The 72089-nt window shown below is 33.7% G+C and overlaps 4 protein-coding genes across 8 annotated transcripts in view; 1 reads left to right on the forward strand and 3 right to left on the reverse strand.

Annotated features, from left to right (window-relative positions):
* The window catches only part of LOC116022284 (probable LRR receptor-like serine/threonine-protein kinase At3g47570), an 18160-nt gene extending 15092 nt beyond the window's left edge, over window positions 1-3068 (reverse strand). For both annotated transcript variants that reach the window (XM_031262921.1, XM_031262920.1), the window contains exons 1-2: window positions 2147-3068; window positions 1002-1073 (exon numbers count right to left, since the gene is read on the reverse strand). In XM_031262921.1, the coding sequence (XP_031118781.1) occupies window positions 1002-1073; window positions 2147-3065 (991 nt within the window). In that variant the 5' untranslated portion in view covers window positions 3066-3068. The remainder of the gene's footprint in view (window positions 1-1001; window positions 1074-2146) is intronic.
* A 10834-nt stretch (window positions 3069-13902) lies between these two features.
* Window positions 13903-17536, reverse strand: LOC116022054 (luminal-binding protein 5). The gene is made up of 8 exons (XM_031262606.1): window positions 17362-17536; window positions 16549-16816; window positions 16250-16464; window positions 15907-16149; window positions 15286-15765; window positions 15026-15180; window positions 14798-14880; window positions 13903-14711 (listed from the first exon to the last, which is right to left on the reverse strand). Exons 1-8 carry the CDS (start codon window positions 17420-17422, stop codon window positions 14213-14215), a joined length of 2004 nt encoding a protein of 667 aa, XP_031118466.1. The 5' UTR covers window positions 17423-17536; the 3' UTR covers window positions 13903-14212.
* A 4118-nt stretch (window positions 17537-21654) lies between these two features.
* Window positions 21655-44222, reverse strand: LOC116022080 (probable LRR receptor-like serine/threonine-protein kinase At3g47570). The gene is made up of 16 exons (XM_031262636.1): window positions 43227-44222; window positions 41607-41678; window positions 41433-41504; window positions 38074-38145; window positions 37903-37974; window positions 37210-37281; window positions 37030-37101; window positions 36457-36528; window positions 36283-36354; window positions 33778-33849; window positions 33589-33660; window positions 23681-25660; window positions 23178-23540; window positions 23062-23096; window positions 22645-22691; window positions 21655-21923 (listed from the first exon to the last, which is right to left on the reverse strand). Exons 1-13 carry the CDS (start codon window positions 44212-44214, stop codon window positions 23320-23322), a joined length of 3909 nt encoding a protein of 1302 aa, XP_031118496.1. The 5' UTR covers window positions 44215-44222; the 3' UTR covers window positions 21655-21923; window positions 22645-22691; window positions 23062-23096; window positions 23178-23319.
* Window positions 44223-56125: 11903 nt separating this feature from the next.
* Window positions 56126-60408, forward strand: LOC116023015 (protein PHOX1-like). 4 transcript variants are annotated; one of them, XM_031263951.1, is made up of 5 exons: window positions 56126-56430; window positions 56928-58948; window positions 59039-59270; window positions 59650-59701; window positions 59997-60408. In XM_031263951.1, the coding sequence occupies exons 2-3, from the start codon at window positions 56950-56952 to the stop codon at window positions 59179-59181; spliced, it is 2142 nt and encodes a 713-aa protein (XP_031119811.1). In that variant the 5' UTR covers window positions 56126-56430; window positions 56928-56949; the 3' UTR covers window positions 59182-59270; window positions 59650-59701; window positions 59997-60408. The 4 variants fall into 4 exon arrangements, with proteins under 4 accessions (XP_031119811.1, XP_031119812.1, XP_031119813.1 ...); XM_031263952.1 differs by having other exon boundaries at window positions 60042-60408; XM_031263953.1 differs by having other exon boundaries at window positions 59673-59701; window positions 60042-60408.
* The last annotated feature ends 11681 nt before the right edge of the window (window positions 60409-72089 follow it).

Raw genomic sequence — 72089 nt, forward strand, 5'->3', positions numbered from 1 at the left:
TTATATAAGTAAGAGAAGTAAGAGATATATATATATAATATATATAATATAATATATGACATACACCACACACATGAATTATTTTTTGTTTTTATAGGTCACCGCCTAGGCGCCGCCTAGACCGCTTAGGCGCTAGTCTACCGCCCGACTAGCGCCTAGCGCCTACTGCAACCATGAGTATAAGACAATTCATTATTATTTAAATAAAGATAGCCTAAAGATAGCAAAGCACGAATACCTTTTAGAATTACACCCGAATATGATTTTCATATTAATTAATAAACATGTGTTAATAATATGTAAATGGAGAATATTATTGTATGATAGTCCTTGATTATGAGATATAAGTAAATAAACATAGTGATGGTCCAAATTAAATTATTAGGCAGGGCCCCTATTTTTAATAGCACGGTCTTAGTTTTTTGTTATGTGGAATGTGTTCTATCAAATATTCATGGGATAAATGGAACTTTTGTTTTGATGTGCAGTTTTTCTTCTATTACTATAAATTTTAATGTTCAATATTGTTATGAATTTTTATTAAATAGTTTTTTTATACTTATTAATACTATATAAGTAATTAGCATATAACTCCCACCATACTATATATAAAAATAATAATGTTGATGTGGTGAACAACTATATAATAAGAAGAATTTTATGATATATTATATATAACATGTTTTGTAAGAAAATTGAAAATGATAAGAATCAAAATCATTGAAAGTTTGTAAGGATGTATTCAATTTAGAATTTCAATTAATGTTGTTTATAAAGACTTTTATAGAGTCTTATAAAGTTTTTAAAAGTTTTGAACGACTCTATGAAAGTCAATAAAAGTTTATTAAAATTTATTAATTTAAAAGTTTTTAAAAGTTTGCAAAAATTATGATCGAATGCACCCCTAGACAAGTTTAAAATGTTGAAAGGAGAAGAGCTATTAAAACAATTATAACTCAACTATTTTAATTAGGTAGTATTTAAATTTTGTATAAAAGTACCATGAAGTTTGTTGTTAGATAAAAGAAGTTCGCCCAAGTATGACAAAGCCCCTATCTCGCTTGGAATAGCACCTACAGATGATTTACATATCAACAAACAAAATATTAGTAAATAAGAGATAAATCAATTCATCTATAACCTGTTCCAAGAATTTGAATAACATTGTTACCATGATTTATTTTTATTAATAGTTACTGTTACTTATAAAAATATGTAAAATGGGTAAAATAGTATGCTTATCAATTTAATTTATATAGACACGTCTTCATATTAATGTAAGTTTGGAAATCTGTATTACCTAATTAAATAATGTTTTTATTACAAATTTATAAAAAGTATAATATAGAAAAAAGATAAAATAACTGTTTTAGATCATTAATTGTGACCATGGTGTAAGTATAATCTTTGAATTGTTTGGAAAGAAACCAAAGGGATCACCTAGTAACATTATTTTTTTAGTATTTGATTTATAGATAAGAAAGATGTATAAGTAAATTCGTTATTATTTAAATAAAGATAATGTAAATATAACAAAGCACGAATCCCCTTTGAAATTACACCTGAATATGATTTTCGTATTAATTAATAAACATGTATTAATGTACTAAAAAATAAACATGTGTTAATATGTAAATGGAGAAAAGTGTATGCTAGTGCTTGATTATGAGATATAAGTAAATAAAGTTAAGAGCTAGAAAATATCAATACTAAAGCATTAAAAAAAATATTCAAACCGCAAGAGTAATTAATAAAGATTAATTAGTAATAGTAATAGGAAACTTTGTATAGGCATGCGGATGAGTTTATGGATTATTTTGTGCCTTATAGCTTATTGTTTGAAGCAAGGAAAAATGTACACTTATAAATATAAAGTATGATCTTCAATACTATAATAGAGGTTCACATTACACATAAAGTTATAACATTAGCTTTATGCATATCTATTAAGTATTAACTGACTGTTATGAAGATACAACGTAACATCTTACGCTTTGAAAAGTTGTGATATTCTTTTGGTACATGCCAACTAAAATTGTTATAAGATAGAGATATAGTTTGAAGCAATAAACATTTATACAAATTTGTTGAAATTTAATAAAATGTAATACTATATATGAAGTAGATAGTTTATATACATATATACCTGTTAACTGATTGCTACGAAGATTTAACGACTCAAGCTTTGTTAAGTTTTCAAATTCTCTTGGTATAGGCCCACTAAAATTATTGTAAGGTAGAGATATAGTTTGAAGCAATGAACATTCAGACAAACTTGATGGGATCTGACCATTAAATTTGTTAGAAGACATGTTCAATGTTTGAAGTTTAGGAAGATGATTCCCAAGATTAAAGGGAAGTTCACCAAATAAGCTATTAGCTGAAAGAGATAGAGTTTCTAACTTAGACAAATTTAAGATGCCCAAAGGAAAAGATCCACTAAGATGATTATGGCTCAAATTTAACCACTTTAGTTGGGGAAGATTGCCTATTTCTCTAGGAATACTACCTTCAACAGAATTAACTCCTAAATGTAAGACCTCAAGTTTTGAAAGATTAAAAAGGGACATGGGAAGAAAACCACTAATGTCATTATTCCCCAAATACAAAAATCTAAGGTTTGATAAGAGACCGATCAAAGATGGAATATTCCCACTAAAGTCATTGATGCTACACTGAAGAATTTTGAGGCGTCGCAATTGAGAAAGCTCTCGAGGAAAGGAATTATGAAAATTGTTTTGGCTCAAGTTAAGTGAAACAAGGAAAGAAAGGTTTCCTAAGTCGGGAGTTAATTCACCAACAAGACCCATGTTGGAAAGATCCAAAGCAGCCACTCTATTGTGACGAGAGTTGCAAGTGACTCCAATCCAGGTACACGGAGTCATGCTGTTAACAGACCAATTGTTAGCTAAAACACTATGAGGATCAAAAGAAATTTTTGATTTTAGTGAAAGAAGGGCATGTTTGTCGGTGGTAATGTTGGTATGGGCATTAATGGTTGAGCAAACCATTAGAGAGTGCAAGAAGAAGATGGATAAGCAGAAATAATGGCGAGTGATCTCCATGGAATGACACAATCTATTATAGTGCTTTGATAAAAATGATATAGTAGCTGAGTGCTTTTTTATAGCCATACTGCACTGGTGGAGGGAAATTTCTCAAACCCAATATTGCAGTTGACTGATGAGAAGGAAATCCATGAACATTTCTTTTATTTTTTTACTCGAATTTTTTGTAAATATAAAAAATTCGAACTTTTTCTGAGTTACCAATAGTGCCGTTAACGAATGGAGGGTGTTCGTGTTCGTTTGTTAAGGATTTTAGAGTGTTCGTGTTCGTTTGTTAAGGATTTTGGAGTGTTCGTGTTCGTTGGTTAAGTATTTGAAAATCTTGTTCGTGTTCGTTTGTTAAGCATTCGTTAGTGTCCGTTAACGTTCGTGAACACGTTCAGGAACGTGTTTTTTAACGTTAACGAACAAGTTCACGAACGTGTTCGCGAACGTTAACGAACATGTTCACGAACACATTCGCGAATGTGTTCGTTAATTTTAACAAACACGTTCACAAATACATTCATTTACGTTCATGAACACGTTCGTGAACACTTAATAACCAAACACCCTACACATGTTCATGAACACAATTTTTTTGTGAACAAAAAATAATCTTCGTTCATGAATAATAATCAAACAAACAACATAACTACAAAACTAATACAAACAAACCTAATATAATTTGTTTGTAAACATGTTCGCGAACATTATTAAACGAACACTTAACGAACTTGTTCGCGAACACTACTAAACGAACACAAACGAGCTTGTTCGCGAAAACTTAGCAAATTAAACGAGCTTACCACTGTTCAAACTCTGTTCGTTTATTAACCGAGCTCTAAATTTTGTTTTTTAATGTTCGTTTACCTTAATAAACGAACATAAATGAACGCTTACCGAGCTCGAATACGAGTAGTTTGTTGAAAGCTCTGTTCGCTAACACTAGTTACCAATGATAAATATGATGATAAATGTAAAATAAGTAGTTTATTACTTTTACTATACTTATAATAACATCCATTCAAGTTATAATATATATATATATATATATATATATATATATATATATATATATATATATATATATATATATAGAGGTTCCCGTGCCATTGGCCTTCTTAGATGCGTTTGTGCGGTTGCTTAGGTGCATAGTTTTCGTTCTTAAGATACGTCCGTTGTTTTCCTTCTTAGGGTGAGTGATGATTTGTATGTTGCGCTTAAGGTGCATCAGCGTTGAAGCTTTAAAGTGTGTCAACATAAAGCTTTAGGTGCGTGGTTTTCCTTCTTAAGATGCGTGATTTGTATGCTTAAAGCGTGTCAATATTAAACTTAAGGTGCCCCATTTTAAAACTTTAAGTGCGTTGTTTGTGTTCTCAAGGTGCTTTGTTTGTTTGCTTAAGGTGCGTCGTTTGTGTACTAAAGGTACACCACTTAAAAATTTTAGGTGCGTGGTTTGTGTTCTTAAGTGCTTCGTTTGTGTGCTTAATGTGCGTGGTTTGTGTAATTAAGGTGCATCATTTTAATGTTTAAGTTATGTAACAGCACAACCACACGGAAAGCTATATATATATATATATATATATATATATATATATATATAAGACAATTTGATTTTTGTCAACATCCTCTGAACCCATACAAAATCCCGAATAGTAGTTGCGCGCTTCACACGGTCACAAAAAAACCAGAAATTATATTGAAAAATTAATTAAAATGACTGATTATGACAAGTTAGAAATACAACAAAAATTTGGAGTCATCACAAAATTGATCATGTGGGGATTTATTTTAATTATAAAATCAATTTATTTTAGGTTAAAGAGATATAAACACGTGACCTTATAATTTCGTTAAACTTTTTCTTCTTCAAATTAAAGTACTTTAAAATCTTATTTATTTATCAAAATTTGGTAATTTTAATCTTATTAGAGTCTTTCTCAAAAAAAAAATCTTATTAGAGTCTTAATAAACTCCAAAATTGAATTACTTGACAGCTTCGATCAATAGACATATGCCAAAAACTAAAACCATAAATACGCTAAAAATATTGTGGATTTAATATGCATTTTTTTAATATGAAAACACAAACTAGATTTTTCCTTCTATCCCTGATCCTCAGTAGTCAAAAAATATTTTGTATTTATGTATTTTGGAATACATAATTATCGCCCGTAAAACACTTCAAATTCGTTCAAATTACTCGTGGAAAACTGAAGAGGCGATGTGGATGTATTATCTAAATTATTATAGGGAAATTGTAATTTATGCCCCTCCATAAATATTACCCATCAATTTAGTGGTATAAATATTACCCATCAATTTTTAAAAACGGTACATATATTACCCCTCACATAGTGTAAATATTGCCCTCCTGTCGGTACAAGAGGGGCAATATATGTACCGTTTTTAAAAATTGAGCGGCAACATTTACACCACTAACAATTCAGGAGTGACATTGATAATTAGCATATTATGGAAAGGCAAAAATTACAATTTTCCCTTTATTATATGAAAACTTATGGTGTGTTTGGTTGACGGGTTTTGATATAGGGTATGACCGTATGAGTATCAAAGTAATTGTCATTATTCGGTTGATAGATTTTTAAAATACTACTATGGGTTTGGAACACCCCATTAATTGAAAAACGCATACTCTTATTAAATAAGGGTTTCATTTCTCTTCCTCCTTTCTTCCCCAACTATTAATAATCATTTCCATTCCATCCTAAGCTACTACCAAACATGCAAAATACTTTCACCAAAACTAATTACCCTTACCAAGTATTTAATACTCATACCGATTTCAATTCTTATGTGCGAACCAAACACACGCTTAATGTTCAAAACATTTATTAGACTCAAATACCATGTCACTCAATAATGTTGACGTACTCTAGGGAAAGGGGGGTCAACGGGTCAAATGACCCCTTCCCCTACTCCCAATCTCCCATCCCTTGTCCCTACTCCTACTTCTTGAATTTTTTATTTTTATTTTTTGAATTTGATATTATTAAATTTTATGTTATAAATTATTTTTAAATATGTAGATTTTATTGTTACCTATAATTTTGGGGTCACACTTGTGTGAGACCGTCTCACAGATCTTTATTCGTGATACGGGTCGGGTCGGGTCGACTCAACATGCAAATGTTATACTTATATGTGTAAATGTCATACTTATATGCTCAAATATAATACTAATCAGGAATACAAATTTTGTTAATTATATGAGAAAAAAGTATTACATTTTTCATAATAAGTAATGTTGACAAGTACCATTTACTTATAAGGGAAAATATAATACTTTTGATGAAAAATGTAATACTTTTAAATCGAAATGTAAAAGTATTATATTTTCCCTTAAAAGTATTACATTTACCCTTATAAAACAAAATGTTTATTCCTGATTAGTATTATATTTGAGCATATAAGTATGACATGTGTATAAGTATTACACTTGCATTTTGACCCAACCCGACCTAACCCGTCTCACGGTGAGACGGTCTCACACAAATTTTTGCCATAATTTTGATATGCTTTGAAGATTTTATATTTCAAAAATTGTATTTCACTTATATAATAGAATTTTATGATATATGTATTCTTTTCAATTTTTAAAGTTAAATTCTAAAAATTAAATTTTATATTTTATATTATATATGTTTCTGTTTGAAACATTAAATTCTAAATATTGTGCTTTATATTTTACATTGAATTTATAATTTTTTTAAAAATTATTTATAGCCAATTTTCAAATTAGAGGACTAATTGTTTGAGAAGGAACCCTCTATTTCAAGATAATTCGCGGCATGCCAAGCAAACCATTTCGATTCATAGTTTGGTTGTTATTACACAGGAGGGTTTTACTCACTAAATATTATTGAGTAATGTCTGTGGATTTCTCTCGTTAGAAAAAAAAATTTGATTAAAGATGTCACAAAATGAGTGACTAAGTACGCAGAGCATGATTCTCGTACCAGAAAAGCAATTTGATTTTTGCCAATATCCTATTGATCGAACCCATGCACAATCTGGAATAGTAATTCTGCATTTCTCTTGTCACAAAAAAGAACACATAAGAGATTGAAAAATTAATTAAAATAACTGATCATGACAAGTTAAAAATTCAACAAAAAATTGGAGTCAGCATAAAATTGATCATGTGGGGATTTATTTTAGGGTAAAGAGATTAAAATGCGTGACCTTATAGTTTACTTGAACTTTTTTGTTTTCCAAAACAAGAGTCTGTGGGAATATTTGTAATTAGGTTTTGATGATACCAAAAATGTGTTAGAATTTATTTGTAATTATTAGTCTCCAAAAGAAGAAAATGAAGAAACATCAAGTTCAATAAACTGCTACAGTAAGGTTCAGTAAACTGCTACAGTGACTTCGAGAGGTGCTACAGTACCATTCGCATGAGGCACTTTTGAACAAAGTTTTGAGACCGAAGAAGAAGACAATAATCCATGAGAGGAGGATGTAAAAGGAGTTTGGATATCATAGAATAAGAATATGATCCACGAGAGGTGGATTGGAAAGCCAAAGTACTCGTGAGAGGTAGATTAAAATGGTTGCAAGACATCAAGTTCGCGCTGCTACAGTACTTCGAGAGATGCTACAGTACTTCGAGAGGTGCTACAGTACCATCCGCATGAGACGTTTTTGAACGGAGTTTTGAGGCCAAAGAAGAACATAAAAATCCACGAGAGGTGGATGGGAAAGGAGTTTGGATGTCATAGAAGAATGATATAACTCACGAGAGGTGGATTGGAAAGCCAAAAGACTCGTGAGAGTTAGATCAAAATGGTTGCGAGACATCGAATTTTCGAGAGGTGCTACAGTACTCGAGAGGTAAATAGTACTATTGCTACAGTGACATGAATAGTACTATTGCTACAGTAATCACGAAAAATACTCAGATGAAATTGGTCCAATGAGTATTATTCTAGCAAGAAGACTTTTGGAAGAAGAAGTTGCGAGAGGTATGAAGAAATCCTTCAAGCTAGTTCAAGATTCAACTAAGGAATTAATTATACACTTGGAAGATGTCACATGGGAAAAGGTAGTATGGGTGACAATATTTTATTTGAAAGAGTTCAAATAAAATTCAAAGTGATCAGGAGAAAGCTAAAGATGAAGAATGGACATGAATACTTTATTCAAGAAAGATGGGCTCAAGATAGTGGAAAGAATATTAAATCAAGCATGAAGACAAAGTTTCTTATCAACATGCAAGACACCATACGGGAATTATGGGAGTGGAATATTTTATGGAAGACTTCAAGTGGGATTTCAGATCAAGCTAGCACATGGGATACAAATTAAGATGGAGCTTCAACGGGTAAAGTATGGAGACTTGAACAAGGAAATATTTTATCAACTCCACTAAGCACGTGAAGGAGACAAAAATTAATGTGGGTTGTTTGGCAGATCTGGACTGCTGCCAAACGGTCAAATTAGCAACGGGAATATTTCTTCCCAAATATAAAACCCCAAGGCTTAGAAGAAAAGGGAAGAAGAAAAGGGAGTGGATACACAAAGGGGAATACAAGCCAGTGAATGCACAACACAAGAATAGAGAGGAAAAGCTCAGCTTCGAGACATAAAATTCCAGTGTGCATATTCTAAGCTTAAAAGATAAAAGAATCACTTTGATTCTTTTACTAGTCCAGCACAAACACAACAACACCAACTTTCGAAGGGAAGTTTTGAGTAGGCAGTGAAGGATAGGTGGACGGTGCGACCATTCGCTATCTCAAGGATTGTCAGGCAGTGAAGGATAGGAAGACGGTGCGGCTATCTTCTATCTCAAGGATTGTCAGGCAGTGAAGGATAGGAGGACGGTGCGACCATTCGCTATCTCAAGGATTGTCAGGCAGTGAAGGATAGGAAGACGGTGCGGCTATCTTCTATCTCAAGGATTGTCAGGCAGTGAGGGATAGGAAAACGGTGCGACCATTCGCTATCTCAAGGATTGTCAGGCAGTGAAGGATAGGAAGACGGTGCGGCTGTTTTCTATCTCAAGGATTGTCAAGAAGGGAAGAAGCGGGTTGCTTCTGTCCAGACTTTGTATTGGTGAAAATACATAGTGGATTTGCTCCTTGGAGTGAAAGGAGAACAGTGGACGTAGGCTGCGTTGGCCGAATCACTCAAATTCCTTTCTTGCACTTTACTTCACTGTTATTATTATTATTGTGCAACTAACCCCATAACTCTTATTCACACGAGCACACAATTTACAAAACGCTACAATCATATTTTACGCAAGCTTGAGACTTCCGCTGCAAGGAAATTTATTTCCTTAATTCTTTTCAGCTCACTTTGAGTTAAAATCGAAAACTTGATAAAGTCTATTCAACCCCCCCCCCCCTCTAGACTTTATAGCTTGCTCATCCGGGACCAACAGAGTCCTTTAAAAACTTAATTATTTAGCAAAATTCGGTAATTTTAATCTTATTAGTCTTAATAAACTCATAAATTAAATTACTTGACAGCTTCAATATACATATGCCTAATACAACCATAAATACACAAAATATTTTGGACTTAATATGCATTTTTTAATCTGAAAACACAAATTAGATTTTTCCCTCTATTCCTGATCCTCGTTAGTCCAAAAATATTTTGTATTAACATGTATTTTGGAATACATAAATATCGCCCGTAAAACACTCCAAATTCAATTCGTTCAAATTTCTTGTGAAAATCTGAAGAGGTGATGTGGACGTATTTTCTAAATTTATTATAAGGAAAACTTTATTGTTTAAAAATTTTATTAGACTAAAAAGGACAAACTCTGTAGGGCGTTTGGTTAGAAGAAAGGAATTAAGAGGAAAAGAAATTGGAATTCGGTGAGAAAAAAAAAAGATGGAATAAAGTATAAATTCAAATTACATTGTTTGGTAGATATAAATAGAATTTATGCGGATTGAAAAGAAAAAGATCAAAATGCCATTGGTAATAATAATATAATAATAATAACCACCACCACAACAACAACAACAACAATCAAGGGTGATGTCGTAATTTAATATTGTTTTCCTTTTATGGTTGCACCAAATTGGAATTCATAGGACCGGGTCCTATGAATTCCAATTCCTCAAATGTAAGAAATTGCAATTCGGTGAAATTACAATTTCTTCAACCAAATAGCGTAATTGAAAAGTTAAACGAATTTTGTTGTAATTGTAATTAAATTACATCCAACCAAATGACTCCTTCCTCTACTCCCAATCTCCCACCCCCAATCCCTACTCCTACTTCTTGAAAGTTTTTCTGTTGATATTTTTATTATTTGAATTTTTATTTATTTTTTGAATTTGATATTATTAAATTTTATATTAGAAATTATTTTTAAATATGTGACTGTTAATGTTTAATTTTGATAATAAATATTTTAGATTATCTTTTGTTTTTTTTGAAGAAAAATATTTTAGATTATCAAATTGTCAAAATGAGCTTTGATTTTAATTTTTTACTTTTTTTTTTAGCTGGTAGAGGGATACCAAAAATTAGCATATAATATTCTCGTTGGCCTGAAAAAGACCAACCTCATCTTACCTTAGTATTCAAGTAATAGATTTCGATGTTCGCTCAAGCCATTTAAATCCTATGTCGTGGTTAAAGGTTTAATTTGTAATTTTATCAACTACTCTGTTATGCTCTATTTTGGCGTGGCATATTTCTACCTACCAGGTTGTGTCATCCACTTTTTGCACTCGTTGATTGATGAGATTCATGACTAGCCTGTGCATGCCGCTTCATCCATTAATAGCTTATTACTTGCTAAAACATATGTGATAAGTCGTGAATTAACCTATAAATATGTTTTAATTATACTAACTTCTAAAAGAATGTTAGGTATTTGTGCAAGAACGAAGCCTATTTCAGGTGTTTATGGCTTAAGGATTGGAAATCGGGACCTAGGCATGTTGAAGCGTAAAATGAAGGCAAATCGGGATGATTTCAAGGCAAAATGGTTCAAGAATGAAGGGCCAAAATCATAACAAAGTTCAACGGAACAACGAAGCAAGCAGTTAATTAAGCCTATTCGTGCCACCGGGAGGATGTCAAGCTGCTGATCTGTGACCAGTAGCTTGACGACTGCTGATCAGAAAGTGGTCACGGGAGTCACGGTGGAAGTCACGGCGTGACTTCCACAGTGACCACCGTGACCACTTTGCTGATTTCGGTGGTCACAACCAGCAGAGTGACTACTGAAATCTGCAAAGTTGTTGCTTGGTCACGATGGTTGTCACATCGTGACCAGGCAATTTGGTGGCGGTTTTTGGGCGCAATTTCATCAAGTATAAATAGCCATAGGTTTTATTTTCAGATTATCTTTCAAATTCTTTAAGTCCTCTTTTAGGTTTTCTTTCCACCAACACTTTAGAACATCTTTTAGTTGCAAATCCATTACTTTTTAGGAAGATTTAGAGAAGAATTACTGTTTGTAATTGCAAATTCTTCCATTACAATTTCAGATTCAAATATTATATATTCATTCAAGTAAGTATTTCAATTTCTTTTTCTTGCAATTATCGATTTCCTTTTGTATTTAAATTCCTTGCTTATTATTCAAATTGTTTTAATTTTCAATTTCATTATGAGTAGTTAAATCCTTTAGGGATTTAGATTGAATTGCTATGTATGAATGCTTATATGAATTGAATTGTTAAATCTAGGTTTTGCATTGCTTTTAGTATGAATGTGATTGTAGAAATAGGAAATTATTTGACACTTATTGGTTAGGATCCAACCTTTCAAGAGATGTATGGAATGGGTGTTTCACCTATGAGAATAGGGATTCACCATGGCCAATCCTTTCCACATTTCTAACTTGCCCTTGAGAAAGGGGAGTTGGAAGGGATTACGCACACAAGGTATTTGATTAAATACCTCACCTAGTCTATTTGCTATAAGAATGAGATTAGAACTTTGGTGATAGCCAATGTCCACGAGAGTGGCATTGGCATTAACGTGATTCCCTCACTTCATTGTTAAGCATTGTTTAGCCTAGAACCTTAGAGCATTAAAGAAGCATTTGTACATGCTTATTTGATTTAAATCCTCCTCTTTATCATTGTTTAGTACTCAAATCAATTACTTGTTTTGTCTCGATCTCATGCAATCAAATACATCATTTTGGTTAGCTTTCAAACACTGGATGAACTCGTGTTTAAGCCCTTGCTACTCAAATCTTTCCTAGCCATTCCTAGAGGACGACACTCACTAATTCAACCACTAAAAATACAACTTTCAAATGGCGCCGTTGCCGGGGAATGACATCGGTTTTGAGTAGCAAGTCCATTTGGGTTAACATGAGCCATCATCTAAGTTAGAGAGTCTAACCCCTATCATTTACTTCTTGTGTTTACAATTTACTTTGTTTTTTTTTTTTTTAAATTAGGGACATATGTAAATTGTAAAAATGGTGCACCTTACGAAAGAAAACAATGCACCTTAAGAAGGAAAACCACGCACTCAAAGCTTTATACCGATGCACCTTAAGAAAGAAATCGACGCACATTAAGAAGGAAAACCACGCATCTAAACCCTTAGGTTAATGCACCTTAAGCTTCAACAACTGACGCATCTTAAGCACACAAACCACGTACCTTAAGAAGGAAAATCACGCACCTTAAATTTGACCTACACGCAAAAAGACCAAATTACCACTGCATTTTTTTTTTAAATTCTTGTTAATCCTGAATGTTGATCTTGACAAGATCAGTGACTCTCATCTCACCCCACAATCACACCTCAAATAGCCAACTGCATGGACCAGAACCCATTTCATATACTAATATTGTGCAATTATATTATTATACCTTTAAGTATAAAAATATATAGATAAAAGGTGTGGCATTTATTCAGCTATTATTTATCATAATAATTATTAGATTTTAGATTTTATATAGTAATAGTTTGGGAGTTAGTTTGGACAGAAAGTTGTAAAAGTATAATTTTATTTTTATTAATAGTATAGTTACCTTAGCCACCCTAATGCCTTGGAGAATAGCCCAAGCCTTCGCCTCTAAAGGCTTTGGACTTGCTACTCATATAATTTTATTTTTATTAATAGTATAGTTACCTTAGCCCACCGGCATTAGGGTGGCCCATAGCCCAAGCCTTCGCCTCTAATATTGTGCAATTATTAAATTCCTCGTGCCAGTTTCCTTAGCCACCCTAATGCCTTGGAGAATAGCCCAAGTCTTCGCCTCTAAAGGTGAAACCCCCATGCTCATCTCTCAGGGTTCCTCCACGACCTACTCTATTGTCAACTCCTTTGTAGCATTCATCAACATTGAGCTTGCTCTAGACAGGCAATGGCTTCTCGGATTTCAGGTATGTGTCCATGAAATTCACGGCGCCACTACTTGGGGTCCATAAGCGTGCAAATGTCACATTGACCTCTTTCCTCTTAGGAGTGAACCAAACAATTAAGGTTTAATTTAGACCATGTTTGCAAACATGGTTGAACGTACAACTTCTTCCTCACTGTCCCTAGCATACTGCTAATCGATTGTTAAAATTGAGTTCAGTTGTGAATACAAGTAAAATGCTCATTTAAAATTATCTCCTATTGACAATTTGATACCGTTGTTGCATCACTGCGTTGAGTTTTGGAGATTTTGAAAATGTTGTAGAATTATATTTTAGTGACTTGCCAAAGGCTTTGTGGTCAAGCGGCACCCGGTGTACACTCCCATGTGGAAGGGAATGGGTTCGAGCCTCAATTGAGGCATCTGTTGATTCTTTGTGCTTCAGTAGGTTGAGAAAGTAGCTATGAACAGATACTACATTGTAATAGAGTCAGAACTCAAAAAAAAAAAAAAAAATTTAGTGACTTAGGAAAACAAAATCGGATTGGAGAGAGATGAAGTTGTATTCAAAATTACATGATTTCAATCTGTATGGGTAGATGTCTGTAGCATTTGTTTCAAAAATTAACCCTAAGGAACCTGGAAGTAATCATTCATGTCCCTTCTCAGGAAGATCTCCACCATCTCTCGTCTTCTGCTATTGTTTCAGTGGGGAAGAGAAACCAAAAATACACAACATTATCCAACCATTACCCTATCCAAGCTAGGCATCAACAAAATTTCTCATACCTAGAAATAATAATAAGAGGAAGAATAATCATCATTCATCATCTACAGCTCATCATGAGAATCATCGTCATCATCACTGCTTCCACCCCCAGGGGCTCCACCAGATCTCTGATACACAGCGCTGATGATTGGGTTGCACACAGCCTCAACTTCCTTCAGCTTTTCCACATAATCATCCTTCTCAGCGTTCTGATTGTCATCCAACCATTCAAGGGCCTCTTTTGTTGCTGTCTCAATCTTCTCCTTCTCATCGGATTCCAGTTTATCTGCTAGCTTGTCCTTGTCGTTGATCTGGTTTTTCATGTTGTAAACATACGTCTCCAAGCTGTTCCGGGCATCAATTCTTTCTTTTACCTTCTTGTCCTCCTCAGCAAACTCTTCAGCCTCCCTCACCATCCGCTCAATTTCTTCTTGGCTCAACCGACCTTTATCATTAGTGATGGTAATCTTCTCAGAACGCCCAGAGGCCTTGTCTTCGGCTTTAACGTTCAGGATGCCATTAGCATCAACCTCAAATGTAACTTCGATTTGAGGTGTTCCTCTGTTCCAGCACATTACAATTTCAGTTGAGAGAATCCAAAGGCAACGCATTAATTATATTGGGAAGAAAATAAATAATATCCTTACCTAGGAGCTGGAGCTATTCCAGTTAGATCAAATTTTCCAAGCAACCTGTTGTCCTTTGTGAGACTCCTTTCACCTTCAAAGACCTGCACAATGCAGAAATTCATGTTCGATCAACTGCTACTCTAGAAAAGACAGGATGTGGAGAAAGGAAGATGTGTATATATGCTGCTGACTGACTGGCCTACAGGATTTAAACCTATAACTACTAAATGAATGTTGAGTACACACCTGAATTGTGACAGTTGTCTGTTGATCTTGGTAGGTGGTGAAAACTTGAGATTTTTTTGTTGGGATAACAGTATTTCTCGGAATCAACTTGGTCATCACTCCACCAACGGTTTCAATGCCAAGGGTAAGCGGAGCCACATCAAGGAGAAGAATATCTGATAACGAAGCACACAGATGTTAGCAAAGAAGTTCAGATACTCGTATTTGGCTACTTAAACATAAATCATATTACAGTCTGAAATGGCTGAAAGAGATAATACCTTTGGTTTCATCACCTCCTTCCCCACTCAAGATTCCACCTTGCACAGCTGCACCGAAAGCAACAGCCTCATCAGGGTTAACACCCTTGTTTGGTTCCTTACCATCAAAGTAATCCTTCAAAAGTTGTTGAACTTTTGGAATCCTAGTACTTCCACCAACCAGGACAATTTCATCAATCTGGTTTTTCTGTAACCCAGCATCCTCCATAGCCTTCTTAACAGGCCCCATAGTCTTTCTAAACAAATCGTTGTTCAACTCCTCAAAACGAGCCCGAGTAAGTGGTTCTGACAAGTCATTACCATCAAAAAGAGATTCAATCTCTACACGAACTTGATGCTGGCTGCTCAGAGCCCTCTTTGCCCGCTCACATTCCCTCCTGAGTTTTCCAAGAGCCCTGTTGTCCTTGCTGATGTCCTTACCATGCTTCTTCTTGATCAATTTAATGAAATACTCCATGATTCTCTGATCAAAATCTTCACCTGCAAGAACAAAAGGTAAATAAAATGTTTGTGTGAGGCCACGATATGCAGGAAGAATCATTTATCTTATCTAAAGCACAATTAGTCAAATGCCACCCCAGCAAACAGTCCAAACATGAAGAAACAAGTCTCAAAAGTTACCTCCAAGGTGAGTATCTCCATTGGTGGAAAGAACCTCAAACACACCATTATCAATAGTTAGGATACTAACATCAAAAGTTCCACCACCAAGGTCAAAGACAAGAATGTTCTTTTCACCGCCTTTCTTGTCCAATCCATAGGCAATGGCAGCTGCAGTTGGTTCATTAATAATCCTAGCCACATTCAATCCAGCAATGATGCCTGCATCCTTAGTAGCTTGCCTCTGAGCATCATTGAAGTATGCTGCCAAATTCAAAGGAGAGGGAGCATAGCAATCTCAGTAATCACATTATGGTAAGACCAATTAAAGTAGATTCTCAACCATAGCATTACTCAATTTTACCTGGAACGGTGACAACTGCATCCTTGATTGTCTTTCCAAGGTAAGCTTCAGCTGTTTCCTTCATCTTAGTAAGAATCATGGCACTAATCTCCTCAGGGCTGAAAACCTTGGTTTCACCATCTTTGATCTTCACTTGTATATATGGTTTTCCATCCCTGTTAACAATTTTGTAAGGAACAAGTTTCATGTCCCTTTGTACTTCTTTGTCTTCAAACCTATTTAAGATCCCATTAGAGTTAGTTTGAAAGCGCACACACACAAACTTATAATGAAGGAAACCTGAGAGAGAAATTCATTACTTTCTTCCAATAAGCCTCTTTACATCAAAAATGGTCCTCTCAGGGTTGGAGGCGGCTTGGTTCTTGGCTGCCTCTCCAATTAGTCTCTCATTGTCAGTGAAGCCAACCCACGATGGTGTGATACGATTACCTTGGTCATTGGCTATGATCTCTACACGCTGATCTTTGTAAACTCCAACACAGGAGTAAGTTGTTCCAAGATCTATTCCAATGACAGTCCCTAATTTGGATGCTTCCTCCTTTGCGATTGAAAAGGCAAATAAGCTCCCTGCCAAAGGGATACATTGCCAAATTAATGCATAAAATCAGTAATAATTAAATGAAATACGCAGGTTAGATTCAACAAATAAGGAATGCGGATGCAAAATTTCAATTTTATCACTGTTTATGCCTACTACTCGAATCAGTTTTCCTCCAACAAACACTAAGATGAAAATTCATCCGGTGATTCAAAGCTGAACATGCTAATAAAATTACTGTAACAACATGAATTTCACAGTGATAGAAACCAAACATCACAATTAACACATATGTAGCAGATCTAGTAATACATAAAAAAAAATGATATTAAAACCGGCACCGTATTCCATTTTAATAACTACTCATCACTCATGCCTCCAGGTCCAGACAGCACGAGTGATAAGAACACATTTCCTAGTAGATATCAGACGGTCTTCGTTCAGCTCTGGCCCTAGGATTTTCTTATCGCAGTTTTTCTATCACGCAATTACATAAATTTCGACAGTGAGCTTTGCATACAGGCTCAGAAACATTGCAGTTCGAAGATTCAAAAGCGGAAATCAGAATGCTTACCGAGAACAACGATTCCGAAAAGGATCAAGGACGTGCGCCTCTTCCACGCACCAACAGCCATAGCTCGAGGATCAGATTGAGTTTTGTTCTCGCTAGTTAGATATGGTTCCGCTGTTCTATCTCTATTTTCCGTGAATTTACAGAGATCAGAGACTCAGTACCGAAGAGAAGCCGTAGTCAGTTTTCGCTTCGAAACTTAAACGGCCAATATATATATAACGCAGTGGAACCGGACGAATGTGTCATTGGGGATGACGTGGACCAATCCGCTTGAAGGAAACTAAGTGTCGTAGCCAATCAGGAGAAGCCATGTTTTTTGTTGCGTCATCTCTCATCTGTGTATTGCTGACCATGTCATCCGTGATGACTTGGACCAATCAGGATTGTGCTTTATACGTGGGAGCCAATCAGTAGGTTCTCTACGGTGGTATCATCCAAACCGTCCGTTTCAAGATCTGAGAGTGCGGCGATTTTAGATGGACCGACTTCTGTGACATGCAATGGAGTCGACGCATTTCTGGAAAGTTCATGCCCAAAAATATATTTGGGACGTAAAATCAGAAACAGAAGGGGGGAAATTCCGTTAGTGGTTTACGGTTTACGTTCTTATTTCTGGACAATTTCATCCTTTGGATACCGGAGATAAACTGATTTTGAGTTCTCCATTTTAAACCATTTCAAAATGCCATTAGCATATTGTTATTGTAAAATAAAAATGGCATCATTCCTCAAACAACCTCAAAACTAAGAAATAACACATTAGGCATATATATCTAATGCCGATTCCGAACAGTTAATGCCGAAAAGTGATCCATTCACCATCTAGGTACATATTCTAGATCAACACAATCAGTATAAATACGTTGTGGTGTCCTGAGTACGTACAACTGTCAGGTCAGTTTGTATTCGGGCCCATTGGTTGTTAGTTCAAGTATCGAGTTCAGTAAACGACTCGAGGTCAAAAAATTTCGAGCTAATATGTGGTAGGCGACATTGTCAAAAGTCCCTCATCCTTGCATTTAATGTGGTATTTATAGTTGGGGAAAGTAGACATATGTTGGGCACTCGACATGCTTGCCATGTGTCGCACATGCAACCAGCTGGCTCCAGAACAGCACAGATAGCTACATGTGCTTAGATTTCTGATCGCCCATTGGGATGGGATTGGGCTAGGGCCAAGAATCTAGGCTCAAATCCTCGAGTATCCCTACTCGGGATGATCGTCCCGATTTGAACTAATCGGGGTCGGTTCCTAAGCAGCGAAGCGGTACTTAGCTTAAATCTTTAGTTAGTTCAGCTATCGCTTTTAGGTTGGGAATATCATGTATGTGGTCGATCAAGGTCAAGAATGATTCCTCTCGGTGACCCAACTAAATACCAAGTAGGTGTATGGTACGTATGGGAGGTATACTCGGAGAATATTCCTTATCAATAGCAATCATTCTCAACCGCACAGTTAGCAAGAACGTTACCAATGTTTCTAAATTCCTAGGTACACATTGCAAGAAAGATTTTCTTGAAATAGCCCAAATAAAAAGAGGGCTAAAATGCCAAGTTTTTAAGGAGCTGAAAGTCATTGCAAGAAAAGTTTGACAAAACACAGCATACTACGCAATAGTTATTCAAAGAAGTGTATTCATAAGATGAATGATGTGCTGGTCTTTTCAAGAAAAACTTGCAAGTTACTTAAAGACATTAACTATTTAACCACATCCCCCTCCTGGGACGGGATGTGTTGATCTTTTCAAGAAAAACTTACAAGTTACTTAAAGACATTAATTATTTAACCACATCCCCCTTCTGGGACGGGACTTGGACTTGGCCCGACTTGCGCACACATCTCATTTGGAACTGGACTCGACTTTCGCCTCGTCACCGATATGAACTCGTGTCCTCGAAGCAATAATATTAAGCTTCTAACCACCGCTTTGGTACGAATTATTGATGATTAATTTGGTATTCATAATGAACTCCTTTTCTTCACTGGTTATTGATCTTCAAGAAATCTTCTTGCAACTTCTGCTGCTTCTTGGATTTAATTTCTTTAACGTCCTTCTTCCTCATACGGTAATTCCTTCGAATTATTCATTAAATTTCCTTTTGGTATTTTGATACAAAAACAAACTTAGGCATAACATTATAACACTAATAAAAATATGGAAAAGGTATAAATAGGCCCCTAAACATTTCGCGAAAAGTCAATTAGGCCCACGAACTTTTTAAAAGTGCAATTGAACACATGAACTCACAATTTTCAGTCCTCCGGCCCCATTACCCGGTTACCATTCCGGTAAGTGACGGTAAATGCCTTCATGGCACGCCACATAAGCTGTGTTTTGATTATTTGGATTGCCACATAAGCATTAATTAAAAAAGAGTTTATTACCGAAATGGTCCCTCGACTATTGTAAAATTACCAATTTGGTCCTCGACAATTTTTCGTACCCAATTAAGTCCCTCGACTTTGAAAATTTTAACCAATTTGGTCCTCCGTTTATTTTGCTGTTAAAATTGAGACCAAATTGGTAATTTTTCTATAGTCAAAGGACCAAATTAGTAATTTTTCTATAGTCAAGGGATCAAATTGGTAGTTAATTTGTCACTAAAATGGTCCCTTGACTTTAGCAAAATAACTAATTTGGTACCTTGACTATAGAAAAATTACCAATTTAGTCCTGATTTTAACGGCAAAATAAACAGAAGACTAAATTGGTTAAAATTTTTAAAGTCGATCGACTTAATTGGGCACGAAAAATTATCGAGGACTAAATTGGTAATTTCGCAATAGTCGAGGGACCATTTCGGTAATAAACTCATTAAAAAATAAATAAAATAAACAAATTAAAAGGATTACATCCATAATTCTCCAGATGAAGTCATCTTCCCGGGCTAGGGTTGGAGCCAGGAAAGTAAATCTTGAAATCTCAGTACTTGGTTGCATTCATTCGTGTTCGTGCTTGTCGATTTTGTCTGCATCGCTGCTTTGGCGCTTGCCTGTTGATTACGGCTAATTTTGGTTAAATCTTGGCTTTAATCTGGTTTAATTTTGCATTGAGGTTCAGTGATGTGAGCTGGTTATTGAATTCAAATTCGATTCTGTGAGGTAGATGAGTAGCCATTATATTGAATTTTGTGTTTTCTGGAGTTGTGAGTTCATCTTCACCATCATAAAAAATGGCGGTCTGCAGCAATTTCCTCTGTGGTCTTGGTAAGGGAAGAAGGATAAGGTACTGAATTAGCTTTGGCTTTCTCATTATTTTGTCATATGCATAATTCATGTTTCTATGTTGTCATTATTTTGATTTGATCAAGTTTTCTGAAGAAGGAGTAGAGATTAAGAAGAAGCTACTGACAGACGAAGCAAAATCTGGAAAATTAGGGCTGTAGGGCTCTAGCTATGATTTAAATAATTTTAATTTGTTTATTTTAACTTTTTTTTTTAATTAATGCTTACATGGCAATCCAAATAATCAAAACACAGCTTATGTGGCGTGTCATGAGGGCATTTACTGTCACTTACCGGAATGGTAACCGGATAATGGGGTCGAAGGACTCAAAATCGTGAGTTCATGTGTTCAATTGCACTTTTAAAAAGTTCGTGGACCTAATTGACTTTTCGCGAAATGTTTAGGGGTCTATTTGCATCTTTTCCCATAAAAATAAAAATGGGGGTTCTAAAATTTTCATAACATTATTGCTCATTATTTTCACACTCAACATAATCTTTTATAAGTCAAAAACGTGCCACAAACTAAAAAGGGTTAACAATATTTTCCGTTATGTTTTATAAACTCTATTCTTTTAGAAATTCAAATTCACTCGAAAATTATTTTCGAAAATCTAGTAAGTCTATTCACCTCACCTCACCTCCCGATGACAAATTATACCATGGATCATGGTTTACCTTACATTGTAAACTCTTGTCCAAAAATAACTTTTAAATTTTGTATAGGTAGTTGACACATTATGTAGATGCAGTTGACAGATTATACAATTGATCAGGGTCTACCTTACATTTTACATTTATTTATTAATATTAATATTAATATTTATGTATTGAATCTCTAATTAATTTAATAACGTGTTAGCCCCCAAACAAATTTAGTTGAAGAACTAATTTAAAAAATTTATTGGCACAACAAAGTGAATTCAAATTAATCTCTCATAGTTGTGAGAATACTTAGCTTTGATATGTAAATATAAAAATAAAATAAACAAACAACTTTATCCATTTATTTTGGCAAGTAGTAATACATAAATCGTGCCTTTGTGCTGGTTTCAAGTTGCAAAAGATAATGTAATGAAGATTCAACTTGATGAAGTCTTTAAAATAGACGTTTAGTACATGGATAAAAAGCAACACTCTGATGTTAAATATAATGTATATAAATAATAAATGTACAGTCTCGTGCAAAGCAAAACATATAATAGTTAAAAATTCAGGCTCGCTCTTAGCTTTTCCAACTTCTCAAATACAGAAGAAAGTTTTTTGTTCAAACTGTTGTATTCCTGCTAAGATACTCATACATGATGCTCTTCCCATGGCTAGGGGTTATAGCCAACTGTTAATAATTGCAGCAGCAAAATTATTTCAACAACTTTATATGTTAGAAAATTGAAATAAATACATATACACAGCTCATGATTAGAGCAATATCAAGAGTGCAATTTTTTTGGGCATCTTGCAAATCAAATACAATTGAATTACAACAAAAGTTCATTCATAAACGAATTGCATGCGGTTTTATGATTGCATCTTCCCTAACGGGGCATTTGGTTGGAAGTAAGGAATTAGGTGAGAAAAGAATTGTGATTCCATGAGAAAAGAATAATGTGGGAATAAAGTGAGATTTTAAATTCCAGTGTTTGGTTTGCAGAAATAAAATTACTAGAATTTCAATTTCAATTTCAATGTTTGCTATACATGGGAATTGAAAAGGAATAAGTAGTATAAAGTCCAAAATGTCTATTGTTATTATTATAATAATAATAATAATAATAATAATAATTATTATTATTATTATTATTATTATTATTATTATAAACAATGCAAATTTTCAATCATTATTGCATAGAAATAAAGAATTCATTCGCTATTATAAATAAAGTTAATAAACACACAACTCACGTCGTTCACTGTTGTATAGATCGGCACACAAAATGAACATATACAACACACCCACCATCAACGCATAGAATGAAAATTTTGTTGTTCAAAATTTAGGCAAATACGCTATATACACATATCAAATTTAAATACTTGAGAATTTTGAGAAAACATACTTGATAAACGTTTGCCTAGAATGATTATTGCTCAGAAACGACGTTCTCTGTTGATAGTAGTCGAAAAATAATACACGTTATATTCTAGAAGGGAAGGTCAAACATCAATTTTAGGTTAAAAAAAGTGAGGGGTAATTTTTTTTTTTAGGGTTATATTTTTTTCTTCCTAAAATCCATGGAATTAAAATCCCAGGGGGGCCATGAGATTCTAATTCCATGAAAATGAGAGAATTCCCTCTAACCAAACGAAGGAATTTAATTGCCTTCAGTATTAAGTGGAATTAAGTAGGAATGGAATTGTAATTCTCACCAACCAAACGCCCTGTAATAGTGGATTAATGAAACAAAGCTCAAAAAGAATGTAGAAATATGAAATGAACACACATAGGAAAACATGGTCAGAATCTTTCACATTACCTTTCATTTCCTCATCTAACTTTAAGCACTTTGATCTGCAAACACATATAAAAGTTACAATTTAGAAACCAGATGATGAAGATTTTCACTTTAAATAGTTTCAAGAAACACATTACCAAGCATTGATGTCACATAACCACCTCGTAAAAACTGATTTTTGATTCCATTCAACTTTGCTACGATTTCTGTCATATTTAACCGCTTTTCAGGGGACTCCATAGCACAATTCAATGCCAGTTCCAATATAGAGGATACACACTACAATTTCACATTGAAGTCTCTATCATCTTCCCCTAGTAAGTTGGGATCTACAACTTGAAGTACATGATGAGGTAAAGAATCCCCTATCCAACTTCTCAAGCTCATATCTTCACCGAAAGCTTCATCCGTGGGCCTTTTTCTTGAAAATGTTTCCATCAACACAATTCCAAAGCTATAAATGTCGCATTCTGTTGATACTATTCCGGTCGATCCATACTCTGTGATTATGAAAACTACAATCATCATATTTGAAATAGAAAACATAGAACTATGTCTTTTGATCGATGATAATTTACAAATATTGAAATTGCATTGTATGAATAAATTGAATGAAAGATTATAATTATATTACTTTTACCTGGGGCCATATAACCCAATGTTGCTAACGTTTCTGTTTGCGTGAAGCTCTCTTCCTTAGTTAATAACTTTGTCACACTAAAATCACATACATGGGCAACCATTTCTTCATCTAATAACACATTAGCGGGCTTTAAATCACAATGAACCACAGGTGTTGTGTAGCCATGATGAAGATACTCTAAAGCATAAGCAACATCAATCATTATATTCATCCTTTGAACAATATCCAAGAAGTTACTTTGTGAATGCAACCATTGGTCAAGACTTCCATTAGGCATGTACTCAAGGATCAAAGCCTTAAAGTTGTCAACAAAGCAACCGGTAATCACCTTAGTAAGATTTCTATGACGCAAATTCTTTAGGACTTCACACTCAGCATCAAAACCCTTAAATCCAACATCCGATTGATTAAACAGCTTCACTGCTACAAGCGTCTTGTCATCCAGAATCCCTTTATAAACTGAGCCAATGCTCCCTGAACCTATGAGATTATTTTGGCTAAAGCCACAAGTAGCCCTTGAAAGTTCAGCATAAGAAATCCATGGGGTGTGGATATCCTTTGTACTTGGAATTGTACTTTTCTTTTGTTTCTTTCTAAGGATAAGTGCAATAATTACAAAAGTAATCATCAGTGTAGCTCCTAAAGATGCAAGTGCAACGAGAAGTACTTTATAAATCTTTGAATGATGAGTAGAATGACAAGGCGGAACATCAAAGCTTGGAATTCCACATAACCCTTCATTAGACATAAATGATGCACTTGTGAGATTTTTGAAACAACCACTTGATGGAATTTCACCGCTTAATTCATTGAATGACACATTGAAGTATTTGAGGTATGCAAGTCCTTGCAAAGACACTGGAATTGAACCAGAGAGTTTGTTCAACGATAAGTCCAAGTATTCCAACGAAACAATTTGACTTATTTTCTCTGGAATATTTCCTTCTAGTCTATTGTGCGCAAGAGAAAGAGTGTTCAAACCCTGCAATTGTGCAATAGTGATAGGGATATTCCCCGAGATCATATTGTTGGACAAGTCAAGAGAATAAAGTGCCTTTAAACCATTAACTTCAATGGGTAGAGATCCATCTAGAAAATTAGAACTCAAATCAAGCACCAATAAATCTTCGAGAGAACACCAACTTGAAGATATCCTAGAAGACAAACGATTTGAACCTAGAAAGATATGTCTAAGGGAAGTGATATTACCAAAACAAGTTGGTAAACTACCTGACACTTGATTATTGCTCAATCCCAATTCACCTAGAGATTGGAGTTCACAAAGGCTATGAGGAATGGGGCCACCTAATTTGTTTTTACCAAGATGCAACCTTTGAAGCTTTTGTGCCCTACCTAACATTGGTGGAATAAACCCATTCAACTCATTACCATGAAGATATAAGTCAATCAAGTTACTTAAGTTGCCAAGTTGACTTGGAATGATACCCTTTAATCCACAACCCATGAATGAGAGAAATATAAGAGATGATGAAAGGTTTCCCACTGATGCAGGAAGGACAGCATGTAGAGGGTTATCATCTAAGCGTATTTCAACTAAAGACTTGCAATTTACCAAGGAGTTGATGATACTTAGCTCTGGTGAGGCTGCACCGTTTGTGAACTTGTTATTGAATGCATGTACTCGTTCTAGGTTCCTTAGGTTACCAAGAGAAGTGGGTAATGAGCCATTGAATCTATTATTGCCAATGCATAAGACGGTAATTTTAGAACAATTTGAGATAGAATCAGGTATCGCTCCAGATAGGAAATTGCCCTCAAGATAGAGTCCTTGTAGATCCGCTAGATAACGCCCCATGCTTGTAGGAAGGTTGCCCACAAGGTTATTGCCTAGAAGTGAAATATATTTTAATGAAGAAATGTTGAAGATTCCCACCGGTATGGATCCACTTAAGTTAGCATATCCTAATTCTAAATACTCCAACTTATCAAGTTTTTCCAACTCTTGTGGTATTGCACCTGCCAAAAGTTAATTTTTATGTGAGTTCATTGAATACAAATAGGTGCATTTAGGAATTATGGAAGAACAGTTAAAAAAAAAAAAACTAAACAAATCATTTAGCAGCAAATTAAATCATTGAATATAATACAACTATAAAGTTGTTGGATCAAATTGATACCAACTCAAGTGTAGTTAAATATCCAATTTCCCTTGGAATAACTCTTGAGGGAAGCTCTCTATCTAATTATTCCACAAAATGTGTAATTAGATCATTGAACTTAAAAGAAAAACAATTGAATTGAATCTTTAAACTCATAGAAACAATCTCATGCGCGCAAATGACCAATTTTGACCTATAATAACCAATCAATGTCAAATTACCTTCATGTAAGACGTCACATTATATATTTAACATATTCATTATCCATATAGTACACCAATTTCTCATCTTCTTAAAAAAATTAAAATCGAACTAGTTTTGTGACAACAAGCTAGTTTCCATGGCAATCGTCCATACCTTCATGATGAAGAAGGAAACCTTCTTCATCCTCTAGATTGGATGAAGAAACATGCTTCTTTGTTTAAAGAAACTTGGTTGGTTTCTTTGTTGATTTAAATGGAGAAGTCGTCTGGCTTCTCTGTTCAATCGGGATAGAGAAATTAAACCATCAAATTCTTTGTTCAATCTAGACAATCTTTATCCAAATCTGGCCATGGCTTCTTTATCAAGATTTGGATGAGGAATTGGGTGGGCTTCTTCATCCAGATCGAACAGAGAATTCAGGACTGACAAATTCCTTTGAATTTTTAATAAGATTGACACCTTAGCCTTAAACATCATTTATGGAAACCATGTAAACAACATTTAAAAGGAAGATAACCTTTAAAAATGTATACTGCACTATGCTTACAAGTTTAATGGAATTGTGTTTTAATTAGTTTGATGGTTTAGTTGCTTTTTCTAAATAGTTGGAGGGCATATTTGAATCTTATCATTAAAAAAAACATGTACTTTTAGTGAGGACAAATTAAGAAGCATTTTTATTTATCAAGTATATCTAGTTTGTATAAATTAATTAAAGAATTATGAGAGAATATGTTATATATAATTAACATAAATAACTCAAGCTAGATGCACATAACTTATTCATGAATAATGATATAAAGCAGTTATAATGCGGTGACAGGATAACTGGACAGGTACTCGACCCGGAACTACCCAAAGAAGGCCAATGGTCACGTAATATAAACATTTACTCCAGCACTGATGTATTCAAGAGGAGATGAATATCATACTTAATGTACACTCGGCTCCGCATTACTATGGATTGTTACTCGAGCAGAAGAATGTTGGAGTCACTAGTATAAATAGGAGACATTTCATTAAAGGGAGGCACAGTGAATACTTTGTACTGAAATTTTTAGTAATTGAAGCTCGATTACTTTCTATAATTATTATGGTAAATATATATATTATCTTCAATGCTTATCATATGTTACATTGTAAAATATTGAAAAATAAGAATGGTTTGAATTATATTTTCTTTAAAATAAAGTAAGGATGCCAAAACGTATATCTTTAGAAAGAGTCAAGAAAAAGAGTTAGGACTAGTTAATTAAAGTGACTCAAAAAGGTGAGACTTCAGGCAAACGAACCGAAAGTTAAACCAGTCCGAAAAGTGGAAGAAGAACCCAAAGGTAACTTCAAGCTGAAAGGTCAATAAGAAGTGCTCAAGGCACCATATAAGGAAAGCCAAAAAGTTAGTTTTTGTGAAACAAACCAAATGGTCACTTTCTAGGTAATGCACCAAAAGGTAAGCTCAGAAGATTAATTTCAAAACCCCAAAAGTATTCAAGAAAATCAAAGACGGGGGCCGAAAGGTTATATCCTTCTGATGAAGGTTGGTTGTTGGTTAGTGTGTTATGGACTAAGTCCAAGTTCGAAATATTTCATAGGCTAGAATTTATTTCTTGGGTATGTAACAATGCGGAACGTCCCAAATTTAAGAAAAATTACCTACATAAAAATCCCATAAATTTTAAAAATATCTCTTATAATTTCAGTTATTTAAATGGTTATATCCCACTTAGTCTTGGAATAATGAAATCAAGGTGGAGATGGATGCCTAAATTGACTAACTTGGAAGGACCGGAGAAGGTATGATGAGTACCTAATTTTTTATTTTAGTACTCAATGAAGATATAGTACATTGACAGTGGATGCTCAAGGTATATGACTGGAGAGAAGTCAAATTTGGTCAACTTTCAAGAAGTCAATGGACCTTAGGTTATTTTTGGAGGAAATGAAACCCATGGTTAGATAAAAGGATTTGAAGAAGTGCACAAGAATCGGTTGATCATCAAGGAACTATCTTATGTGCATGGATTGAAGTTCAATCTCCTTAGTACTAGTCATTTTTCTGACAAGGGGTGCAAAGTTGAGTTCATAAAGAGTAAGTAATGCATCAAGAATGAAGTTACAAAGAAACTTGTACTCATGTCTAATAAGAGAAAGGATATGTATGTAGTTTATTAGGGCACCACAAGGCCATTAATATGTTTGATAGTGAAGAGGGCAATGCTAATAATTTGAGTTGGTAATGACATAATAAGCTGAGTCATCTCAACTTCAAGGCTATCAACAAATTGGTATGTAATAACTTGTAGATAAACTTCCAAATGTTATGTACAAGGACCATTTTGCGATGTTTTTTCAAAAGGGAAACAAATCAAATCTTCAATCAAGTTAAAGCCCGTTGAATCATCCATGAGGCCATTAAATTTGTTACATATGGATATCTTTGGGCTCGTTGATCTGGCCAATTTAAGTGGAAGGAAGTATACTTTAGTGGTAGTAGATGACTACACTAAATATACATGGACAATCTTTATGAGGATGAAGAATGAAATAGAGAAAAGACTGCCCGAGCTCATGAAGTTAATTCAAAATGAGCAAAGTATGAGCATAGTCAAAATTTATTCGGATCGAGGTTGAGAATTTGTTATCAAGGATTTTTGTAATGATCAAGAGATTCTTCATAAACTTTCAACTATGAGAACACCAAAGCAAAATGGTGTGGTCAAAAGGAGGAATTGAACTCTTAAAGGAAGCCGCAAAGTCAATGATAGCTCAAGTTGATTTGCATAAGTGATTTTGGACTAAAGTTGTAAACACATCATCTTTCAACCAAAGTATGGACTATGCTTCATAAGACTCATAAAAAAAGGATTTATGAGTTGTGGAAGGTAAAGAAGCCAAATGTTAACCACTTACATACTTTTGGCACCAAATGTTAACCACTTCCATATTTTTGGCACCAAATGTTTCATGTATAACAAGGATAAGGCGCATCCCAAAGCTTTTGATGAATGAGCTAATGATTGAATATTCTTGGGTATTCATCAATTTGCAAAGCTTTATAGATCCTCAACTAAAGAAGTATGATGGTTGAGGAGTCTATCCATATGTTCTTTGATGAGGTCCACTTTAGCAAGGATGTTGAAGGCTTAGCAGATAAGGATGACAAGCTAGAAATCAATGAAGAAATTTATCATGAAGTCGATAAGTTAGATCAAGAAGTTAACACTGAAAGGTTAAATGAGGGAACCTTCTAGTTACATGATCAGTCAACCCTACAAGATGAACATGAAGATGAAGCTGCAGCAAAGTCGAACGTTATTGATATGATGAATGAGGATGTTGCACTAATAACTCTTAAGAGTTAATTCCAGCAATGGTCCTCTGACTATGTTGATTTTCCAAAACTAGTCCTTGACTTTTAATTTGGACAATTTAGGTCACTTGACTTTCAAATTCTTTCCAATGTTGGTCCTTTCGTTAAATTTTTTGGTTAAATTAAGGTCAAATAAAGGGGTAAAATTGTCCGTTCACCTATTTAATGTATTATTACTCGTATTTTTCATGTCCTATACGCTGTATATATGAATATAATCTCAGTCGAAGTCTCAATTGAAACCATATAATCTCAGTCGAAGTCTCTTCGACTAAGATTATATTCATATATATAGTGTATATGACAGGAGAAATACGAGTAATAATAGATTAAACAGGTGAACGGGCAATTTTACCCCTTCATTTGACCTCAACTTAACCAAAATTTGACGAAAGGACCAACATTGGAAAAAATTTGAAAGTCAAGGGATTTAAATTGTTCAAATTAAAAGTCGGGGACTAATTTTGGAAAATCAACATAGTCGGAGGACCATTCCTGGAATTAACTCTAACTCTTAATTAGATTTGAGATGGTTAAAAGATCACCCACTGAAGGAAGTTATTAGAGATGTTCATACAGGAATACAAACAAGAACTTCTATGAGCGAGAATATGATGGCATGTTTCCTTTCCCAAATTGAGCCTACGATTGTTGAAGAAGCTTTAGATGATCCAAATTAGTTTCAAGCATGGCAAGAAGAATTCCGTCAATTTGAAAGAAATGATATATGAGAGTTAGTTCCTAGACCTTCATACCAAAATGTTATTGGGATGAAATGGGTGTTTAGGAATAAAATGAAAGAATGAGTCAATGTTAGGAATAAGGCTCGTCTTGTGGCTATGGGTTATTGCCAAGAAGATGGTGCTGATTTTGATGAAACCTTTGCTCTAGTTGCTAGGTTGGAAGCTATAAGGATATTTCATGCATGTTCCACCTTCATTGACTTTAAAGTGTTTCAAATGGATGTCAAGAGCGCATTTTTGAATGGTTTGTTTGAAGAAGTATATGTGGAGGAACCACCTAGTTTTGAGGTTCAAAAGGGTGAGGATAAAGTATACAAGTTGGAAAAAAAAAGCTTTGTAAGGATTAAAACAAGCTTCATGAGCTAGGTATATGATATGCTTTCAAATTTCTTAATTCGTTGTGGATTCACAAAAGTTTTTGTGTACAAGAAATTCTTTATATTACGATTAAGGATGGTGAGCATATTCTTCTTGTGAAAATCTACATCGATGATATCATATTTGGAAGCACAATCTAGAGTTATATTAGAAATTTTCAAAGTTAATGATGATCAAACTCGAGATAAGCATGGTGAGAGAGCTCAATTACTCTCTTGTTTACAAGTAAAGTAAAACAAAGAAGGATTTTTCATAAACCAAGCTAAGTATACTAAAGATTTGATCAAGAAGTTTGGAGTAGATAGTAAATCTTTAGTTAAGATACCCATTAACACCTCATTAAGGATGGATTTGGATAATGAGAAAAAGGATCTTGATCAATCAAAATAAAGAGGTATCATTGGTCCACTACCCTATGTTACAGCAAGTAGGCCATATATTTCATATTCAGTGTATGTTTGTGCGAGATTTCAAGCAAAGCCTAAGAAAAGTCATCTTGCGGTAGCCAAGAAGATTTTGAGATACTTGAAGGGTACAGAAAGTGTAGGTTGTGGTATATGAAGGGTGGAAGTTTCAAGCTAATTGGTTGTTCATATGCGAACTTCGCGGGTTACATGATTAACAGGAATAGTACGTTAGGTACTTGTTAACTCTTAGGTGGTAGTTTTATTTCTTGGTTTAGTAAGAAACAAAATTTCAGTTGCTACAAGTATTGTTGAGGTTAAATATGTCGTTGTCGAGACCTATTGCGCACAAGTTCTATGAATGAAGTAGTAACTAAAGGATTATGGCATTGAAGCTAAGCAGATAAGCATAAAGTTTGACAACATTAGTGCAATAGTCTTCACTCACAATTGGGTGTTACATTCAAGGAAAAAACATATAGACATCAAATATCACTTCACTAGTGATCATGTGGAGAAGAAATTAAAGATATTAAATTGGAATATGTCAATACGGATTATCAGCTAACAGCTATTCTTACCAAGCTAGTTAGTGAAACCAAATTTGTGGCATGGGTTTTGTATGATTGAGTTAAGTTAAACTACCGGAAGGTTACAACGAAAAGTAAAGAGCAATTGGGAAGTAGATCAAGTACGAGAAGTGAATAATATATTTCAAGTGGTTTGGGCATACAGAGATAGTTTATATAACCGAAAGGTAACAATGGTCTAAAAAGTCAATACTGAGCAACGATGAAGTTGAATGGTAAAATTATTATAGATGAGACTGAAAAGTGATTGAAAGTCGAAATGTGAAATCCAAAAAGTTTTTATGTATTAAACTCGGGGGAATCTTTCAAGGTAGAAGGTGATTAGGTCGAAAGATAAACTGACATGTTGTTCAGTTGAGAGGTATGTTTTATCTTTTTGAATTGAGCGAAATAGTTACTTTCTACAATTTCTAACCCAATCCTATGAACTAATGTGCATTTAATGTTGATTATATTCTCTCTTATTAAATGTCTTGCCTATTTTATCATTTATTACCAATTATGGTAATATTTCGTACCTGGCTTATATCAGTTGTTATACCGTGGACAATAGGTCATGGCTGATACTACAGTTCTGTTGAACTGATACTGTAGTTGTGTTGAACGGATACTGCAGTTGTGTTGAAAGGAAACTGCAGTTGCGCGGAACAGAGGCCATTTCATCCGTTTGTAAATGCAGTTGTGTTGAACGGATACTACAGTTGTGTTGAATGGATGAACGACCTCTGTTCCGCGTAACTGCAGTTTCCTTTCGACACAACTGTAGTATCTGTTCAACACAACTGCAGTATCAGTCATGATCACGGTCCACAATGCATTGTGGACCATGGTCCACCATATAATTTGCGGGTTTATATTACCTAAGGGCATTTAACAGTTGTTATACTGTGGACCATTGGTCATGATTGATACTGCAGTTGTGTTGAATTGATACTGCAGTTGTGCTTAAAGGATACTGCAGTTGTGTTGAAAGGGAACTACAGTTGCGCGGAACAGAAGCCGTCATCCATCTGGAACTGTAGTTGTTTTGAACGGATACTGCAGTTGTGTTGAACAGATACTGCACTTGTGTTGAACGGATGAATGACCCCTGTTCTGTGCAACTGCAGTTTCCTTTCAACACAACTGCAATATATGTTCAACACAACTGCAGTATCTGTTCAACACAACTGCAGTATCAGCTACAGCATATAATTTGCTGGCATTTAAGGCTTTTTGTTGGGTAATGTTTGACATACTTTGAACCCCGGACCATTTTCAAACAAAAACCATTCCACTCATGACTCACCCAAATCAAATCACTTTTGCGAAATTCTCTCCAAGTATTTGATATATTACCAAATATGCTCTCAATTTATATATATATATATATATATATATATATATATATATATATATATATATATAAACTCTCAAGTGAAAACTCTCTATGTTTGAAGTGTTTGAGAATGTGACTTTGTGAAGAAACCCCTTTCGTCGGGTTGTTGGAAAGATAACGAACACTACAACAAAAATTGGCATGTACAACAACAAGAATGATAACAGTTTTAGTTAAAAGCCTTGTCTTTTATGTAAAAGACGATTGTAATTTTTAGAAAAATCGTTATCTTTGAGCTTACATTTTTCTCAAAGACAATGATTTTGATCCATTCATTGTTTTTAGTGTGTTGTCTTTAAGCGAAATTTGATATTTTGTAAACAAACAACACTTTAATGACGAGTTTAAAATTGTTGCCTTTTAGCTCACATTTTTTAAAGTTTCATATCTTTTATTAAATAGACTTATAGCTTATGTTTCATTTATTATAAGTTATAAGTTCTTAAATATGTTATTTCAAATAAAATTAGAGTGTGCGAGGAAAAGAAATCGCTGATGAATTAAAAAATAAAAAAATATTGTCAAATACTTTGTAATTTGATGACATCACTGTTACCTTTCTAAACGGAAGTCACAGAGGACAAGGATGTTGACATATCAATATATCATATTGATCAGATAGTTAGATACGGATATGCTAGATGATAATCACAAAAGAAAAAACAAATATTGCTCCCTATTTATTATCTAGCAACAAAACATTGAATAATTTAATTACCTTGGATGTTATTGTTTCCAATATACAAGACCTGGAGTGCGGTTAAATTCCCAATATCCTTTGGTATAATTCCTGAGAGATGGAAAAGCAAAACTTTGTTGGGAGGAAAACTCATGAAGCATTACTGTTTATTTATTACGTAGTATATAATTTATTTATTTATTATAATAAAAATAGACACCAAATTACCAGAAAGTTTGTTGTCCCCTAAAGAAAGATAGTATAAAAATGACGAAGCGCACATCTCCTTTGGAATAACACCTGCAAATTAAATGTAACTTCTTATTAATCAAGAGTATAATAGATAGGCTTATTATCAAAACAAACTCATACATTTACAGCGTGTTTGGTTCGTGGAATAGGTCGAGAATGGAATACCATTCTCGGGAATAGACCTATTCCACTATTTGATTCGTCATTCTATTCCTAGGAATAGTATTCCCGAGAATGAGCTATTCCCTTTGTAGGGGAATAACCCTTCCTAGGGGACCCCCTAGTATTAGCTATTCCCAAGTACTTGGGAATAGCTTTTATACTATAATACCGGAAATGCCCTTTTGTATTATATTATAATTCTTAATAATAATAATAATAATAATTTCTCAACCTATATATATATATATATATATATATATATATATATATATATATATATATATATATATATATTTGTCTGTGTGCGTGTTAACAAGAGAGAACTGTCAGTGAAAATATATAATTGTATCTACTTAAGCTATTTATATAGAAAATGAAGGATGTTAACCACATATTCAAACTCAAAAAATTTAGGCTAGGAGTCAATCTCTCAACCTCCATGTATCTCTCTAACAAATATATTATTATTATTATTGTTGTTGTTGTTGTTGTTGTTGTTATAGAAATACATATTTATATTAAAGAATTATTAATTAAAGGCAACTTAGATATAAACAAACATATGCATGCAAAATAATAATAATAATAATAATAATAACAACAACAACAATAATAATAATAATAATAATAATAATAATAATATTATTATTATTATTATTATTATTATTGTTATTGTTATTGTTATTGTTATTATTATTATTATTATTATTATTTTGTATAAGGGTATTTATGTCTTTAAAACCTATTTCATGTCTATTACTTTAACCAACAAAACATTGGAATACAGTTCCTAAAGTCTCTTCATCGAACCAAACAACAGAATACAATTCCTGTCCTATTCCATTCCTTATGGAATAGTATTCCTATTCCCTCCAAATTCATTCTGTGAACCAAACGTGCTGTTAGAGTATGTTAATTAGGTTAATGGGATTAGACACGAATAAAATAAAAGTCATATACATTGTTTGATTGACAACTTTTAAAAACATAGATATATGATTTGATTTTTCCTATAATTACAAAATTTTATCACTACTTAATTTAAATTAGGTATCATTCCATTAATTCAGTCTTATCCCTTCTCATTTCGTTGTCTCCTCACTTCTTCGACTTCCTCACTTCATTGCTTATTCACTTCATCATCTCTCTTAAAATCAATTGCCTTGATTTTTTGTTTTTGTATTTTTAAAACCTTTATTATGATTATAGGGTCATACATAACCAAACATCAATATCGTTAATAATTCCAATTCCACCATATTACCAAACATGCAAAATACTTTCACCAAAATCCATTTCAATTACCAAATATTTGATTTCCATTCCGATTTTGATTCCTATGTTCGAACCAAACACACCTGTAATATATTCGGGGCAAGGCCACCCTTGGCCATGTGTGACGGAAAATTATACCATGAACCAAGTTCACAATACCATCTTTTTAATTGCAGTGTAGATCTTGATCCAAAAACAATTTTCAAATTATATACGTACCTATAATTAACATATTATTTACCTTCCAGTTAATAGATTATATATATACTTGTAAATGAATTGAAGGTACATAATATGTTAATTGTAATAAGTACATAATTTATTAATTGAAGACAATGTTAACTGCAGATACATAATACATTAATTATAATATGTACATAATATTTTAACTAAAAATATATAATATTTTAACTGCAAGTATATAATCTGAATGTCATTTTGGGTTAAGGTCCACCCCAATCAACAATGTAAGATGGACCATGATCCATGGTATAATAATTGATGCGCGGCCAGGGCGACCACATAGGCCCGAATGTTTAGAGGCCAAAAACTTTTTAAAAAAGAATTTATAAATAATTTATTATTTTTATACTCTATAATTATATTTTTAAAATCTACAGATTATTTTAATTGCAATTGAAAATAAAATTTTAGAAAAAACTTACATCGAAATTTTGTTTTTATCTTTAAGAGGTCTTATGAGATTATATTGTTTACATTATCCACAAAAGGTGAAATTCCCTCACACCTAAGACCACACCCCATCCCGGTAAGATAATGACGTGGTAAATCATGGTAATTAAGACTTTATTTCTTACATTTATAAATATATATCTCTATGTATCATTATATCATAATTATAAAAAAAAAAAAAAAATCTCTCTCCCCACGTACGACCCGGCTTATGTTATCGCTCTATTGTCTTTCTCATTTTAGTCAATTAAACTATTAGACAAAGATCCTATTTTTACGAATCATTTTATTTTACCACTTTTGGCAGCACTATATATTATTTATTATCTAGCATCATAGTATTGAACCTACCTTCTATGTTGTTCTTTCCAATAATAAGGATCATGAGTGTGGTTAAGTTTCCAACTTCCTTTGGTATAGCTCCTGAAAGAAGGAAAAATAATGCAGTTTAGTGCGGACAAATAACAAATTAGCTAGAAAGTTTATTATTTATTTAGATAATATTTGACTTATAGAGCCACATACCGGAGAGTTCATTATTAGATAAATAAAGATAACGCAAGGATGGTAAAGCGCATATCTCTTTTGGAATAGCACCTGAAAATGTTTTTGATATTAATAAAAATGTATATATTAACACACAAAAAAAAAAAAAAAAAAAAAAAACTTGTGTGATATTGCTAGCTTCTTGTGCTGGGGGACAGATATCAAATATGCGTGTAATTACTCTTCTATGAGTTAATAAGTATTAAATTTTTTCTAAATATTAAAGTATATCAAAACATTAAGGGTGTGTTTGGTTGGTGGGTTTCGGCATAAAGAATAAGTATAAAAGTGATTGCTAGTGTTTGGTTGATAGGTTTTGAGAATGTTACTATGAGTTTGGAATATCTCATTAATGAAAAAACTCATACCCTTATTAAATAAGAGTTTCATTTCTCTTCCTCATTTCTTCCCCAACTATTAATAGTCATTTCCATTCCACTCAACTACCAAACATGCTAAATACTTTCACCAAAATTCATTACATACCCTAACCAAATATTTGATACCCATTCCGATTCCGATTCCCGTGAACCAAACGAACCCTAAATTTACCTTTAAAGTTGTTGTTTTGCATATACAAGGCCTGAAGTGCGGTTAAATTCCCAATTTCCATTGGTATAATTCCTGAGAGATGGAAAACCAAAACTTTGTTGGGAGGAAAACTTATGAAGCATTATTGTTGTATTACATACATATATGTAACTTTATTTATTTATTTATTAAAAGCGATACCAGAGAGTTTGTTGTCCTCTAAATAAAGATAGTATAAGAATGACAAAGCACACATCTCCTTTGGAACAACCCCTGCAAATGTAACTTCTTATTAATGACGGGCATAATAGATAGACTTATTACCCAAATATTCAATATAGCCACAATGTTTATTTCTTCTCAAAAGGTTGAATCCCCAACCTCACAGGTGAGAATGTAATGTAAATCATGGTAACTCTGCGCATAAGGAGCCCCACACTACCGTTGGTGAGACTCGATCCCTAGTCTTTCTTCCCAAACTTAACTCATGCGACTTCACTCATGTGATCAACTGAACTGCCCTTACGGGCTAGCCAAATATTTATTGTCGTGACAAAAAAGGTAGGCCGCTCCCCGCAGTTTTTGGAGAGGTAAATCATAACCAATAGAGGCTAGACTTTTGCTCATTGCGGACAAGGAGCCCCCCTCATTTTGAGAGGTTGCTCCCACAATGCTACTGGTGAGACTCGATCTTTGATCTCCTGTAACAAATTTCACCTTTGTGATCCGTTGAGCTACATATACAGGCAGGAGTGTTTATTTTACCATATTTGGCAGCACTATTATTTATTATCTACCATCACCCGTTGAGCTACCTATGCAGGTAGGAGTGTTTATTTTACCATATTTGGCAGCACTATTATTTATTATCTACCATCATAGCATTGAACATACCTTCTATGTTGTTGTTATTAATATATAGGGACTCGAGTGTGGTTAAGTTCCCAATTTCCTTTGGTATTGCTCCTGGAAGAAGGAAAAATAACACATTGTAGTGAGGGTAAAAAACAAATTAGCTAAAAAGTTTAATATTTGTTTAGGTAGTATTGGAGATATACGACATACCAGAGAGGTTATTATTATACAAATAAAGATAACGCAAGGATGATAAAGCGCATATCTCTTTCGGAATAGCACCTGAAAATAATTTCTATATTAATAAGCATGTATATATATATTAACATAAAAAAAAACTTGTGTGCAGGGACTATCTCACGAGCTGGATGATAGATATCAAATACGGAGCAATGTTGCAAAAATCTCGCCTAGGCACCGATTAATCCCCGCCTAGGCGCTAGGCGCTGGGCGCTGGTCGACTGCCTAGCGTATCACATTAAATGGTTGTCTAGGCGGCTGGCCGGCTAGGCGACCGCCTAGGCCGCCTAAGCTCCGCCTAGGCCGCCTAAGCTCCGCCTAGGCCGCCAAAGCACCGCCTAGGCGGCTTAGGCGCTGACCGCCTAGGCGTCGACTAGACCGACTAGGCCTTCTAGTCGGTCGATTAACTATTGTTCTTTTTTTTTAATGGGTTATTTAACTCAAAACAACATCGTTTTGAGCGAAATAATCTTAAATTGTACAAACTTTAGATATTTTTTAGGTTAATATTTAATATTTTAGTATTAACTATTGAAGTATTATATAATTTATAATTATTAGTCTTTAAAAAATTAAAAATACTTAAACAAATTTTTAAAAAATAAAAAATAAAATAAAAAAATACACGGACGCCTAGGCGTCGATTAATCCCCGGCTAGGCGTCTTAGGGGCTAGGCGCTCCCCGAGCGCCTAGCGATTTCTTCAACCATGATACGGAGTATATAATACTTTTCTATGAGTTAACAAGTATTAAATTTTTAATAACAATTAGAGGGTGTTTAAATAGAATTAAAATCAAAATTGAAATCAAATACTTTGTATTTATAATGGGTTTAAGTAGAAAAATATATTTGTTTGGTAGCAAATAATAATTGGAGTCAAAATAAATAAATAAATAAAAATACATATATACACATACATATATGAGTATATATTAAAGTTCAATATTAACTAACAAAAACAATGACCATTTTATTTTTTTATTCTTTTTTTTTCCTTCCTATTTTTTATTCCATTGTTCAAAAGTTATAAGGAGGAAAATGAGAATGGATTTTATAATTACGTACTAAAGTATTTAATTCTCATAGTAGGATAAGAAAATTAGATAAACAAATATAATAATAGGTATCGAAACCAATAATATGGATACAAAAGTCCTAATTGCCAAGTATCACCTTTGTATTCATTGAAAGTATTAGTAAAAAATGTAATACTTTTTAATAAAAATATAATACATATTAAGTTAATAAATATACTGCATTTTTCTAAAAAAAAAAAAACAAAGTATTACTCCTTTAATTTCATGTTACTAGTTTTCACATATGACTAATTGATATATTTAAACACCCTCTAATCAGGGACGGAACCAGGAATTATTTTCAGTGGGGGCGAAAGATAGTTCAAAAAATGAAACACTTGAATATAGTAATAAATATTGTTGGATATATGCGAAAAATGCAACACATCAAACTTTATAAAAATATTCATAACAATATATAATATATAATTAATTTGATAAAATAATTCAAATAGAAAATACATTATAAAGTACACATCTGATTATTAATTTTAATATAGTCATAAATATTACTCGTATTACAATTATTAATTTTAATATAGTCATAAATATTACTCGTATTACATATAGGCGTTTTAATATAGTCATAAATATTACTCGTATTACATATAGGCGAAAAAATATAGTCATAAATATTACTCGTATTACATATAGGCGAAAAATAAAACACATCAAAATTACTCGTATTACATATAGGCGAAAAATAAAACACATCAAAACCTTATAAAAATATTCATAACAATATATGAAACATGTTCTCAAAAAAAAAAAAACAATATATGAAACATAATTAATTTGGTAAAATATTTCAAATAAAAAACACAATATAGATTACGCATCTCATTTTTAATTTTTAATATAGTCATAAATATTATTAGATATAGGCGAAAAATAAAACACATCAAAACATTATAAAAAATATTCATAACAATATATGAAACATAATTAATTTGATAAAATATATTCATAACAATATATGAAACATAATTAATTTGATAAAATAATTCAAATAGAAAAAATATTATAAATTATACATCTTATTATTTATTTTTAAAAAAGTTATATATATATATATATATATATATATATATATATTATTAGATATATGCGAAAAATAAAACACATCAAAACATTATAAAATTATTCATAACAATATATGAAACATAATTAATTTGATAAAATATATTCATAACAATATATGAAACATAATTAATTTGATAAAATAATTCAAATAGAAAAAATATTATAAATTATACATCTTATTATTTATTTTTAAAAAAGTTATATATATATATATATATATATATATATATATATTATTAGATATATGCGAAAAATAAAACACATCAAAACATTATAAAATTATTCATAACAATATATGAAACATAATTAATTTGATAAAATAATTCAAATAGAAAAAATATTATAAATTATACATCTTATTATTTATTTTTAAAAAAGTTATATATATATATATATATATATATATATATATATATAAAATTAAAAAAAAAAAGCCTTGAAAAAGAAGTAAGGAAAAAGTTATACTATTACTCCATATATGTTATATTAACAAAGATATAGAAAAACGATTAGGGGATTCGAACCCTCTCCATTTTTGAAACATAAATGCATGCTTACCATCTGAGCATATTAATCAATTAGTAATTTTTATTTGTTTCTATATACTTATATATAAAACATGTACTATATATACATATATACATACAAGGACTATATATGGGGTGGGGGTGGGGTGAGTGGGGGCAGCTGCCCCCATTGCCCCCAGGGCAGCTCCGTCTCTGCCTCTAATTGTTAGTGAAAGCCTTTTATTATGAGGATTTTATTAAGTTGCACATGATGGTAATTGATAATAGTGAAGTATTTTAACAATTACTTTTGTGTGTATATATAAGTTGATTCATATGCGGCTACTGTTTCTTGTGTGGGCGTGAGACTTTGCATCACTATGTATACACAAAATGCACCATCAAGGACACAAAAATACACCAGGGTGTGGTGCATTTTCAACACCACTAAGTTTATAAAATGCACCTCATTCTGGTGTACTTCTGAACACGTGTAGTGGTGGTGCATTTGTGCATACATAGTGGTGCGAAGACGTATGACTGCACGAGAAGTAGTAGTCGCATCAACCAACTTCTCTGTGTGTGTGGGGGGGGGGGGGGGGGTATATACTTCTATATACCATATTTGGCACTATTATCTACCATCATAGCATTGAGCATACCTTCTATGCTATTGTTACTAATATATAGGGACTCGAGTGTGGTTAAGTTCCCAATTTCCTTTGGTATGGCTCCTGGAAGAAGGAAAAATAATACATCTTAGTGAAGGTAAATAACAAATTAGCTAAAAAGCTTATTATTTATTTAGGTAATATTTGACATATACAAAAACATACCAGAGAGTTCATTATTATATAAATAAAGATAACGCAAGGATGATAGAGCGCATATCTCTTTTGGAATAGCACCTGAAAATGATTTCTATATTAATCAATATATAAGTATTAACATAAAATTTGTGTAATATTGTCTCATGAGTTAAAAGACGAATATCAAATATGTAAGACTTTTCTATAAGTTAACAAGTAATAAATTCTCACTGTAAATTTAAAAATTCTTTATTCATTGAAAAATATTAGCAAAAAATGTAATAGTTTTTAATGAAAATATAATACCTATTAAACATATAAATATATTGCAATTAAAAAAAAAAAAACATATTACGATCCAATGTGATACTGCCTCACATATGACTAACTGATATATTAATATTAACAGATGGAAGAAAAGCGTATTGATGGAGTAACTAGAACAAAGCTTTTCCCTGGCAAATAAGTAATTTTATTATGAGGATTTCATCAAGTTTCCCATGGTGGTAATTGATACTAGTGAAATATACGTTTTTTTTTTTTTTTTTTTTTTTTTTTTGCGTGGACAAGAATCCTATATATTAATTTTTGGATATATCTTGACAAATTATTGTGTGAACCGTAACAAAAAGTACATTTTAATATACTAAAAGTACATTATTAGTTTACTAAATGTACATTATACAAAATAATGTACTTTCAGTATTCAAATAATTTATTTTCTATTAATACAATGTACATTTTTAATATACTAAAAATACATTATTTGTGCACTGCATGTATATTATTTGATAATATGGTCTACACAATAATGATTGATATATTTTAAGGTAGGCCGTATTGTTGAAGAAAATAATGGGAAAACAACATACAAAGTATAATTATATAGCCGGAAACATTGGAATTAGAGGGAGAAATTGCTAAAGCATAAAATTGAAATTAGATGGTAGTTATGGATCGGATGTGCTAAAATAATTGAGAACAAATGGTGCAAATGAAAAATGAATTCCTAGTGATTTAGTTTTTTTTTTAATATGAAAATGATATGGTGGTATATATATATATATATATATATATATATATATATATATATATATATATATATGAAGATTTCATAGAAGGGAATTTAAATAAAAAATTACAAAATGAGTGACATATTCTATAATAATTTGAAAATTCAAAATAAATTATTAGTGATAACAAAAAAGAACAGCAAAGGAAAATGTTAATCTACTCCACAATTATACTCGATCTCACCAGATAATTTTATTTTTATTGAATGAAGAAAAAATAATGAACAAAAATTATGGTTCATCTCTTTTAACTCCGTATTAGGCAATCAAAATATGACAGATAGTATGGAATAAAAAAAATAGAGTAGGAAATAAGAGTTCATATAGTATTACTCAAAAAAAGAAAAAACAAACCTATTAAAACTTATAACATCAAGAAGTGACAAATTTATTAATTAGGTAAAAGTACTTAACATTTTCCTTATTCGTAATAGAAAATCTTGTATATGCATCACTTCTTGTGTTTAAAAGTATTATGCCTAAGTGAACGGTACCTATATATACTATTAGAATGAGACACTAATAAATACCATAAAGATGTTCACATTACATATAAAGTAACCCTTACACATACCTGTTAATCGGTTTTGTCCAAGCTCTAACCACTCAAGCTTTGTTAAGTTTTCAAATTTTGGAATATTCCCACTAAAATCGTTGTAAGCAAGAGATATTGTTTGAAGCAATGAGCATTTAGATAAGCTTGATGGAATATCACCACTAAAATCGTTGTAAGCCAGAGATATTGTTTGAAGCAATGAGCATTTAGATAAACTTGATGGAATTTCACCACTAAATTTGTTCCTGGGCATATTAAATTGTAGAAGTCTAGGAAGATAATTTCCCAAATCAACAGGAAGATCACCAGATAAGTTATTTGCCGTAAGGGATAAAACTTCCAACATAGACAAGTTTAAAATACTCGAAGAAAAAGACCCATCAAGATTATTATAGCTCAAATTTAACAACTTTAGTTGGGGAAGATTTCCAATTTCTCTAGGAATACTTCCTTGAAGAGAATTGACTCCTAAATGCAAGACTTCAAGTTTTGAAAGATTAAAAAGGGAGGTGGGAAGGAAACCACTAAAGTTATTATTCCCCAAATACAAATATTTGAGATTAGATAAGAGACCAAGCCAAGATGGAATCTTCCCACTAAAGTTATTGAAGCTACAACAGAGAGATTTGAGGCGTCGCAATTGATAAAGTTCTTGTGGGAAAGAATTCTGGAAATTGTTCTGGCTCAAGTTGAGTGAAACAAGAAAAGAAAGATTTCCCAAGTCTGGAGTTAACTCTCCAACAAGACCCATGTTGGAAAGATCCAAAGTGGTTACTCTATTGTGGCGAGAGCCACAAGTGACTCCAATCCAGTGGCAAGGAGATATGCTATTAATGGACCAATTGTTTGCTAAGATGCTATAAGGATCGAAAGAAATTTTAGATTTCAGAGAAAGAAGGGCATGCTTGTCAGTTGCGATATTCGTATTGGCATTAATGGTCAAGCAAACCATTAGGCAGTGCATGAAGAAGATGGATAAGGGGAAATAATGGCTAGGGATCTCCATGGAATAGCACAAGCTAATATGTGAGCAAGTCTTTGGCTTTGATAAAAATGATTTTTTAATTGGGTGGTTTTTATAGCCAAATTGGTGTCACAAAATTTCTCCAAATCGTTGTTGCATTCGAGCGATGACTGATGAGACATCACTACATCAGTCAAGACTTGTCAATTTTTATCCTTTGGACCCTGAGAAAGAAAACAAAACCGAAGACTATAAGCTCCAATAGTTTTTAGTCTTTTACCCAATCTTGAGGGAGAAAAATAGTGTGGGAGAATTTCAAAAAAATAGTGTGGGAGACTGGAAGTGTTGAGGGAGAAAAATAGTATTGGACCATTTTACCGAAGACTATGGTGATTTTTGTTGATATCGTCCTAAATGACTTTTGTGACCCAATATAGTTTTAGACTTGTAAGTTTTTGCTCAATGTAATTCTCCGTTTGTTATTCCGTCCAATTGGTGTTAAATAGAGGGACAATCTGGTAATTTCAATATTTGCCTCTCATTTTCACCCTCTTCAATTTGTCACTCTTAATTTTTCATTCTTTTCAATTTTCATATCTTTCTCATTCTTAATGCCGGCCATAATTCTCTATAGCTTCTTTAAACTATTCTCTGCTAGCAAATGCTAATCCTTTTCAAAAGATGGAGTTTACCATGTTAATTTAAGAGGGTAAATAAGAGGCAAGTATAATTATCCTTTAACATATCAATCCTAATAAGTTATCTATTGGCTTTCTTCTTTTAAACTAGTCAATTATATAGTTATATATAACCTATGAATAACATAAAATGATTTCTCTATACCTATGTGATCTTTTATCGAGTAAACTTTCTGAGTAAAGAGTTTAAATTTTTTCATATACCAATGAACAAACTCAATTTTATTTTATTTTATTTTTCATTTTTCATGATAAGTGGTCTGTACGACTGTACAGCTGTACTGGAAGCGACAGAAATTTCTAGTGCTGGAATACGATGTTTCAAATGCAAGTAAATTTCCATCGTGCACTGATTTGTCAAGAAATGAAAATTGTGTTGGCGAGTTGCAAAAATATCTAGAGCTGGAAATCTGGAATACGATGTTTTAAAAACTTTTCTTCCCCAGTTACTTTAACCTCACGGCTCACGTCCGCGTGGCCAAGATTCCCGCCTTTCCCGGGAAGGTACCGCCAAGTCTTGTCGTCAATTAATTTAAGCCGCCGATCTGGAACTGAGTTTTTCTTGATCCATGATGTAGCAAAGATATGGAGCGAGTATGCGGGTGTATAATGCCGTCTTCAGAGAATTGGCCTGGAGGTTATAACCGGTAATACGCAATAACAATTAATTAATCACTAGGGTAAGAGAGGATGGTTAAATAGCATTTAAAAACACTGATTTTTCAAGTCCTTGTTGAGGATAATCTTGGTTCTTCAAGAGAGGGTAAATCAGTCGCATTCATTTTTGAGACGGACAAAGAATAACTTGTAGGAAATAATTACGAAAAAATAATTCTATAACAAGCACAAAACGAAAGGATAACCGTAAGTCGTGTGATACTTACGCTTTCCTTAAAATCTTATTTGCTACCTCTCTTTGGTGTTAGGAGCATTGTAGCCTAGGTTTTTCAGGACAAAACGAACTTCCACTTAATGATCGAGCACTCAAACAAATAAGTCCGATGAACTAGAACACTTATTAGAACTAGGCCAGGGGTGAGCAAACGGTTGGTCGGTTACATAACCGACCGAATAACCGACATTACTTTTTGACCCTCGTAACCGACCGAAACTGACCGAATGTGATTTTAGAGGAAGAAGAGCAATAATGGTTTTCTGGAGAGAAAAACGTAGATTCGAATGGCGTGTAAATCCATCTTCTCAACAAAGGTATGTATAGGAGATGATGGTTAAATAACTTTTAAACTTGGCCTTAACACTGATTTTAATAAGTTTGTAACCTTGATAACAAACAATTTAATATGAAATTAATTCTAAACTTAAAAATATAATTAATTCAAAATTAATTCCTTAGGATCAAAATTATTAATGCGTTCTAGAACGGTACCCAAAAGGTACAACCAAAAAGTATACCTGAAAGATAACCCCGGAAACTTATAGCTGAAAAGTAAAATCAACTTTCGAGTCAGAACCGAAAAGTAAGATTTAACTTTTCTATCAAACCAAAAGTGAAGGCTAGTGGAATTGAACACCCGAAAGGTGTTACGGTTGAAAAGTATCATTTCCTAACATCAGGCTCATTTTGGGATTTGATTTGTACTCTTCCTATGTGGTAAGAGAAAATCTCTAAGCTATAAAATTCAAACTCCCTATAAAAGGGTATTGTATATAACTACAAGAAAAATCGTGATTCGCGACAGAATTTTGCCGTCTTGGTTTGTGATGGATTTTTGCGTTTTCGCAACGGAATTCATTATGTAGCCTCCAGGCTTCTTGTATTTCATTTCGTAATGTAAATAATGCGTCGCGAGCAGTGGTGATAGAAAACGGCAACAAAATTTTCCGTCGCGAAGTTGGCAACGGAAATCATTCCGTCATGAGTTTGTCGCGATTTTGGTGACGGAAATGCTTCCATCCATCGCCATCGCGTAAAAAATATTTTGTGGCCTATAGCCGTCGTGAAATATAATGACAAAAATAATTATCGTCGCGATTCCGTTGCTAATCTTTCCGTTGCAAATTTCGTATTCCGTCACAAAATTCCATCGTAAGAAAACGACGTAACAAATTGCCATCGTGATTCCGTCGCCAACCTTTCCGTTGCAAATTTTGTATTCCGTCACAAAATTCTGTCGTAAGAAAATGATGGAAAAAATTATCGTCGTGATACCGTCGCTAAACTTTTCGTTGCAAATTTCGTCTTCCGTCACAAAATTTCGTCATAAGAAAATGTTGGAAATAATTGTCTTTACAATTTCCTTAAATAATTATTTTTTAAAATATGTTGGTGATTATTATTATTTTGTTAAAATTCTAATGTTAGTTTTTAAAATGTTAATATGCAATTATATTTATAAACAAAATCACTATTAAAACTAAAATACAATATAATCCATTTATATAAATATAAATATATATATATATATATATATATATATATATATATATACATACATACACACACAGCATAAAGTTTATTAAAAAATATAATATAAAATTTAACATAAAGTTTGGTCAAATAATTAGCCCGACTAAATACATAGCATTCAAAGTTGAGTACCAAAGATTATAAATAAGGAACATTGAAAACCATTTTCTTGCAATTTTTTTATAAAACAAATTTAGGTTAATTTTTTTCTATTTTTTTCATTTAATTAATTTTCTTTTGATTATTTAAAACAAGACTCAATATTTCAATTATGTTTTTGCATTATTGAGATTGATTTAGGTCATTATGGTATTATTATCTCTGTCTGTAATTCTATAAAGATATATTGTACATTTCTTTATAAATATTATACTATTTTTTTATTGGACAAAATTGTTCTTACATCATTGTCAGACCTACGCGTGACCTAACTACAAAGTTACTAATCAGAAATACAACTACACATGAACTCTAAACGGTAGGACCATTGTCCAAAGAATTAACAATGTTAGACATCCCACGGCCTCCAATTGAACAAGTTTACACATCATTCTCATAATTTTATCAATGCATGAAAACATCTGAAGAAATTTGTAAGTTAATTTTTACTATATCATTATAACAATATCTATTGTAACCATATATTTCGAATAATTTATCTTCATCCTCTATTGACAAGAATTGTAGCAATTATCATTAACAAACTCCCAAAACAATTTGTCTCAACAATGAATGAAAAAAAAAATCAATGACTTCATTATTGTGGATGAAAGTTAAGTACCCAACTCTATTACTTTTATTAAATTAAATAAGTTAGTAGCTACAACAACAAAAAATTAATATATATGCATTTTTTTAAATTTAGAATTATATGTCTACAATGCATTTATACAAAAAAAAAATCATTATCAAAAAATTAAAAAAAGATATATATATAATTTCATTAATTATATTGTCTTACTTTTGTACAATGCAAAGATTCATTACCTTCAAATTTATTAATTAATTATATCCACTACATTGTCCATTGTCTTCTTTTACACTATCTTGTAATTAAATATCAAAATTATAATACAAAATATGTTAATATATTTATTTACCAAGTATTTTATTAATACCATGGAAAAAAATTTTAAAAAAAAACAATTTGAACCCAATCACATTAACTACATGGGGAGGATTTATTGACAAATTAACAAGGTATTCATTGTGAATGCAAGAAAGCCTGGGAATCAAACTCCAAGAACTCGTCATCCATCTACCCGACTACCACAGTATGCAATAAGCAAAACGAAACAAAATAGCAAACATAAAATTATGAATTGGAGCAAGTGTTTAACTTTCATGTTAACCAGTAATCAGTAATAGCAATTGCAATGCATCTTAAAAGGTCAACAACTACAAAACACCACAGAGGCTCAGTTAAGGAGTAAACAATCTAATCAATTACTGCTACTAACAATGCACAAATATTAAAAACAAATATGAAAATGGTTGGAGTGAGCACTGACCAAGACTACTGTTCAAGACTACTTTTGAGCAGAAAACACATGCACATACACTTTTTTTTTATCATCTCCCACATTACACTCTTAATAATAATATATGGGGTAAATTTCTAGATTTTTTCAAACATTTCCAGAGCTTTCATGAACTTTGTGTTTACATAAAATGCAACCAAATTCGTTCATTATATTCATAATTCAAATATTAAAAATAACTCTCACAAAATTTAAATGAATTTGGAAAATCTTTCATACAATATTTAGGGATTTATGGAATTAAATCAATTGAACCTGGTGAGCTGTTGTTTCACGACTGACGATGATAGACGGAGGCGTGTAGTAAGAATGGAATACCAGAAGTTATGACGGAGCTACCACTAGAAAAAGTGACTGAGGCGGAGTGATGTTTGCGGCTGAGTGATTCAATAAAAAGAAGAAAAAAAAAGAATCCACCGATTCGTATGAATACCAGAAGACTCGCGTCTACGTGAGGCCGTGAGTCACTGACGGGAGTGAGGGTTGAGCTCGTGAACGGTTAGAGAATCTAAAGATGAGCGGTGAGAGAAGATGTGGAATCACAGGGAAGAGAAGGCGGAGAAAATGGAATCGCAGGGTAGAGAAGGGCCAAATGGAGTGGTCGGAGAAGACGGAAATGGAGAGCGGTCGGAGATGAAGGCGGAGTACTAGAGTTTTACTGATTTTATTATTATTATTATTATTATTATTATTATTATTATTTACTAGAGTTTTAATTATTTAGTGGCGGACCAGTAATTGTCGTTAACAATTAATTATTTAAGTTTCAATAATTTTTTTTTGAAAAGATTTAAGTTTCAATATTAAATTAGTGACGGTTTCTATAACCGCCTCAAAATGGTTATTTAGAGGCAGTTATATATAACCGCCGTTAAGTATATGTCGCTAAAAAACTATTTTGTTGTAATGAAACAAGGTATTCAAATAATCCAAGAAATTGATGAAGCAGGAAACTACTCCGTAATATCTCTGGACTACATCACAATTGCTCACTTTAAAGGTAAATAATATTTGTTTATTAAGATGATTTAAAATGTATAATTTTTTACTACATTATCTAATCTTATTCCTTAAATAAATTAGGAATTTCTCTATCCATAAGAATTCATTCAACAATAATAGTTCAACTAAAAGTATCTCGAGCAGAACATGTTAGACACGTATGCTCTAGGAGCCAACATTTATTGTTTTGGCATTGATTTATGATTAAATAAATATAATAAATAAGTGTTTTATTTATTTTATTATGGCTTAGTTAATATTTGATATTATTCCGTACAATCTTCTTAATTTTTCATTCTTAAGAGTTAACAATATAAGTGACGAAGAATTAATAAATGAAGTATGATAAAAAATTTCCTAGTCATAGGAATTCTAATTGGGCATTATAATTTCGATAAGACTAGCAAATTGTCCTTTCTTATGGTGAGTGGACATGTGGATGATTGTTAAAGAACAAGTCATTGAACAATGACTGACTACAACGTACCGCATGGTGTGTACATAACTGTCATCGATATGTTGTATGTTACAAGTATGCAATAATCTTTTGACTTGAGATGACATGGTTGTCTCGTACCACTACAAAAAAATGCGGAAATAACGACGGATTCATTCCGTTGCTACTTTAACGACGGAATAGCGACAAATTTAAAAAATTAAAAATTAGCGACGGAATATTGCGACGGGAAAATTTTGTCGTAAATCCGTAGCTAATTTTAGCGGTAAATTTTCGCGCATAAACTTGCGACGGATTAGCGATGAATTAGCGACGGATTTTTGTAAAAAATTTGGCGTGCATTTTTTAAAAGCAAAAGAAACCGGGAATAATGTTTTAGCGACGGATTTTAAAATCCGTCGCTATATTTGTCGCTAGAAAGTGAGCGGGAATTTTTTTGACAAAATCTAGCGACGGAAATGTTAATCCGTCGCTAAATCTAGCGACGGATTCAAAATTCCGTCGCTAGATTTTGAACGGAACTTTAAAAAAATTTTAAACTAAAAATTTAACGACGGAATTTTCGCTTGGTTGTGAGAGGTGCGGCTGGTAACATGAATGATTACAATTCTTAATGGGTCAGGTAAGTTATATTATTATCAAATTAGTTTGCTACTTTAGTATTTTCCTTTCTTTTCCCATGTTAAACAGTAACTCGAATGAATTGAAATCCAAATTATAAATATATAATTTAATTCATTCCAGTTAATATAAATGATTTGAATTTGGAATTCAATTCATTCCAGTTACTGGAATGAATTGAATTCCAAATTATAAATATATAATTATATATATATATATATATATATATATATATATATTTATACTTATTTATTAATTATATATAATATATATTTATATTTAAGTAAAAACTCGTTCGGTTTTTCGGTTCGATTTTTTCGGTTCGGTTCGATTTTTAACTGAACCGTTCGGTTCTTGTAAAACATGAACCGATCGGTTTTTCGATTCGGTTCGGGTAACCTGAACCATTTTGCCCACCCCTGTTTTTGAACTGAATACTGATTACCCCTAACCTGTCATCAACAACAGTGCACATGGTATGTAATGCATGTGAGAATCATCTGCAGCAGTCTGGCAAAGGTAATTAATTCATTGCACTGCTTTTTCTCCTTTTAATTCATTGCAGATGATGAGGTGCTTATAATTAAAAGTCTTACACTTGAAAGCCAATTTGAACAAAAGGCTAGGATGCCAATTTGATGTTTTCTGTTGTTGGCAGCGCATACCAAATCCAGTTTACCTCTTCCAAGGTATTGTCTTGCGCAGAGGTTCTAAAGGAACTGGAATGAAATCAATAGAACTGGCGCTTTCCATGTGTGACATTGTTGACATATATGGTTTCACAGTTGATCCTGGCTATACAGAGTGGTAATGTGTGGAATTATGTAGTTAAAGGATGATAATTGATTGATGAAGAAGACAGCTTATTTTTTGCTATCACTTGTAAGATGATACTCTGCATTTTCTAGGACTCAGTACTTTTCTACACCAAGGAAAGGGCACAACCCACTTCAAGGGAGGGCATACTATCAAGTGTTGGAATGTCTTGGTGTAAGGGCATTTTCAATGCTCAAAGCTGTAATTTTTTAATGAATTGTGTTATCATCCAATACTCTTCTAACCAAGGATTTTCAATTCCTTGTAAGGTTATTCGGATCCATTCTCCCATGAGAGCACAAAGGAAGCACGTCTGGTCAGATGTTCCTAGTCGAGAAATGATAAACAGGGCTCAGAAAGCTGCTTTGCAATTGAAAAGAAGTGCGGCTGATCAAGTGGGAGGATTGGGGCAGTTTGTGAACTGTAAGGTGTGGGGCAATGCAGGTCCATATGGGAGCGGGCCAATATCTGGATCTCCAGATATGACAGATGTGAGGAAGAATTCAAAATACAGTAAATGGGAAGTTCTGCCTTTCAAGAACCCGAGGGAAGAGACGAGGCAACACTTTATTCAGATGGAAGGTGTCTCTATGTACAAAATGGACGGCAATAGGCTGGCGGTTTGTCGTCGGGGCAGCTTCGTCCCTGCGTGAGGCATAGCGGCAGGTTCTTCTTCTTATTTTTTTTAAGGGTGGAGGAGATCATGTTGATGGTTTCAAGACTTTGATTTTGTTAGACTTCCAAAATAACCAAAAATGCTACTTTAAGATTTTTGTTATGTAATTGTAGTTTTGATTTATAGTATTGTGTTTTGATGATATATATTATTATATTAAAGTGTGATTTAAAGTATTGTGTTGGTATAAACTTTTATAATAGTTTAATTTTATGATGATATAAAGTTTGATGGTAATTTGATAGTAGTAGGTGTGTTGATGATAATAGTGTTAGATATAGTGTGTTGATATGGATTTTAAGCTTTAAAAGGTAAATTAAAATTATATGAGGTTTAATTAAAAAAAAATTTTAAAAATTATAATTAGCGACGGAAATATCCGTTGCTATTTCCTTTCAAATTCGTCACCATATCTTCAAACTACGGAATTAGTGACGGATTTTTTCTTGATTTAGCGACGGATTTTCTGTTGCTAGATTTAGCGACTGATTTTGTCGTCGTTATTCCCTCACAAATTTCATCATCAAATTCGTCGTCGGAAGAAATTTAGCGACGGATTTATTTTACTTAGCGACGGAAATATCCGTCGTTAAACCCTAGCGACGGACAAAAATTTTGTCGCTATATTCTAGCGAGGAGCGTTTTGCGACGGACAGATTCCGTCGCTAAACCCTTTAGCGACGGATTTTCTCGTTTTAGCGACGGATTTTGTCCGTCGCTAAAAACGCGTTTTTTTGTAGTGTACATATGATGGACTAGTTTTTGCCAATATGCGTCTTTTGTTCCTTATGTGACTATAAGTGTATATGGTGGCCTAGTTCAGTATTGTACGGAGACAAGTGTGTGTCAATAGAGGATCCACCGCCTTGAGGTAACAAAGATATTCTAGTCTATTCAATAATCGTATAACGAGAATCTCTAGCCATAGTATAATGAAGTTGGACTTCAGGTTAAGAATATATTGAATAGACATATTAACTAGGTGTATGGGTTTGACCAAGATTGACCATGACCTTTACCTAGTTCGGAACAAGTGATGTGCGGAAGGAATGTTGCATGATATTTGTAACGGAAAGGTTCATTATATATATATATATATATATATATATATATATATATATATATATATTCATTGTCAACTAGGTAGTCATGACATATTGTTAGGTGTCACTCATGACTTACGAGTTATTTAATAATTAGTTATTAAATATTACTCATTGTTAGTTTAACTATGAACCTAGAAAGTCACCTTAATGATTCATGGTAATGTTAAGAACTTTAAAAGAAATCGATAAAAAATTATCGATATTGAATTAATACATTAATAATTGATTAATAAATTAATTCAATATTAGATAGTTTTAAATTTTTAAAGGCTCATTTGGGCCTAAACCTGACTATATATATATATATATATATATATATATATATATATATATATATATATATATATATATATATATATATAAGTCTTACCCTTTTTCTAAAGCATAGAAGTAAAAAAGAGAGATTTGAGTCATAAAAGAGTTTTCACGTAAAATCTCTAGGAGCTCTCGCGTGCTCGGTCGTGGACTAACTAGAGACTGTACAATTGGACGGTTTTGGATTTGCATATGTAAAAGCATGCTTCAAGGGTAAAATATTATATTCTAACTCCCTCCTTAAACGTAGAATCTAGAAAAAGTGATTGATGCTTCCGCTGCACATGTATGAATTTTTCTAACAGAACACCTAAATGGCTGGTATGCTTTTATGTTGATAATAATATGTAAATGGCAATTAAATCGTTATCTTATGTAGCTAGAGCTACATTTAAAACTCATTATTAAAAATGCCAATGTATGACAATAGAACATCGTGACACACTTGACACATTAAAAAGATGTCGAGACTACAACGTAACAATGCTGCAATCAAAGGAAATTGGAAGGAAATGAGCACACAAAGTATTTGCTTAAATTCCTCACCTAGCCTAGTTGCCATGAGAATGAGACTATGGACTAGGTGATAGTCCAACGTCCACGAGAGTGGCGTTGGTACCAATACTATTTCTTCAAATTCCTCATTAAGCATTACACGGCTTAAAATTTAGGACACACATGAGCATCTAACTTTGAAATGGATGTTTAATCCAAATCTCTCTCCTTTATTCGTTGTCTTTTACTCAATTAAAATTACTTACTTTCCTTGTTAATTGTCAACATGCATTCACCTATTCCCTCTGAGTTAGCTCTCAAACACTCAATGCACTTGTATTTAACCCCACTCCAATCCATTTTGGTCCACTCCTTGAAGATGATACTCACTTTTCACCACCACAAAAGACAATTTTCACTTGTAGTGTACTAAATGTAAATCTACTTCCCTTTTCAATGTGGGACAAATGGTTTCTTCCAAGCCTTTTCCACCTTTATTTTTCAAGACAAATGAGTCTACTTTAAGAATCATTTTTGCATTTACTCATTATTTGTTTTGAGCGTACAATATATCAGTTTCTTCGTCTCACTTCTAAGAACCTGAATCAACTTTGACCCGATTACTCAAATTAGAAGTGGACCTCACAGATATTTGTATTACAAAATAGCCACTTAAATGCTATTTTATGCTATTTTTTCCAACATTACAACCATCTCATAGATTTCAGAATGATTTTTTACTGCATTTTAGTTTTGAATGATTGTAAACCCTAAGCAATTGAAGCTGTAAAATAAAGTGTCACGTCTTAAGCATAATGAACCTTAGAGCATCCCCATCTGGGGTTAATACAAGGGATCATGTCAGAGCAAATGCCATGTGGCTGGAGAGAGAGGAAGAAAGAGAATGCAAAGGGTTCTTCTGCTAATACGAAATATTGGAACAGTAAAAGTGAATGTTAAAAGCAAAGCAAAGAAAGAAGCTGTGCGCGTAATGCGCACAGCTGGGCGCCCATGCTGCACGCGCCCGCGGCGCGCCTGACAACTTCATATTATATATATATATTTTTTTATTTGATTTGTTTTTATTTTTATTTCTTTATTCTCCCACTTTCTCTTTCCTAATCACACTTACAAAAATTCATCAATTACCGCGAAAAAACCCCACTGATAAGGATGCTCTTAGTACATAGTAATGAATGTCGCTACATTTCATTAGCATTTAGCATTTCATTATCATTCGGTGAAACTAACATTGTTTAATTTGTGTTTACATTTTAGCGAGGAATGAAAAATTGCGTATTGGATAACAATGTTATCACCTTTAATGAAGCTTTTGCCTAATAACAATAGTGTCAGAATGAGAAGATCACAACTGCTCTGAAGCTCAAAGATGTAACAATGGCGCGATGGAGAGGTAATGGAGCCAAAAACTTGCTTCTAGTTTTTATATATATATTTTTTAAAATAGACACATCGCATATGTACAATTGGATGAATGTAACGACACCTATTTTTTTTCTTTAAAAATCATAATTTAGACAGTTGGTCCACTGTATAATGATTGCTAAAAGTTATGATAGTTACCATATATAGTCTAAGTTCATTATTTATCAAATAACTTAGGACCAAAATACAAATTTCCCTCATTAGTTTCAAATATTTGTGAGAGCGACCCGCCATGAGCCCATGATTGGCAGTGTGTGGCTTGGTCTTTAAGTTAAACGCATAGAACAAAATGGTAGCAAGCATGGGAAGGAAGGAATGAAAGAAAGAAAAAGTCTTTATTTTAATTCACATTTCCCATAATTCTCTCTCTATAATCCATGCCGCTGTTCGTGTCAGATCCCAGACAAAACATAATACCTTCACCCATTTCACCTTTCCTTTACAGCTTCTGTGTTCATATTATTTTTACATCAGAAATAATATTCCAATTCTTTTAATCAATATTCCATTGTTACCATATCAGACCTTCTTCATTTTCCTTTCTGTATTATAATTTTTAAAAAAAACAAAAACTGCATCTCTGTGATCATTCTTATCATCTTCCTGATTGTGATTTGATTATTCCTGATTTTTTGGGCTGAGATACATTTGCAGGAGGTAAAAAAAATTCTCTCTTTTTCAAATTTCTTTTAAGTTTGCTAGGGTTGAAATGAAATGGTTGATTAGGGTTAAATCTTCCTTAAGAAAGAAAATGTTATTATCATTATTGTTTTTTAAATGTATGATCTTTTAGTTTTCATTTTGGGATTGAGAAAATGTAAATAATGTTTTTTTTCTTCTCTGTGATTAACTTTGTGGATGGCTTAATGAATTTCTGAAGTGGGATATTTGGAATAATTGAGCTTATGTTGAGGTTTTAAGTTGAATTCTCATTGTTTCAATTTCCATTTTAATGATGAAGAATGTTTAATTTTATGGATGGTTTTGTGGATTTTATGGAGTGGGGTTCCAAAAGTTTGAGGTTTATATTCTGGTTTTGGTTGTGTTTTCATTTTACAAATCATCAAAATGTTGAGGTTGAATGAATTTTGAGGTCTGTTTTGTGATTAGAATTGACAAAAATTGTGAAAGCTACAATTTTGGGGTTTTTGCAGGGAGGGAATTGAAGTTTTTAGAATGAAAGCAATGGGGAAGCCTCTTGGGAGGAAGAACAGTTGTGTATTATCGAGGTCGAATAATGAGAGCTTCAAGCTTGGAAAAGCGGTGGTAGAGCGTTCTTATAGCTGCAAGGCGTTCGATGAGGACACTGCGGTCTTCATCAACATGTCACAAGAACTCAAGGAAGAAGGGAAGAAATTGTACCAAAGGCATGACTATGAGGGTGCAATGTTAAAATATGAGAAAGCCATTAAATTGCTCCCCAAGAACCATATCGATGTTGCCTTCTTGCGTACTAACTTAGCCTCTTGCTATATGCAAATGGGGATTGGGGAGTACCCGAAAGCAATAAACGAATGCAATTTAGCACTTGAAGTTGCTCCCAAGTATAGCAAAGCTCTGCTGAAGAGGGCAAAGTGTTATGAGTCTTTGAATAGGCTCGATTTAGCGTTGAGGGATGTGAACCATGTTTTGAGCATAGAGCCTAATAATTTGACTGCATTGGAGATCTCCGAGCAAATCAAGAACGAAATGGAAGAGAAGGGTCTAGTGCTTGAAGATAAAGAAATCGTTCAGGCTCCCGAGTATGTTGAGCCTCCAGATACTTCTTCTGCTAGCAAGGTAAGGGAAAAAGTGAAGAAGAAGAAGACTCATAAACACGATAAGAAGAAAGTTGAGGAAGTGGAAGCGAAAAAGGTCGAGGAGGAGGAAGAAAAGAAGGCTGAAGACAAGGTGGTGGTAGATGAGAAGATAAGCGTTAAGGAAGAGAAAACAGTGATGAAGACTGTGAAGATAGTACTCGACGAGGATATAAGATGGGCACAATTACCCGTTAACTGCAGTATCGGGCTGGTAAGGGATGCAGTTCTGAAACGATTTCCAAGCATGGGAGGTATACTTATCAAGTATAAGGATCAAGAAGGTGACTTGGTTACAATTACAACAACTGCTGAACTTAGGATGGCCGAGGCATCTCTTGATCCAAATACTTCATTAAAGCTGTTCATCAAAGAAGTTAGCCAAGATAGAGAACCGGTTTATGAATGGGGTGATGAGGAAAAACTGCAGACAAAAAAGCCCAAACCATCTAAAGTTACCGAGGAAGTTCACTTGGAAAAAGACAGAGTAGTGGTGAGGGGGCCAATTTGTGTTGAGGACTGGATAGTACAGTTTGCGCAGCTTTTCAAAAACCATGTTGGGTTTGAATGCGATTCGTATTTGGATATTCACGAGATAGGGATGAAGCTATACTCAGAAGCCATGGAGGATACCGTTACAGGTGAAGACGCGGGAGAGCTTTTTGAAATTGCCGCAACAAAGTTCCAAGAGATGGCTGCTTTAGCCTTGTTTAATTGGGGGAATGTGCACATGTCTAGGGCAAGGAAGCGAGTATACCTTACAGAAGACGGTTCCAATGGTTCAGTCTTGGAACAGGTTAAATCCGCATACAATTGGGCACAAAATGAATATGCAATGGCTGGAAAAAGATATGAAGAAGCTATGAAACTCAAGCCAGACTTCTATGAAGGGCTTCTTGCACTCGGACAACTACAACTCGAACAAGCAAAACTACGCTGGTATTACGTGGTCGGGAGTGGGACCAAAGTCGATTTAGAGACTGCCCCATCTGCCGAGGTCTTGGAAATGTATAACAAGGCAGAGGACAACACGGAGAGAGGGTTGCAGATGTGGGAGGAGATGGAAGAACAGCGTCTCAATGGACTTTCCAAACACGAAGAACATAAATCCCTGTTGCGTAAAATGGGTTTGGATGGAATACTTAAAGATGTCATACCCGAAGAAGCTGAAGAGCAAGCTGCAAACATGAGGTCTCAGATTTACCTGTTATGGGGTGCCTTACTCTACGAGCGTTCTGTTATGGAGTATAAATTGGGTTTACCAACATGGGAGGAGTGCTTAGAGGTTGCGGTGGAAAAGTTTGAACTGGCTGGAGCATCTCAAACAGATATAGCTGTCATGATAAAGAACCATAATTCTAATGATACGGCTTTGGAAGGTAACACAACAACTATCTGCCAACAAAGTTTTCTTATGCTAATTAATTAAGTTATAATTTTATTTACCAGTTTACTATGATCTAATTTAGGGTTCAAGATTGACGAGATTGTGCAAGCATGGAATGAAATGTACGATAGTAATAGGTGGCGGACTGGTATCCCGGCTTTCCGCCTAGAACCATTGTTTCGTCGACAGATTCCCCAACTGCATACTGTGCTGGAGAATCTTTAAGTTATCACAGTCGAGAATGATATTTCATTGGGGCAGAGGATATTGGTACACCTTCATTTACTGCAGTGTGTGCTTGCCAGTTATAATAGGTATAGTACATTTCTCACTATCTTCTTCTTCTTCTTTTTTTTTTTGTTTTTTGTTTTTTTTTTTTTTTTTTTTTGTTTTTTTTTTTTTTTTGTTTTTTTTTTTTTTTTGTTTTTTTTTTTTTTTTGTTTTTTTTTTTTTTTTGTTTTTTTTTTTTTTTTGTTTTTTTTTTTTTTTTGTTTTTTTTTTTTTTTTGTTTTTTTTTTTTTTTTGTTTTTTTTTTTTTTTTGTTTTTTTTTTTTTTTTGTTTTTTTTTTTTTTTTGTTTTTTTTTTTTTTTTGTTTTTTTTTTTTTTTTGTTTTTTTTTTTTTTTTGTTTTTTTTTTTTTTTTGTTTTTTTTTTTTTTTTGTTTTAAATTATTGAGAACATTACATGATGTAGGGCCAATTCATTTATCTTTATAGGGCTGCACTCATGAAGTAATGCTAGTCAGGTAAGGATTCTAAAACATAATACCTGCCTCTCAGGACTCATGGCCTTTGAAATGCGATAATTATTTCATAATATAACGCACGCAAGTTGTTAAGAGTTCCACATTGAAAAAATAAGAGAGAATATCTGAGTTTATAAGGTCATGGGCTAGACTAGTTAATTGGTTGTATTCAATCTGCTTATTAGTTTTTCTTGCCATTTTGGATGTCTTTCTCTTTCAGTTCTATTCACTATGCTATAGCAGATTACGGGTACTAATGTACTATACACTTTGTTGCTTCAAATGCAAATTTCAGGTTACACATCTTTCTCACTTCTCACACATTTATGATCCTCCCCAGGTTTGTCTAGTGGATTATATTCATGTCAGCAGCGTATTCTGCTCGTGCGCTGTTTGCTTCAGAAAGAAAAAAGCACGAAAGTTCGTTAGATTCCAGAAATACATACAGCCTATTTATTTGGATATGATATGAAGCTGTTTATATCATTCAACTTTTCATTGGTACATGAAAAGTATTCTTGGCAGTCAGCAGAGATCACATAAAGAATCTGCATCAAATTCTTCACACAGTTTAGGTTCTGACTGTGAAGAGGGGAATGGCTTTGTAGAAGAAAAATGTATATTGCCATTATTTTTTTTTTTCTTTTCATATAGGTTGTGAGCTTTGTTCAATCTTAATAATTATTGTTTGTTTTTAAACAGGTTGTTGTTTATTTTCACTTTGGCCTGTGTAAAAGAACTGACTTTTGTGTTTTCTTTTCTTCTTCTAATTAATTTATTTATTTTTAACATTCATATAAGTTGAATTAAATTTAAATTGAGACTTCTTGTCTCATTGAGCATCTTATCTTGCTTACAATGTCAACAGAGTCTTTAACAACTTGTGTAAGTAGCTCTGGATCTTTTTAGTTTTAGGAAAAATGTCAAACAGACTACTGAACTTTTACACATTGTGTAATTGAATAATTGAACAAAAAATGTGTAATTGGACCATTAAAATTTTAAAAATTGTGCAAATAACATTTTTTATAGGTTGCTCTCATACTTTCAAGTTTCCCTTAAATATGATGTCATAATATCAAATTATACATAAAAAGTTATTTTAATTATTATTTTTAAAATTAAAAGAAAAAAACAATATTTTTTTTTTAAATTTCATCTACAGTGGATATGAATACAGTTGTGTGTCTGGTCCGTTATGAGTGTGGTATTACATATAATTGAAAACAAAAACAATTGTTGAAAAAAAACATATATCTTTGGTTTTTAAATATAATAAAAAGCAGGGCAGTCCTACTAAACATTGCTTTTGTGTTTTCTTGTTTTTTGTTTGACAGGATCTATCATATGACACCTAAACCAGGTGATTTAGTTGTGCGGATCCTGGACCCTAAGTAGTGAATTCGACGGGTGGTGTACACCGTCGAATAGCCCAGTTGTATCTACATCCCTATCAAGTTTAAAATATGCACTGAATACTCTAAAATTCACTACTTAGGGTCCATGATCGCAATATATAGCCCTATTCAGAGGCGGATCCAGCATGGGGTAGTGGGCAGCGACCCCACCCCTATATTATTATATAGCCCTTATATATATATATATATATATATATATATATATATATATATATATATATATAGTACAGTTTTAGATATACTTATATGAAAACAGATATAAGTAAACAGTGGATTAGTTGGCTGAGTTGGTTGGTGCGCCAATGTATTTTTTATTTGAATTATTTTATCAAATTAATTATGTTTCATATATTGTTATTAATATTTTTATAAAGTTTTAATGTGTTTTATTTTTTGTCTATATCGAATAATATTTAGGACTATATTCATTTTATGTGATTCAATTTATAATGTGTTTTCTATTTGAATTATTTTACTACGTATCAAATTAATTATGTTTCATATATTGTTATTAATATTTTATAAAGTTTTATTGTGTTTTATTTTTCGTGTACATCCAATAATATTTATGACTCTATTCATTTTAAGTGATTATTTTTTAAATTACAACTTTTATGTTTCGCCCACTGGGAAATTTTTTTGGCTCCGGCTCTATCAAGTTTGGAATATGCACCGAATACCCTAAATTTACTACTTAGGGTCTATGATCGCAATCTGGATTCGCACGAGTAAATCACTTCATTGCTAAGCTTATTCAGTTTGGAAATTACTTTTTCACAGATGAAGATGAAGGTCCCTACCCTTGAAAGGTTATTTACTTTTCAGGTATTCATTATATTTTAGTCCCAATGTAATTTTTCATGTTATTTTTTATATTATGTAATAACATGCTTAATTGATTGTTAAATAGGTAAAAACTCTCTTCGAAAACGGTTCATTTTGGATCGTAGTATAGCTATCTTTGTTTTCACACCTATTTCTATTTTATTTGAATATTGTTTAGAAAATCCTAGTGAACTGTTATGTTAATATCATATTTGTCCTGAGTCATCCTGAAAATCTCCTATGTGTCACGGACTCGTAGTCTCGCTCAACCTTCAAAAGAGGTGCTAAGTAGACGATAAGATGGCTACGAAAATAAGTTAGCAAGAACCTCATAACCTAAAAAAAACACTTAGGAAACACTTAGCTTTGTAGGGAACGTGTATTACTTCTACTCTTGGATTCTTGAATTGTTGGATTGTTTACAAATGAGCCCCATGAGAGGTATTTATAACTATTCCACATCCTCAATGGACGGTGGAGATCTACTTAATCCTACGGCTAAGATTTATTCTCTAGAATCCTCTAAAACTCTCTATACACACTTGAGGATTCTATAATGTTCTAGAATATTCTATGCATCTCTACAACCTTATGTATATGCTTCTAGAACATTCTAACAACTATAAGAAGCTATGTACAACTCCTAGAAAAGTCCCAAAAGATGTAACAAACCTCGAAAAAGTGTAGCAAAGTGCCCCACGCGTTACATATGTCTCTGTAAAAAATGCCTCACATTCATCAAGGAAAGATGCTTTTCCCTTGCTAAGGAAAGATTCCAGCAGTTCCGACCACAATGTGAGGGCATTCATTCTTTAGAAGATCCTTTTGAATTGTTATGTTAACACCACCATAATAAACAGCAACACCTTGATATCAAGCAAATATGTGCTGAACCTCTCAAATTAATGAGAGATCTGCAGAACAATCAAAAGAATTAACCAAATTACTTGATATAAAAAATAAGCAAACTTTTATCTCCAACTCAACATCAAGTTAGCTCTTTTTGGCAAATCAGTAAATGTATCGAGGCAAGAGCTTCGTAGATTTCTGAAACATAAAACATGTAACAAACAACAACAGATTTCCTCTCAGGGCATATATGATATCCACCTTAAGGAAAAGAGAGATTAGACCAACTGGAAGTTTAGTTTAGGAGTCTAGGGATGGCAACGGGGGGGAGTATCTCCCCGTCCCTGTCCCCGAAACCCCGACCCCGTCCCCATCCCCGTCCCCGCAGGGAATTAGGCGGGGAATCCCCGTCCCCGGTCAATTTTGAGTCAACATTTTAAATTAGTGTAATTTTAATTTTAAAAACTATTATTTTAATTTTACAAAGTTATTATATATATATATATATATATATATATATATATATATATATATATATATATATATAATTCTTAATTATATATATTATTCGAGGACGGGGCGGGACGGGGAGGGGTATCCTCGTCCCCAGCGGGGAATTGAAAAAATTCTCCATCTCCGTCCCCGTCAATTATCCCTGATCCCCGAAAATTTTCCCCGTCCCCGTCCCCGTTTCAAACCGGGACGGGGATCCCCGGCGGGGACGGGGCACAGTATGCGCGTGCACACACATTCTCTTTAGATAATGACAGCAAAACTACTTTTGGACAGTAGGAATTAATTTTCATGAACAGTCCAAATTGTTGGAAAATACCACAACTCAAGACAGTTGATTGTGCAAAATATCGAGATTCTATTAGAGCTACTTAGAAGTAAAAATTAATAATAAGTAAAAGTCACTAAAGTTGGTTCAAGTATGATCAACAGAACTGCAATGGTTCTTGTTGGAGGATAGGGGTAGTAATGTACTTTTAATCTGTTCCTTCCCTTTATATACTGTACTGACTTCTTTGTCTCTGCACTTCTTATTCTTCATTCTGTAAACTCATTCTCCATCAATACAACACACCATAATTCTCTTTTACTCTTGCTGTACAATTCCAATATGGTATCAGAGCGTCGGTGAGGAAGCAATGCCGCCGCAGCTTCCGGCAACGGCGAATCGAAGCTTGGAGATCGCTGAGCCGCTCGTTCATCTCACGCAACAGATCCGCAGTGGATCGTTACTCCGCAGAGGAGTAACAAAGTTGAGCTCCGTCTCGCACTACTTACGGCTATCGACTGGAGCAGTTTGTCTCCGGCAACCAATCCGCAGAGGATCCTTGGTCTGCCGGGAGTACTTCGATCCAGTGACGCCGTTCTCTTATTCACATTCAGCACTCAAATTTTCTGTAATGAAGGTAATGACAAGGAACTCTGACTTTCAGTTGTCGGATTTCAATTTTGATTTCTTTGTCGATGTCGGCAACAAGGTTTCCGATGCATGCGGCGAAGCCTTTAGCAATTTGAGCGCAGTGCTCAAATCAAATCAGTCAAGTGTGAGCGCAGTGCTCTCCAAATCAAGCTCATGGAGCAGATCTGTGAGGAAATTGAGCAGAGTGCTCGTTAATGCGGTCTTCGATCGCGAATACTGGAGCAGATCCAGTGAGAGTCTGAGCGTAGTGCTCCTTAATCCTTTGTGCGTTGTTATTTTAGTCAATATGACAGCGTCTGGAGAAGTTAGAATTCATTTGTTTCAATTTGATACGAGTGTTGCAAATTGTGAACCGATTGGGAGGGAGTTTACCCTAGGTTCTGCAACGATTCATAGAACAAAGCCAAATTTGGCCAAAGTAAAAAACAAGATTGAGTATCAGGATTCGAAAACCATGATACTTTGCTTTGTCTTGGATCTTTGATGTTTATCGCCTCCGCTACTTTGCGATTTGGAGCAGTCATTGTTGCAGGTAGCGAATTTCAACGAAATATGTTCTTCAGCTAGTAATGGTAATCGATCGGAGATGGAGATGGAGACGCTTCATCTGCCTTCGCAGCAGATGGTGAACTCCCGCATGCTCTGCCACGTGAATACAGCTGGCGACGTTATCGGGAATAACAGCTTCGGAGTGAGACACCTGGAGAACCAAACTGGGTGCAGAATCGCCGAAGAGAAGCTTATCCGGAATTGCATGTCTCTTGGAGTGCCACTTAATGAAAATCTTACAGATTTTTTTCTCTCTTCAGCCATGGCTGCTCTGAGAATATTAAATTTGGTGGTTCTCTCTCTCACACTCAGCTATGGAGCAAATTTATCAGAGAGTGTATTTGTAGGTTGCTTTCTCTCTATGTCTTCAACAACAGTGGTGGTGAAGTCTCTAATTGATGATTTATTTGGAATTAGCACTGATTTGAACACAAGTGAACAGAAAAATGATGTTGTCAACAAATTGAGAGGGTCACTAATTCGAGAGGAGGTTGGTTTATCGCTGGACAAGGCTGGAAGTGAGGTCTTGGGTCATGCTACTAAAGTGGTGCTGGCCAAGGAGTCAACAACAATTGTTGATGATGGCAGTACTCAAGAAGTCAGTACGCGTGTGGCACAGATTAAAAGCCTTATTGAGGTTGCAGAGCAAGGCTATGAGAAGGAAACTGAATCACTTAGGCAGATTACTTCAGTTGACTTTGGATTTGTAGCAGCAGCAGGAAACTCTGAGGCTGCTGGGGATTCAGAAATTGTATTTGAAATGAAGAAATGCGAAGCTTCTATTTTTTTCTATGTGAATGATATAGTGCTTGCCATATTAGAGCTTCTCAAAGTGCATGAGCAGGTTCTCTATGTAGACATTAACATACATCATGGTGATGGTGTTGAAGAGGTGTTGACTCATGAGACAGTTAGGTGGTTTGATTCTTATTGTAACGTGCACGGCTGGTATGTGAGTGAAAGGAGATTTACTTATATGTACAAGCTAATCATGACTGTGAGTGATTTGTGTATGCAAAGAATAGGGTGTTTATCTACAGGTTGATAAGTCTGTCTGCACTTGAGCTTATGAAGAAAGCTGTTAAGATGGCTGTTGGAATTGGTTTGATTAAGTTGATGAATCCTATTGCTGTGAATAGGTACAAGAGATTTTCTTGAAAGACCAACATGTTCTGTATGTGGAACACCAAAGAATCTTTGGATATGCTTGATTTGTGGCTTTGTTGAATGTGGAAGGTATGAAGAAAAACATGCCATTAGACATTGGAGTGATACACATCAACATTATTCCAGTGGATGGTTTCTAAAGAAAATCAATTGTTCAAGTTGAAGAAGCATCTTGCCTCTCTCCCTTTCATTCTAAGCTGGGCATACAAAAGTTGCATGCTCCAGCTTATGGGGGGTGTTGGAGGATAGGGGTAGTAATGTACTTTTAATCTGTTCCTTCCCCTTATATACTGTACTGACTTCTTCGTCTCTGCACTTCTTATTCTTCATTCTGTAAACTCATTCTCCATCAATACAACACACCATAATTCTCTTTTACTCTTGCTGTACAATTCCAATAGTTCTAACAAGGAGAATATTTAAAACAATAAATACATCTTACCAATGACAATTACCAAATCATCCGAACTAGATGTAACCCCATGGACCTGTGAATCATAAGTAAACATTACCAGGAGAAACAGAAAAATCAATTTTTCCTTGACTTTTTCACAGAAGGAACTAAATTTTAAGAGAAATTAAGCCAACCATCACCAGCAAGGAGGAGTGATATGAATTTAAGCTATAAAGAAAGATACTACTTACTATATACTTTATCCCTTCAATGTTTAGGGTGTGTTTGGTAACCCGGAAAATGATTTCTGGAAATCATTTTCCGGGCTTTTGGTGTTTACAATGCAAAATGAAAGAGTTATTTATACACTCTAAGAAAGAGATAAATGCAGAGGATTAGCGCATGTAATGACATATAATATTGCTAAGTGGGAGAGACAAATGCGCTAGTGAGTGGATGATGGAGGTGAGTGCTGCTAACTTCATTGAAAGTGGTCTTCATGCTATTTGAGCTACAAAATATATTATGATTTAACAGCTTATTGTTCCACATTACAGAATTTGGGAGAGACCCTTTTTGGTTAGACCATTGATTGATCTTCTGTCATTGGAGGGTCATCATAGACCCGGGAATTAGAATCTCAAAGAACACTAAACAAAATCGTGATATATATTCTCATGGGCATCCAAACTATTCAAACCAAGATTGCCAATAAAGGCTTAGCTGTGTCACATGCTCCCCTACTGGTTGGACATTTCCCGAAAGAGATTCTTACGCGAAGTATGTGATCGCGCGGCTGCAACTAAGCGTGATCCTACAACCGTTGTTTCAGTGACCGCCGCAGTTCTGAATGGTGCCAAGTGCCAACATTGTAAGAGTGCATAATGTTAGAGATAATGCAGATGCAGTGAGGCTCTGTGATGCAATGTTTGGCAGAAGATGATAACTAAAATTCTTTAATAGAACCATATCCAGAGTAAAAAAAAAGGCTTATTGGCCTTCTTGGTTTGAGCCAACCAGTCAACTGTGACTTTTTATCGGCTAGAGTCATAAGGTGAGGTTTACCCTAGGTGCATTCTCAGATAGTGGCTACAGGTTTTTCTTGTCACCCAAAAAAAAAAAAAAAACTTCTTCAACACAATAGTTGAGGATCTTGTAGTTCAATTGCATGAGTTTTTCCTAGTCCTAAAAGAAGTTTGCTTTGATGTTCGAGGAATTTGATGTGTGCTGTTTAACACCAAATAATAAAACTAAACTAACATAAAGACATGACAAGTTCAGATCGATCCCATAGAGAGTTTTGAGTTAATTACTATTTCTTAGGTAAAGTTTCACTAAGGCAGTGAATGATTTTAATTAAAATGAGCATGGAATATAAGACAATAAATGGAATTAAAGGCGTGTGGGGTCGGTGATGGCGTTAGAGGTTTGCGGTGGCATGTGGGGTCGGCAAAGGGGTGGAAGTGTGCGGTAATAGCGCGGTGGTGGCGTTTACAGGCAATAATGGCGGTCGACGATTGCGCTTCTCGTAATGGCGATTGGAGGTGGTTTTACAACTAAGTGGAGAAGAGTTGCGGCGTTCTAAGTAGAGAGGAGAGAGGAGGCTGGTGCGATCTGGTTCAAATATTAGGGTTGACTTTCCACTATACTTTCGGGAGAAAGTATAGCGAAAAGTTAAAATAATATTTTATTTCATCTTTTCGCGACACTTTCTCTTAGAAAGTGTCACGGAAAGTATTTTACATTCTAGAGACATTTCTATCAACTCCCAAATTTGTTGTGATGTCCGGTGACTAACTGCAAGGTGCATAACCTCTTCTGGAAGAGAGAAAATTAGCATGGACATCAAAGCTTGGTCATGATGAAACCAAACTGCATGAGTCAGATTGGCTTGTGGAACTGTATTAGTGTCCGTGGTTGGAATGAAAGCATCCGGACATGGGTGACTACCATCAATAAACCCCATTAGCTGATATCAACTATTTTGTACAATAATTCACCCCTTATTTTAGTTGTTTTGATGCTTATTTTCTTTATCCTGATGAAATTGAGAATTGTTTGTGTGTTATCTTGTCCTAATGGTTGAATTATCCAAAAGGAGCAGCAAAGGAAGAATTTTGTACAAGTTTTGGAAGAAAAGGAAACAAGAATAAGAACTGGAAGCTGCCTTATGGGCCCAAGGCCTATCTGTATCCTATTTATGTTGCAATTTTCTACAATTTAGGGAGTTGCGAACCCTAGTTAGTTTTAGTATATTTTTCTCTCTTCTCTTTAGATTTCCCCAGCATAGTTTAGATTAGTTTTACATTAGATTATTTAATTTCAAGCTTGGAATATCGAATTGGAGTTGGATTTGTTCTTCATCATTAGTAAAGTTCTCTTCTTCCTTTATTTACTTTCTTTTCATATTTTTTGCAATGTTTATGATTATTTATTATTGCTTTGCTTTGTTTACTTTTATGTTGCATGAGTAGTTAGCTTTTGGGTTTGGATTAGGATTCGATCTATTGCTATTCTTGATGCTAGGTTTATGATTATTGCATAAAGGGGATAATTTATTAACCTATGGTTTTTATGTTTGAATTGGATTATAAATTTCTCTTATTGATAATTGATGCGCAGCTTTTATTGATTTGCTTTGGAGAGGATTTCATCACAACGAATGTTGGGTGAAAGACTCAGCCTAACCAATTTCAACCCAATTTTTCCTACTATGAGAATAAGAGTAATTTGGGGGCTTATAATGCTTTTGTGTTTCAAGGTTAAGATTGATGCATTACGAAAGTGGGGCAATCCTAACCTAATTCTAGTTTATTGATTACGAAAGTAGCTGAACTGAATTCTTGAGTGCATTGCCAATAAATCCCTTGGTTAATTGTTTTTTCCCTAATTATTAGATTGTTAGAGCATCAAGATTGCAATACCCCTAATCTGACCCATTCTTTTATCATATAGTTTATTCCTCATTCAATTTGCATCTTTTATTTTATTTCCATTCCTTAATCTTAGTTTGCTTGAATTCTAGTGAATTCCAATACTTTAGTGCCTAGAATTCTATATATCATACAAGTACGTGCCATAGTCCCAATCCTCAGCAGAACGACATTTACATCCTCTTTTTACTATCACCATTTTACTCATCACAATTTTGGCGTCGTTGCCGGGGATTGGTTTATTTAATTTGGTTGTATTTTGTGATTGTTTTATTTTTAGCATTAGAGTTGGTGAATTCTTAGGAGATCAAGTTTTTTTTATTTTATTTAATCACCATTAAAAAAATTGCTAATGTGCCTGCAAGTCTATATCTTTTGATTTGATCGAAAAGGATGTTGCATGATGGATCAAGAAGGATACTATGATTGTCAATCTTATGAGGGCAACCAATATGATGGATATGGAAATTCTTTCACAAATCAAGTCCCACCTCCTAACCATTACTATGATGCGCAATCCCAAAATTTTCATCCACCACCATTCCACCCGCTAAACTCATACTCTCAATACACTTCAAACTAACAAAATCCTTACCCACCACAACCTTACCACCAAGACCCATTTTATTTTTCCCAACCTTCACACCAAAATTCCTTCCCACAACCTTCACAAGATTTCAATCCACCACAATATCCTTACCCACCACAAGATTACTCTCCAAATCCATACGCCTCACCCATTCATTACACACCATACCCCCAAAACACTCAACCTCCATATGAGCATCACACTCATTCTCAAAATGTTGGGAGGTATGAATTAGATGAGGAAACCTTAGCATTGGCTATGTGTTGGGGAGTCACTATTGTACCTGATTTTGACATTGAGGATGGTGGATATCCTATGAGACCAAGTGAGGAAGAATATGCCAATAATCAATGGGAACCTCAAGAGCCATTCTATCAAGAACCTCAACAAGTAAGCCAACCTATTGATGAGGAGACGAGGTCCATGATGAATAACTTAATCATTCAAATGAACATGTTACAAGCTCAATTGGAATATCTTAAGGCTCAAGGAAAAGGCTTGATAACTCAAGAACCCATTCAAAGTTCAAGTCCGTATGAAGATGTTGAACGTGAGTTGTTCACGCCAAGTGAAGGTGGTGTGATATGTCATAAAATAGCCTTTTATTTGTGCATATTTATGCTTGCTTTCTATTTAAACGTTATGTAAAAGAATGTGGAATAGTGCTTAATTTTGTGTATTTTGTTTAAAGAAAGGAAGGACCGAGCAATGAGCAAACAAGCATGAAAAGATGCTAATCATGGGAGAAAACGAAGGTTTAAAGAATAAGGAAAAAACCCAGGGGGACACCGGAGGACAAAGGAGCAAAACAAAGGCGTGGAGGTCAATTTGGAGAACTCACGCTGACACTCACACCGTGAGTGTCGGCGTGAGTCCTCAGTGTGGTTTCTGATCAGGAACTCACGTTGAGACTCACGGTGTGCTGATCAGAAACTGATCATTAAACTCACGCTGACACTGAGTGTCAGCGTGAGTCTCAATGATCAGTTTCTGATCGTTGTGACTCCTGGTCCTGAAGGGTGCGAAAAGGCGCGAACTTCAAGCTATAAAAATACCTATTGGTGGTTATTTTCTAATTACTTTTGAATGTCTTAACTCTCCCTCTAGATTTCTCTCCACAAACCCATCTTAGAACACTTCTACATAGGAATCCATCATCAATGAGAAGATTTAGAGGTAGAATTCCATTGTAATTACGAAATTCAACTTCAATTTCCAGAATTCTTTTGGCAAGTATAATCAAGTTAAGTTTCTATTTCATTTTGTTAGTTCTGAAATATCTTTAAGTTTTGAATTATATGTTTATTATTTCAATTGCTTATTGCTTTACATTCCAAATATGAATATATAGTTAAACATATTTAGGATTTGAATTGAACTTCCTTGATGTATGAATCCCAATATGAATTAAATTGCATAAATTAGGTTTTGTATTGTCTTAATGTTGAACTTGGTTATGAATTGGGTAGAATTGAATTGACTCTTCACAATTATGGCCAAATTATGCAAGAGATATTTGGAATTGGTGTTCCACCTATGAGAATAGGGCTACACCATAGCCATACCTTCCATATTTCTTACTCACCTTTGAGAAAAGGGAGTTTGAAGGAAATAGACACACAAAGTATTTGTTAAATTGCCTCTTCTAGTCAAGTTGCCATGAGAATGGGACTTAGGATTAGTTGATAGTCCAATTGATCACGAGAGTGACATTGGCACTTAAACCATTTCCCCAAGTTCATCATCTAGACTTGCATAACTTAAACTTTAGACATAAACGGGATTTTATTCAAGGATGTTTGGTTCAAATCTCTATTTCATTTATCATCTTTTAATTCCCTTATTTTCTCTCGTTGTTGATTTCTTTAGCATGCAACACTCCAATATCTTTAGGTTAGCTTTCAAACACTATATGAACCTATGCTTAACCCCTCATTACTTAAACTCCCATTAAGCCATTCCTTGAGAACGATACTCTTAATTTCCATCACCACTAAAATATAACTTTCATGGTGATGAAGAGGAGAGTGAGGATGAAGATGATGATGATGATGAGAAAGTAAATGAGGGAATTGGAATGGAAACTTTGAGTTGGGGGGGGGGGGAGTATAGAGCTGCAAGAGAATAGTGATAAAGAGCAACTTGAAGTTGATCCAAGTGAAGAAATGCTCAAGAATGATATAGTTGATGAAATTGGTGGCACAAACGAGGTATGCCCTTCATTTGATGACA

The sequence above is a fragment of the Ipomoea triloba genome, chromosome 6 (genome assembly GCF_003576645.1).
Source record: "Ipomoea triloba cultivar NCNSP0323 chromosome 6, ASM357664v1".
Lineage (NCBI taxonomy): Eukaryota > Viridiplantae > Streptophyta > Magnoliopsida > Solanales > Convolvulaceae > Ipomoea > Ipomoea triloba.

Coding starts and splice junctions, on each gene's coding strand:
- LOC116022054 (XM_031262606.1), bottom strand. CDS start 17,422: ATGGCTGTTGGTGCGTGGAAGAGGCGCACGTCCTTGATCCTTTTCGGA. Junction 16,465..16,548: donor AAGAGGCTTATTGGAAGAAA/GTAATGAATTTC, acceptor GATCTTAAATAG/GTTTGAAGACAAAGAAGTAC. Junction 15,766..15,906: donor TGGAGATACTCACCTTGGAG/GTAACTTTTGAG, acceptor TTGTTCTTGCAG/GTGAAGATTTTGATCAGAGA.
- LOC116022080 (XM_031262636.1), bottom strand. CDS start 44,214: ATGGAGATCCCTAGCCATTATTTCCCCTTATCCATCTTCTTCATGCAC. Junction 41,505..41,606: donor ATATAATAATGAACTCTCTG/GTATGTTTTTGT, acceptor TCCTTCTTCCAG/GAGCCATACCAAAGGAAATT. Junction 33,661..33,777: donor AGGGGACAACAAACTTTCTG/GTAATTTGGTGT, acceptor TCCATCTCTCAG/GAATTATACCAAAGGATATT.
- LOC116023015 (XM_031263951.1), top strand. CDS start 56,950: ATGAAAGCAATGGGGAAGCCTCTTGGGAGGAAGAACAGTTGTGTATTA. Junction 58,949..59,038: donor TAATGATACGGCTTTGGAAG/GTAACACAACAA, acceptor GATCTAATTTAG/GGTTCAAGATTGACGAGATT.